This window comes from Monodon monoceros, unplaced genomic scaffold (assembly GCF_005190385.1).
Source record: "Monodon monoceros isolate NGI ecotype Baffin Bay Population unplaced genomic scaffold, NGI_Narwhal_1 Super_Scaffold_11, whole genome shotgun sequence".
Lineage (NCBI taxonomy): Eukaryota > Metazoa > Chordata > Mammalia > Artiodactyla > Monodontidae > Monodon > Monodon monoceros.
Window position 1 is genome coordinate 123,685,663 of NW_021703767.1, and position 72,089 is coordinate 123,757,751.

Below are 72,089 nucleotides of genomic sequence, written 5' to 3' on the forward strand. Positions count from 1 at the left end.
ATCTGTAAGTCAGTTCCTCCAGGTGATTCTGATGAAGCCCATGGAGGCACATTAGGGAACCACTGCTGTTCCCAATTGAATTGAAAGCTGAGGTTTCTCCAAGTGGACTCCGGAAAATACAGATTCCAAAGAGTCTTCCATTGGGACCACATGGAGTTACAAAAAGCCTGGTTCAAACACCGGATGTGTGTATGAGTGTATGTGTGTATGTGTGGGGTGGTGAATACACGCTTGTTTTTGTGTGCTTTTGTTGTACTGTTGCCTTTGCATGTGTCAGGCCTCTTCGGTCACAAGTAACGTAAACCCACTACAGCTGGCTTAAGCCAAACAGTAGGGGCAGGGGGAGATTGTTATAAGGATTTGTGGGTGACCTCTGGCGCTCCTGGCAGGGTGGCAGCCACACTTCCTGAAGGACTGGGACAACAGGGGCTGAAGTGATGGCAGAAACAGAGGTAGCTTCTCTCTGCAGACCAACTTTTTTCTTTTTAGTATATATATATTTTTCACTTTGTCAATCTTTTTTAAATTTATTTTTGGCTGTGTTGGGTCTTTGTTGCTGCGGGCAGGCTTTCTCTAGTTGCAGCGAGCGGGGGCTACTCTTCAGCGCAGTGTGCGGGCTTCTCATTGCAGTGGCTTCTCTTGTTGCAGAGCACGGGCTCTAGGTGTGTGGGCTTCAGTAGTTGTAGCATGTAGGCTCAGTAGTTGTGGCTCACGGGCTCTAGAGCACAGGCTCAGTAGTTGTGGCGCACGGGCTTAGTTGCTCCACGGCATGTGGGATCTTCCCGGACCAGGGCTGAAACCTGTGACCCCTGCATTGGCAGGCCGATTCTTAACCACTGCACCACCAACGAAGCCCCAGATCAACTTTTCTTGCTGCTCTGACCAGGCCTCTCCTCTGCTCTGTTCCAGGGAAGAGCCCAGTTATAGCTCAAATCTCTGAGTCCCAATTCCATTTTCCTGTGAGAGAGAAACTGACCCACCTGGGTTGGGTCTTGTCAACTGGAGCTGTTGGTGATGGGGAGGGTCTTGTAGTAGTTTCTGACGGTTCCTTCCTGCGGGGAGAGAGCAGTCGTGGCACTCATTGAAGGCTAAGCAGACACCCCAAAAGTCTGATTTGCTTCAGAATGGCCCCTTCAACCACTCAATCAGTAGCTCAGGGGTTCATGATACTAGCTGCACTCCAAAAATCACCCAGGAATCCTCAAAAACTATTGTGTCCAGGTTCCATATATGGGGTATAACCAGGGCATCAGGATTTTTCAAAGCAACCCTGGCGATCCCAACATACAATAGCAATAACTAAATAGGGAACCTAGAGCAAATTTAGCCATTTCCTAAATATGCAGTGTCAAAGTACAACCAATTAAAAGAAAAAGTTTGAAAACCTAATGGGTTGCACATGGCTTATTTTCATCTTAATTGGAGACTGACATCCTAATCCCAATGTTAAATGCCACGATTATTCACATTTGACGTTTTCTAAACCTCCTAGTGTAAATGTTCATTTACATTCCCAAAGAAATTTGCGTTTTCTGGAGACCCTGAGCTACTAAAAACAAAGGATGCCTCCCTGTGGCTTTGGTTGACCCCAGCCCACGAAGGACCACCTGCCCCTTCTTCTCCTCGGTCTCCAGCTTGCTGAGACAGTCCCAAAGCTCCCAGCACTGAAGCACACTGACCTTGCTGGCTCCCACTCCAGGCTGGTGCTTCAAGGTTCCCACCCAGGGGCCTCTGACACAGGAGACCAAAGAGGAGAGACCCTGCCTCCTTAGCCAAGCTGGCAAACGCCTATCAAAACTTTATCCTAGTCCATGGCAGGCTTGAGGAGAATCTTCATTTTATTCTATTTCCCCTCCTGGTAAGTTTCCCCACACAGTTAATCAGCCGATCAGCAAGTATCTCATAAATAGCTATGATGTGCAAAGAAGGGAAAAAAAAAAAAAAAAGCATCACGCCCAGGACATCCTGTCGCTGGCAGAAGTGCAACAGCGACCCCTCTAGGCCTGGCCTTGCATGAATCTAAAGGAGCACATTAAAGGGATCCCTTCCTCAGGCCCTTTCCAGCCTGGCCCAGGGCTAGGTCTCAAGCACACCTAGAGGGTGAGGGATGGCAGGAAGCAGAAGGTAGCTATCAGCAGAGAGCTGTTCCCTGCCCCAAGAACCAGACAGCACAGACAGCAAGACCAAATTGTCTCTGAAAGCCGGGAAAGGCAGTCAACACAAAGGCCAGTGACTGATGGAGGATGTACAGAGGGTGGGGCTGGGCACACACACCATGACCACTTTGCAGCTACAGTAAGGGCTTAGAGATGCCAAAAGAAGCCTAGGGTAGTGGTTTCAAAGTGTGGAATCCAGATCATCAGCGTCACCTGGGACCTTATTGAAATGCAAATTCTCAAATGATTCAAACCCACTGAATTAGCAACTCTGGGGGTGGGGACTGCAACCCAAGTCCTCAAGTTGGAGAACCAATGGTCTACTCTACAGAATGCAGGGAGAGGAGGCACTCTTTCCAGACGTGGTAAGTCTAACTCTTCCAGGTTCTTAGATCTCTAAATGGGTTCCATGAAGCCAAGCAGGACCTCAGAGATGTCACCCCAGCAAGAATTACTGCCCCTGTCTTCCCTAGTACCAAACCACTCACCCACCCAACACACACACGCACACACACACACACCACACACACACAATCACTCACTCACTCCCTGCCAGGAACTTCTGGCACAGGCAGGGTGACACAGAGCCAGGAGACTCTCTAGAGCCAGGGAAGTTGGAACAGAAACATCACCCAGATGCGTTGCCTAGAGTCTTAGAGCTGTTACCAGTTCTTTTCCAAAGGCCTTTGGCAGTCGCCAGCTTACCTGCACAGGCTGCTGGGAAATTCCAATCCTTGAGCTTTGGAGTGGGACTTGATTGGTTCACTTTTGGACAGAGGTCTTTTAAGCAGTTACTGGATAGTTGACCCCCTGTAGACCGCGAGACTCAGCCCTCTGAATGCCAGGGCCATGTTTGTCAGATGGTTCTCAAAGTGCTGTCCATAGACCAGCAGTACCAGCAGTACCTGGGACGTGCAAATTCTCAGACCCCACCCTACCTCACCTACAAATCCGAAATTCAGGGCGTGGGGCTCAGCAATGCGCACTTCAACAAGGCCTCCAGGAGATTCTGAGACTCCCTAGCCCAAGTCTGAGGACCACTGGCCTGGGGGTGATTTCGGCTCAACCGGGAACCAGCCCAGAAGCAGGGTGTTCAAATGACTTAAAGGATTCGGACCCCCGAGGGTCAGGGATCGCCTCTCCCCGCTGTAGTGCAGTGGGCGAGCAGCCCCCCAGTGCTCGGTCCCTGCGAAGCTTCGCGGGGTCGGCAGGTCCCGGGGCCGCCGGCAGTGGCCTTGCGGATTGGAATGACGGCCGTGAGACTCCACTCTGACTTGTTTTGTTCCATTCCGGGAGGAATAATTTGTTTCGTATTGGAATCAAAGCGCCTCTCGCGGCGCTTCCGTTTTATCTCGGAGGCCCTCCGGCCGGGGCGCGGCGGCTGCTTCCCATTAGGACGGGCATGGTCCCCATTACGTGCTGAGCCCGTCCCGCCGACGGGACTGCAGCTGACCCGCCTCTGCGCCGCGACATCCAGAGACCCACCCCTCCCCTTCCCCCCCACCCACCCACCCAGTTACAGTTGGCCCCAGAGAGAAGCTGGAGCGGCCCTGGCCGTCCCAAGAGCTGGCTTCCGTTGCTTGGCTGTCCCGTGCCTGCCAATACACCATCAGGGCGCTCCTTGGGGTCAGGCACCGCCCTCCAAAAGGGCACTTACAGGCCCCTAGCTCTTCAGTGGAAGTAAGTTCAAAGAGCTCTCAGATTTAGGACTTGGGCCTACCAAAAACGGCCCCTAAAGAGGAAAGCATCACAGGGATTTTCTAGCCGGAGAAGAAAATGTTTCCAGTCTACCTGTTTACCCAGTACCTGAGCCCAGACCCTTTACAGCTGCTCAGGGAAATCAGGCCGACCTGGTTTTCTCCTACTTTGGTATCCATTTTACAAACAGTATAGAACATCAAGGAAGAGAAGATTAAGAAAGAAAAGCCACACCCAGTCCCCCTGACTTAATGTCCCCTGCAGATAAAGGGGACGCTGAAGGCTCTCCACCACCTACTGAAGGAGGGGTCTCCACACACGCCAGCCAAATCAGGGAGCTGTGCCTGCCACATCCTGGCTTCCCCAGGATGGCGAAACGTCTGTGCTGGGGACCTGCCAGGGCTTGGGAACACAGCCAGCTATCCCAACAACCACCAGAGCAAAGTGTAACAAATGGCCCTCGTGTTCCCGTCAAACTTCACACTGATTTTCTTTGATTTCATTTATTTTTTTATTGCACAAACAATACTCTAATAATCACGACAACTTTAAATTAGGATGTAAAGCCAATAAGCATCCTAAGTCTGACCACTAACAAGGCAATTATTTTCATTTTTCCATTTTGCTACACAGTTCACAATATTTAACGAGGGTGTGAGACTCAGCCATGTGGGTGTGGCCTAATTGTTTTAACTCTGCAATTTAAGATGCTCGCAAGCTTTTCACCGTTATAGAATGGAAACACTTGTTGAGGCGTGTGTACTGTATCTTAATAACTTTTATGGGATTAGGCAATGGATTTTTTTGCAGAGAATTTGAAAACTTCATAACATTATAAAAATTAACTATAATCCCAACTCCCCTTTTGTCCGTCAAGCTTTCCTCACCTCTGTACTCCTATAGCACGTGTCTCTATACTCTTACGACTTTACTCCCTTTCATCCGTCAGGTTTTGCTTTGTATTTAATGGTGGTTTGTCTTTTCCATACTCTTTGATTAACATTATTGCTTAACATTATTGAAGCAAAGACCATACCCTTTTCATCATAAGAGCTAGTTTTTATTGGGTGCCTAGTCTGTGCCAGACATAATACAACATTATCTCACTGAATTCCCACAGGCTATATTTTATTTCCTTTTACTATATGAGGAAAGTGAGGCTGAGCAAGATTAAATAACTTGTGTGGGGTCACCCAGCTTGTAAATAGCAGCCAGGGGACAGAAACTGACTTCACATTCATGCCCTTTCCCCTGTATGAACTTAGAGTAGAATCGCATTGATAGATGACTTCTCAAATCTTTACTCGTTCAGAATTATATTAATCTAGTTGTAATTAATAACCTGCTGTATCTTTGCATCAATTACAATGCTTTTGGATTTAAAAAAAAGAAATTTTAACGATGAGGTCTTCATTATCTCACAAAAGAGAAGACTCAGAGATTAATGGCTCCTGGCTTTGGTTAGTCATTCAAAGATTTGGGTATGAGCCCTCATCATCTTTCTCCTTTGTAGACTGTAGCCAGTCCAAGCATCACATTCAGATTTTTAAATGTCCGATGGGAAAAGGAACCATTTCTTCCAGGCCCTTTCTTAGGAATCTGGACCACTTTCCCAGAAGCCCTCAGCACACCTCCCCGCTCATCTCAGGGGCCAGGACTGAGCCACATGCTTGTTCCTATTTGCTGACAAAAAGATGAGAGCACCATGGCTGGCTCAGACTAACTGTGGTCTGCCCAGGAGCGGCGCCAGGGTCTCTGAAGCATTCGAATTACCTGCATCACTGAAGAAAATTAGGGTTCTCTGAAGAAGGAAGAGAGGCGGAAAGGGCGGTTAGAGAGGCAGCTAACTTGGTAATCTTAAAGGGCAATGTACCGAAAAATTAATGCATGTGAGCTAAAGTGAAAGCAATTTGAAAATTTCCTCCCCCGACTTGAAATACTATTATTTGTCTTTAAATCTGTCTATAGTTTTAAGTAAATCAGTTAAATGTAAACTGTCAAATGATTGTGTTTTAGTTAGACTATGAAGTGACGTTGGGGAAAGAAAAGGGGTTCAACTGCATGGCTTTGAGACTGAACAGCCATTGGGATCCGAGATTGCTCTGCTGTCTGGCGCTGTCTTTCTCCTCAACTGCCTGGTCTCTCCCAGGGCCGCCCTGCTTCCCTTGCACATCCCCCTGCTTCCCCTGTTTTATCAAGTGCTCCCTCAGGCCACTGGCCCCCTCCTGGATTTGGTGGCCACCGAGGCCCCTCCAACCACCACTGCCACTGCAAATTAACAACCTCTCTTGGAAGCTCCTAATTCCAGTCTCCAAGAGAGGTGGCTCTGTTTGGGGCTGCTCATCCTATCAATACAGCCACTTCAGAGGCTGCTGACCCCACCAGCATCTGGAGTGGCTGCCCTGGGGTCATGAGCTACCCCAGGTCCAACTGGCTGACCAAGGAAGGAAGCAGGTTCACTTGTCACAGAAACTGACTGCTGAGATCGGCCCCTTTGGGAAGGCGCTGGCGCTGGCGGTGGGGTGGTGAGGCTGGGCACCTCCCATTAGAAGGTCTGACACTTGGAGTTCATTTTGCTTTTCTATGGCTGAACTTCCACTCCAGATGAGTCTGCTCCTTATCTCGTTCAAATCTGAGCACACAGTATGTGCTCCATAAATGCAAGCTGGTTGGTCTAGTCGTCCTAAGAGGCTGTTATAGGCCAGTGTTTATCCAACTTTAACATGCATGCAAATGACCTGGGTCTTATTAAAAATGCAGATTTTAATTCAGAAGGGCTGGGGTGGGGCCTGAGCTCAGCATTTCTAACAGGCTCTGCATCAGGCTCATGGGAGCAGGTGCAGCGCATCTGGGACAAGGTTGTAGGTGACCTTGGGACTTTCTTCCAACCCAGGACATCTGTGGTTTTAAGATTCTATAAGCATGCACCCTCCCCTCCTGCCAGGCTGCCTATGACCTGCCCCCATCAACCAGACACTTCTTCCTCCTTCAGTTCCTTTGCTTAGAATGCCCTCCCTTGGTTCCATGCTCTCCAGACTGCCACATTACTACTGACATTTTGAACCAGGACTTGGCTGTGAAGGGCTGTCCCGTTTGCTGGAGGATGTCTAGCAGCAACCCTGGTCTCCACCTATTAGATGCCAGGAGCCCCCTTCCTCAGGTGTGACAACCCAAAATGTCTCCAGACACTACCAAAAGTCTCCTGGGGGGGGGGGGGCTGGATGGAGGCAAAATTGTTCCTGGTTGAGAACTACTGCTCTGAGACCTTGAATCAGAATCTACATTTTAACAGGGCCCCAAGTGATTCACATGCGTATTAAAATTTGAGAAGCACCGCTCTATGACACAGCTCCAGTCCGAACATTCACTCCCTCTTCCGAGCTCTCACAGCCCTTGCTCTCTGTGCCTCACGTCTGACGGGTCCTTGCACCTCTTCTGTGCTGGTATTTAGCAGAATGCAGGTGGGCCTGGATGTAGCACACACCTGAGATTTTGGTCCTACCTGACATCTGTCCTCCTCACTTCTTCTAAGAGAACCTTGATTTTCTAGGGGAACTACCTCTCCCTCACTCTCATTCCAGTAGTTCAGATGGAGCCATACACACTCCTATCTCCACTCTCATGGGAGCGATGTATATTTCACCCCCTCTTCCACACGGATTGCCCCAATGGCAGGCAAGTGATTTAAGCCAAGAAGACCCAATTCCAGAACTTTTGTAGGGACTGAAGGCAAAGAGAAGCTCTCTTTCCACCAAGGCTGATAGCTCTAGAGAAGACATAAGCCTGGAACTTTTTTTTTTTTTTTGGGGGGGGGTACGCGGGCCTCTCACCGTTGTGGCCTCTCCCGTTGCGGAGCACAGGCTCCGGACGCGCAGGCTCAGCGGCCATGGCTCACGGGCCCAGCCGCTCCGCGGCATGTGGGATCTTCCCGGACCGGGGCACGAACCCGCGTCCCCTGCATCGGCAGGCGGACTCTCAACCACTGCGCCACCAGGGAAGCCCAAGCCTGGAACTTTTTAGGGCACCCAAGTGGAGAAAGCCTGCCTGACAGTGAAGCCAACACAAAGGAAAGCAGAATAGACAGGAGAGACTGAGCTCCAACCACATTGTTTGAGCTCCTGGTTCCAGCCATACCTGAAAACTTGCCATGAGTTTTCAGTGATATAAACCAATAATTTTCTTTTTTAAAAAAAATTGTAAGCAGCTTGAGTTGAGTTCGCATCAACTGCAGACAACAGACTCATGACTAATATGCAGAACCTTTCTGAGGAGTTAGGTCATCATGGATGTATGGCAGGGTCCTATGGAACCACAGGCTGAGGCGGAAGTGTCCTCATCAGGAGGGTCCTCAGAGCCCCAGGACAACAGGCAGCACTACATCTGTGCCCAGGTCACCAGGTGCAACCCTGAGCAAGGGAGGGGGCATCCTCCCACTTCCGCCGAGGTCACTGCCTGGCTGCAGGGAGACCACAACCTTGTGGCCCCCTGGATCCTCAAGGACTGCAGCTGTGAGAGGCTGGCTGATGCCCCCTGGACAGGAGAAGAGCCTCCCAGCCGTCAGAGGCCTGGGCAGCTATGGCAGTGAAGAGTCACCACCCTCAAGTGGCGTCACAGGCAGCCACGTTCCACCAGGGGGCGGGGCAGACCAGAGTAGAAGAAGGTGAGAGCCGTGTCTGAGCTCTCCTGAAACATCGCCAGGCAACCCCAGAAGCACGGAAGGCCGGCAGTTTTGCAGCAAGTTGAGGTCTTGCATCCCGCAGGTGGGGATCAAAGCCACCCACGTCGGGGTTAGAAGTAGGTACCCTTAGCACCCACACACAGAAGAGGCTCCATAGCTCTAAGTTTCAATAAGTTTTCCTGAAGATGCCCTGGGGAGGTGGCAGATAATCAGAGGGGATGACCACGGGCTACCTGTGACCTGGGCACTGGTGTTCCCAGCTCCACCAGCATGGCACTGAAACAGCAGAGATGCCAGGCCCAAAGGGACCGCACAGCTTGGGACAGCAAATAACTCGGCAGTAACGTCTGAGGACTGATGTCCCAAGGCCCCTGATATCAGACAGGGTGGGTGATTAGAAAAAATTAGGTTCATTTGAAGAGGACCACAGCTTGTGCTGTTTCTTTCACACCTGAGTTTGTAGAACAGCATTCAGTCCTCCGTGTGTAGTCTCTGCCCTGTCCAGGGCAAGCTGTCAGGGAAGGGAAGGTCCCTGAGCGCCTGAGCAGACTTAGGAAGGGTATCCCAGCAGCAGAGACCCGTAGGAGCCCAGCTTTCACGTATCCCAGGGCCCCTGACCCTAGGAGCCTGGGTGTGAGGTCTGAAGCATCCTTTCCAGTCGGGAAAGGGCAGCCATGATTCAGCCACGCAGCCTCTCTCCTGAGCATAAATACAAGTGCCCCAACCTGCAACCACTTAGGAAGCAGAAACCAAACTCCAGCAATAAATAAACAGACTGGCGGGAAACCTGCTCTGCAAGTGGAAGCATCAGAGGAAATTCTAGATTCAGAGGCTCTGAGATGGAAACCTCCTCACACACATCACCCAGCCCAACCTGCTCAGGAAGCTAGAAACCAACGAAGGCAGGGGACTTGCCTAAGGTCACACAATGAGTTGGTGGCACAGCCAGGAGCCAAAACCAGGCCTCCCCACCCCAGGTCTGGGGCTCTGTGCCCTAGGCTTCAGACACCCCCTCCCCACCCCAGGGAATCTCCACGTTTCAGAGGAAGAAAGGGACAAGGATTTTTTTTTTGCGGTACGCGGGCCTCTCACTGTTGTGGCCTCTCCCGTTGCGGAGCACAGGCTCCGGACGCGCAGGCTCAGCGGCCAAAACTCACGGGCCCAGCCGCTCCGCGGCATGTGGGATCTTCCCGGACGGGGGCACGAATCCATGTCCCCTGCATCGGCAGGCAGACTCGCAACCAGTGCGCCACCAGGGAAGCCCGGGACAAGGATTTCTATGCCAATGTGTTTATCTTTGCACTTGGACTTCACCCTCTGGAATTTTATAGTGGGAGCTCATAGCTATCTCTTCCTTGGGATAATGCCCATTGCCCTGACCTATAAAGCTGCAGCCTTATTTATTGCCTCAAACCAGCCTTAGCCAGAATTCAGTTATATGGTAACAATAGTAGTCACCACTGATTGAACACTGTATTAGGGTTCTGCAGATAAACAGAACCAATAGGGAGAGAGAAAAAGAGAGTGATTGATTTTAAGGAATTGGGGGCTGGCAAATCTGAAATCCTGAAATCTGCAAAGATGCCAGCAGGCTGGAAATTCCAGCAGGAATCCACATTGCAGTCTTGAGTGGAAAGGCAGTCTAAAGGCAGAATTGCTTCCCCGTGAGGGGACCTCAGTCTTTTCCCCTAAGGCCTTCAACTGTTTCAAGGCCACTCACACCCTGGAAGGTAATGTGCTTTACCCAGACTCTGATGATTTAAGTGTTAACCACATCTAAAAAGTAACTTCATATCAACATCTAGATTGGGGGACTTCCTTGGTAGTGCAGTGGTTAAGAATCCACCTGCCAATGTAGGGGACAGGGGTTCGATTCCTGGTGCGGGAAGATTCCACATGCCGTGGAGCAACTAAGCCTGTGCATCATGACTACTGAGCCTGCGCTCTGGAGCCCATGAGCCGCAACTACTGAGCCCACGTGCTGTAACTACTCAAGCCCACATGCCTAGAGCCTGTGCTCCGCAACAAGAGAAGCCACCATGATGAGAAGACCGCGCACCGCCAAGAAGAATAGCCCCCACTCGCCGCAACTAGCGAAAGCCCGCGCGCAGCAACGAAGACCAAACGCAGCCAAAAAAAAAAAAAGAATCTAGGCCAGTGTTGGACCAAATAACTGGGAACCATCACCTAGGCAGTGACACGTAAAACCAACCATCACAAGTACTTACTCTGTGCCGGGTACTCAGATAATCTTGACAAGACGCTATGAGGGGGCTTCCCTGGTGGCGCAGTGGTTAAGAATCCGCCTGCCAATGCAGGGGACACGGGTTTGATCCCTGGTCCAAGAAGACCCCACATGCCGTGGAGCAACAAAGCCCGTGCGCCACAACGAAGAGTAGCCCCTGCTCACCGCAACTAGAGAAAGCCCGCGTGCAGCAGTGAAGATCCAATTCAGCCAAAAATAAAAAAATTAAATAAATTAAAAAAAAAAAAAAAGAATGCTATGAGGTGGCCAGCATCATCCCCACCTCACAGAAGGAAAACCGAGGGCTTAAGCCCACAGGAAGTTGTGGACCAGGCCTGGAACCCCAGTCTCCCTTCCTTGTTCAGAACTTCCCCCTACCCCACCGTTTCCTTTCGCTCAGTTGCTAGAGCACAAAAAGATGCTTCTAGTCTACAGGCTCTCAGTCACTGATGCAAATTAGAATCACTGGGGAAAACTACTTTAAAAAACAAAGGTGGGGGGCTTCCCTGGTGGCACAGTGGTTGAGAATCTGCGTGTAATGCAGGGGACACGGGTTCGAGCCCTGGTCTGGGCACATGCCGCGGAGCAACTAAGCCCGTGCGCCACAACTACTGAGCCTGCGCGTCTGGAGCCTGTGCTCCGCAATAAGAGAGGCCGCGATAGTGAGAGGCCCGCACACCGCGACGAAGAGTGGCTCCCGCTTGCCACAACTAGAGAAAGCCCTCGCACAGAAACGAAGACCCAACACAGCAAAAATAAATTAATTAATTAATAAACTCCTACCCCCAACATCTTCTTTACAAAAAAAAAAAAGATAGGGGAATTCTCTGGCGGTCCAGTGGTTAGGACCCCACGCTTTCACAGCCAAGGGCGTGGATTCCATCCTAGTTAGGGAACTAAGAGCCAACAAGCGGTGGGCCATGGCCTAAATAAATAAATAAAACTACATAAACTTCAAAAAAAATTTTAAAAACAAAGACACACTATTATATATAAAATAAACAACAAGGACCTACTGTATAGCACAGGGAACTATATTCAATATCTTGTAATAACCTATAATGGAAAAGAATCTGAAAAAGAATTGATATATATATCATATATAACTGAATATACAACTGAATCACTTTTCTGTACACCTGAAACATTGTAAATTAACTACACTTCAATTTAAAAAAAAGAAAGCAGGGCTTCCCTGGTGGCGCAGTGGTTAAGAATCCGCCTGCCAATGCAGGGGACACGGGTTCGAGCCCCAGTCTGGGAAGATCCCACATGCCGCGGAGCAACTAAGCCCGTGAACCACAACTACTGAGCCCTAAAACCACAACTACTGAAGCCTGCATGCCTAGAGTCCATGCTCCACAACAAGAGAAGCCTGCGCACCACAAGGAAGAGCAGTCCTTGCTCACCTCAACCAGAGAAGGTCTGCGCACAGCAACAAAGACCTAACGCAGCCAAAAAAAGTTTAAAAAAATAAAATTTATTTATTTATTTATTTTTGGTTGCGTTGGGTCTTCGTTGCTACCCACGGGCTTTCTCTAGTTGTAGAGAGCAGGGGCTACTCTTTGTTGTGGTGCGTGGGCTTCTCATTGTGGTAGCTTCTCTTGTTGTGGAGCACAGGCTCTAGGCACGTGGGCTTCAGTAGTTGTGGCACATGGGCTCACTAGTTGTGGCTCACGGGCTTAGTTGCTCCGCGGCACGTGGGATCTTCCCAGACCAGGGATCGAACCTGTGTCCCGTGCATTGGCAGGCCGATTCTTATCCACTGCGCCACAAGGGAAGGCCAATATAATTTTAAAAACAAATAAAAATTTAAAAACAAGACCAGAAAACAAACAAAAAAACAAAGCTCAGACCCCATCCCCAGAGATTTATTCCATTGGTCAGAGGTGGAGCCCAGAGCATCAGTATTTTAACCTCTCCCAATTGATTCTAATGTGCAGCGAGGCTGAGAACCCCTGTTCTAGAAGATGGAGCGGTGAAAGGCATGAGTTCCTCTCTTTTGTGGAGTGTAGGTTGCCCAACAGAAAATATACATCCTAAAAGGAAATCAAATAGCTATAAAATAGCCTGCGGGAAAAACTAGCAAATACATTTCCTCTCTCAGCATGAAATTAGCTATTTCCCCTCTCATTCTGAAGTAGCTTACAATGAGGACTTCCTTAATTATTTAATTGGAAATACAAAAGAGTGAAATGGAGTATAATTCATTCAGGCAATAAGCATTTGGTGAGCACCTGCTGAGTGCTGGGCACGGTGCCGGGCAGCCAGCAGCTAGATCTAACGCAGTTCCTGTCTTTAGCCAGCAAGGCTTTAAGTGGGGCAGTCAGAACCACAGAATAATGTGGAGAGGAAAATGACAGACACCTGTCCCGAAGTTCCCAGATTCCAGAGATGGTGACCTGCCGCAGACCTGGCAGGTGGAACTTTGATACAGTGGAGTCTGTGTTTTCAGAAACTTACACCCTAAATGGATGTTCCTTCTAGGTCAGCAAGACCTCAAATGCTCAGGGCAGCCAGCCTCCTATGAAGGAAGTCAGCCAGGGCTCCCAGATGCCCAAGAAGCATATGGGAGCCCTGTTACGCCAGTCCTTGGTGAAATGAGAAAAACTTCATTTTTTGAGTTTTCTTAAAACTCTTGGGGTTAAAATATCCCTTTTCTGAACCCATCATAGAATTTGTTTTTGCTAATGTCCTGGTGTGCCGAAGCAACAGTGGACAAGTTTATGTTGTTTCCCCAATAACCACAGGGGATACTTCACTGGTTTCCAAAACCTGGGAACCGCCAGACTAGACAATGACCTGAGGCCTCATATGAGCAGAAATCTCTGGAAACATCGCCTTCTGCACCCAGTCTTGTCCTGACCCTGCCCACCCACGGGCTCCTGAATAAATCACATGACATACATAGGTTGTCAGCTCTTTGAAAGAGGACACCTGTGTTTTGGAGCATTTTCTGGGCAGAATTGTTGAACTGGTATTTTCAGGTGTTTATTAGGAACAAATAAATACAATTTTGTACTATGTAAGGTAGAAAATGAGCATAACTTTGGTACTATTGGAACCTGGACTTCCGGGACTGGACACCCCTGACTAAACCGGGAGAGTGGGCCACAAACTTGGCCTCTGACACTCCAGATCTGGGATACTGGCCCATCATTGATGTGGCCCTTTGTGAGCAACTCAGATCAACTGAGAAAAGGGCTCACCCATGGTATGAGTGACTACTAACATGTCAAGGTAAATCTACTTCAATAAAATAAAATTGTCTTTGAGTAGGCAAGAACCTGACAAGGACAAAAAAAACCAAAACAATCAAGTTATGCAAAAAGAAAAAGAGAACAGTGAGAAACCTTGAGGGAGGCCCCTTGCCTTCCCCTCTGACTGCCCCCAGACTCCTCCAGTTCTAGAGCTGCCTCCAATGTCGTTTCCAGCCCTACCAAAATGAGGAAGGGAATGCTGACCCTGAGTTAACAGTCCTGCCAGGATCTAGGAAAGAGAACCAGCAAATTTGCACTTCCAGGGAGCACAGACCTACGTTCCAGTGAAGGGGAGGACTTCTAACAGAAACCATAAGATATTTTCTCCGTTTTTTTTTTCTTTTAACAATGATTATGCATTCCTTTTATAATCATACATGCCGTCCAAACTAGAATAAGAAGAACAATATAAGGACTTGCCTGGCAGTCCAGTGGTTAGGGCTCCACGCTTCCACTGCAGGGGGCACGGGGTTCCATCCCTGGTCGCGGAATTAAGATTCCACAGGCTGGTGGCAAGGGGGGGAGAATCAGAGATATCAAAGGAAAGAAGAGTACAAAATACTAGAAACATGTAGGTAAATAAAAGTAACTATTAAAAACAAGAAAAGAACAATACATATGGGGGACAGGAGACAGTGTAGAGGGGAGGGAGGCTCACTTGGAGCCCTCACATCATCCACGAAGGCAGGAAACTAGAGTGCCAACACCAACAGGAACCATCCTGTTTTTGCCATTCCTCGGCAATCCAAAACCTGATCCCACCTTAACGTACCCAGTTCCAATGATCCAGGACCCCAACCACTAAGTGAAATGGACACGGGGATCCTGCGTTAAGGGCAGGGCCTGGGAAGAGACGCCCCAACCAAGGATCCCTCTGACCAAATAGCCCCTAAGGCGCACCTGGGCTGCGGGATGCGGGCTGCGACCGCCAGGTGGCGTCCTGACCTCGGCTGGGGTGGCCGCTGGCTCTTCCCTCTCAATAGTTCGTGAGGCAGGGCTTCCACCAAATCGTGCCCGAGGGGACGCGCCTAGTGCCCGCAGACCGTGGAGCTCGATCCCAAACACAGAGGCACCGCCTCCCTTGACCTCAAAGCCCTTGGACAGGGCCGAGGGACGTCAGGTCCCAGGGAGGACACTGGCACGGCCCTCGCCTCCGCCTTCTGACGTCGCAGCCCCTCGCCTCCCGGGGTTGGGGGCGGGGAAAGGGGCGGAAGATAAGACCGGAGGGGGGCCGAGGGAAAAGCAAGGCTGTCCCAAAATGAGGAGACCTCGCACTTCTTTTTTTTCAAATGTATTTATTTTTGGCTGTGTTGGGTCTTCCTTGCGGTGCGCGGGCTTCTCATTGTCGTGGCTTCTCTTGTTGTGGAGCACGGGCTCTAGGCGTACAGGCTTCAGCAGTTGTGGCCCATGGGCTCAGTAGTTGTGGCTCACGGGCTCTAGAGCTCAGGCTCAGTGGCGCAGGGGCTTAGTTGCTCCATGGTATGTGGGATCTTCCCGGGCCAGGGCTCAGAACCCATGTCCCTTGCATTAGCACGGGGATTCTTAACCACTGTGCCACCAGAGAAGACTGGAAAAACCCGTCTTGAGGATGACGTGGTAGAAAAAGGCGCAGGACCCCGACCTCCCTCCCGCCTCCCCGCCGGCCCCGCGGTTCTTCCTTCCCCAGTCCTCCTTCCTCTTCCCGCGCTGGGCAAAAGCAGAAGCGTCTCAAAGGCCGGAGGAAGCGGGCGCGGAAGCTCCAGGGCTTTCCAATGCGCCGGCGGTAGGGAGGTCCCTCCGCAGCCCAGCGCGGCGCCCGCTCCGGCCTCAGGGAGGCCGCCAGAGGGCGCTGTGGGGCGGGCAGGCCGCGCCCCTTGAGAGCACTTGCTGCCCTTTTCAGATTTCCTTAGAAACGCGCCCAGTGATCTTGAGCCCAGCGGCGGAGACCCTCCCCGGGCTCCTAGCCCGGGGCAGGATTCCTGTCGGGCCCTGAGGGCAGGTCGTCTGTCCCAGTGGCTGCTGCAGCTCCAGCTCCTCGAACAGAGAAGAATAAGTGCCATATTCACCAAAAATTGATTGAAAGCTTGCTAAGGCCAGGAAATGTCCCCGGCACTGATGATAAATGAGTGATCAAAACAGACAAAGCCACTACCCTTGTGAGGTTAATATTCTGTTGTGGAAGCGGGGAGGGGAGACAAGGAAGATAGGCAATAAACAAAATAGAAGCGTTAAAAACTAGTAAATAGGTGTCAGAAGGGGATAGGTGCTATGGAGAAAAAGCGGAGTAAGAGGGATATGGAGACGGAGACCTAGGGTGAGGTGGGGTTTCTTATTTTATACAGGATGATTGCAGAAGGCCTCTCTTATCTGAGGGAGACACTTCAGCAGATACCTAAAGGAGGGGCCGAGGGCAGCCAAGCAGCTGTCTGAGGTAATAAGGAACACTTCACACTTGTGTTAAATGAATGAGTTCTCAAGGCAGGAGCCCACGCTGGGCAACGGCCCCTCTGATGTGACTTAGGTCACACCTGTCTGCCCCACTTCATCCATCCATCCATCCGACCATTTCTGAGCAGTCCTCAGGCACCCTACCTTCTTTATGGTAGACCTTATGCTGGGTGTATTTCATTTCTATATCCCCAAAACCCAGGATATGGAAATAAAGAAGACATAGTCCTTGGAGGAAAAAGAGGCCTTCATGGTCACTCTGGTAGGATCAGAGAATGAAACAGCCTTCTTGGAAAGTAATTTGACAGCATCTCACTCTTAAATGTGGGCACCCTTTGAACCAAATTCTCAGTCTGGGACTCCAGGCCAGGCATCTCAGCATGGTGGTCAGGACCACTGGTTGGAACTAGACTGACTGGGTTTTAACTCCAGCAGCAACTCTTATCAGGTCTAGGACCCCGAAAATATTATTCATCTGTGCCTGAGCTTTCACGTCAGTAACATTAAGCTAATAATAATATGACCTAACTCATAAGATTTTTGAGAAAATACATCTCAAATGGTTTAGAGCAGTGCCTGGCTGATTGCCAGTGTTTGATACATGTTAGCTATTATTATTTGCTTAGGCAACTGTTTGCACAGAAGTGCAAATTGACCTGTTCACCAAAATGCTCTCTGCAGGATTATCCACATAGCTCCAGATCAGAGCAACCTCAGTAAATATCCAACAATAGGGAGATGACTAAGCAGACTATAGTGCATCCATTCTATAGAAGGAAATGTAATTTTAGAAAGATTGTGCTGGGATTTCTGTGGTGGTCCAGCGGTTAAGACTCTGCGCCCCCAATGCAGGGGGCCTGGGTTAGATCCCTGGTCAGGGAACTAGATCCCGCATGCTGCAACTAAAGATCCCGCATGCTGCAACTCAGCCAAATAAATAAATAAATAAAATTTTCTTTAAGAAAAGAAAGATTGTGCCAATGAGAGACATCATATCAGCAAGTCAGACCAAATGTCAGAAAGTGGTGAATCTCATGGTATGCTGGAATGTGTGTCATGGAGGACTGGGGAAGACTTGTCTTTGGGGATCTCTGTTCCTCTGATAAGAGCTATTTGGACATGTTACTTGAATAGTCAGTCAATATCAATCAAAATTTTTAAGTGTACATATCTTTTGACCCAGAAATTCTACTTCTAGGAGCTTATCCTAAAGACATACTTGCACATTTGCCCAAAGACTCATTAACAAGAAGGTTTGTGACAGCATTGTCAAAGATAGAAAGAACATTATTGTCCATCAACAGAGGATTAGTTAAATAAATTATGATACATCCATCCCATGAAAGATTGAGCAGCCATTAAAGTTAAAGAAGCAGATCTATATGTGCTGATGTGGAAAAATCTCCAAGATGCAAAGTTAAAAACACAACATGACAACAATGAGATACCACTTTATACCCATTAAAATGGCTAAAATTAAAAAGACTGACAACACCAAACATTTGTAAAAATTTGGTACAAATAGAACTTATACACTCTGCCAGTGGTTGTATAAAATGGCACAACCATTTTGGAAAACAGTTTAGAGGGTTGTGTTTGTTTGTCTGTTTGTTTTTATTTATTTATATATTTATATTTGGCGTGTTGGGTCATCGTTGCGGTGCGCAGGCTTTGTCTAGTTGCAGTGAGCGGGGGCTACTCTTTGTTGCAGTGCGCGGGCTTCTCATTGTGGTGGATTCTCTTACTGTGGAGCATGGGCTCTAGGTGAGCAGGCTCAGTAGTTGTGGCGTGCAGGCTTCAGTAGTTATGACTTGCAGGCTCTAGAGCGCAAGCTCAGTAGTTCTGGTGCATGGGCTTAGTTGCTCCGCGGCATGTGAGATCTTCCTGGATGACCAGGGCTCAAACCCGTGGACCCTGCATTGGCAGGCGGACTCTTAACCACTGTGCCACCAAGGAAGCCCTGTTTGTTTGTTTTTAATAAAGTTAAACGTGCACATAAGCAGAGACCTAGCAAATCCACTCCTAAGTATTACCCAAGAGAAATAAAAATATATGTCCTCATATGTTGTACACAGATGTTGATAGCAACTTTATTTGTAATAGCTCCAAACTAGAAACAACTCAAATGTCCATCAGCAGATAAGTGAATAAACGGATTGTTGTATAACTATTCAACTATAAAAATGGTGTTCTTGGGACTTCCCTGGCGGTCCAGTGGTTAAGACTTCTCCTTCCAATGCAGAGGGTGCAGTTTCGAGCCCTGGTCGGGGAGCTAAGATCCCACATGCCTTGAGGCCAAAAAAAACCCACAAAACATCAAACAGAAGCACTATTGTAGCAAATTCAATAAAGACCTTAAAATGGTCCACATCAAAAAAAATCTTTAAAAAAATGGTATTCTTCCTCTAGGAGTTCACCACTATGAACTTACATCTCCCAGTCAACAATAAAAAGGAATGAACTGCTCATATGCAACAACATGAATGAATCTCAAAATTATTATTCTGAGTGAAAGAAGCTAGAACATAAAGAGTTCCATTTTTTGAAGTTCTATAACAGGCAAAACTAAGCTAAGGCAATAGAAATCTGACCAATGGGTTAGGGTTGGGGAGGTTTAACTGGAAGTGTCAACTGGGAACTTGCTGTGGTGACTGAAAGTTTCCATGTCTTGATTGGGATTTGGGTTATAAGGGTGTACGCATTGTCAAAAGTCAGAAAACACAGGCTTCCCTGGTGGCGCAGTGGTTGAGAGTCTGCCTGCTAATGCAGGGGACGCGGGTTTGTGCCCCGGCCCGGGAAGATCCCACGTGCCGCGGAGTGGCTGGGCTCGTGAGCCATGGCCAAAAAGTCAGAAAACTCTTAAGATTTGTGCATTTTATTGAAAGTAAAATATTCCTTAACTTGGAAAAAAGCAAAGAAAAGAAAGAAAAGGCTAGGCCCTCACGACAGGAGCCATGAAGAATTTGAGAGAGAGGGGGCTGCCCTGGGGACCCCAGGGAGAGGTGCGTTCTCATAGTGGTGAGCTCCTGGGGGCAGAACCCCATCGGATTCTGCACTGTTCTTCTCTCCACCCTCAGTGCCCAAGACAGGACAGGGTAGGACAAGTATTCACAGAGCACCCCAGGGAAGGGGGAGACCATGAGACGGGTACAAGGTCCTCTGAGCCTCACAAACAGCAGAAAGGACAGAACGTGATGGGGCAGCCCTTGGAGTGATGCCGAGTCAGAGCTCAGGAGGGCGAGTTCTGTGGGCCTGCGAGAAGGCTGAATGTGCAGACCCCAGGGCTCCCATCCCTTGTCCCTGCTGGTGCTCGGGGCTGGGCTGCAGCAGCTTGTTCTGGTAGATTTGGAACAAACACGAGAGCTTGGAGGTGGCCTAGTAAGACATACTGATCCTCTCATGGGTAGCCGAGCCCAAGGACTCCCTGGCTTTCTCACCATACATACCCTCTGAGTCTTCTTATCTGGTTCCTGTAAGTCTTGGCCTCCAGCCCATCTCCTGGCAGAGGGTCATCTCAATCCCAAACACCCAGAACCTCTCCCCTTGATAACCTGAAGTCCATAAACTTTCAGTGAAGCAAGGCAGATCCCTTGCTGCTGCAGTTTTCAGTCCCAGAGCAGCGATTCCTGAAATGACTGATTTCACCTAGTACACGTGCTCCAGTATGAGAAGAAATCACAACAAAATTCTCATATAATCTTGGAGGGAAAAAAAAGGCATTTTTAACTATGACCTCAATCACATTCCATAAAACAAAAGACTGATAAATTCAACTAAATTTTTAAAATTTTATTTTTTAAAATTATTTATTTATTTTTGGCTGCCTTGGGTCTTTGTTGCTGTGTGCGGGCTTTCTCTAGTTGCGGCGAGCGGGGACTACTCTTCATTGCAGTGCACGGGATTCTCATTGCAGTGGCTTCTCTTGTTGCAGAGCATGGGCTCTAGGCACGCGGGCTTCAGTAGTTGTGGCTCACGGGCTTAGTTGCTCCTCGGCATGTGGGATCATCCTGGAACAGGGCTCGAACCCGTGTCCCCTGTATTGGCAGGTGGATTCTTAACCACTGCACCACCAGGAAAGCCCTAAAATTTTAATTTTTAAAGTGTTGTTTTTTTTTTAATTTCTCTTTGGTCGAGCCGTGTGGCTTGTGGCATCTTAGTTCCCCGAACAGAACAGCAATTGAACCCAGGCCCTTAGTAGTGAAAGCGCTGAGTCCTAACCACTGGACCACCAGGGAGTTCCCTAAAAAATTTAATACTTGACTGTAAAACCTGTGTAAACAAATTCAGAAGACAAGTAGCAAACTGGGAAAATATTTTTAAATTCATTTAACAGAAGAAGAGCTTAATTTCTCTAATATAAAAAGAGATCCTCTAAATAGGTAAAGAGCAACCCCTAAATTTTAAAATGGTAAAAGTTCTGAGAAGAAAATTATAGGTAAACGACTCTTAAAAATTAAAATATTCTCAGGACTTTCCTGGCGGTCCAGTGGTTAAGACCTCACCTTCCAATGCAGGGGGTGCGGGTTCAATCCCTGGTCCGGGAGCTAAGATCCCACATGCCTCTCGGCCAATAAACCACATCACAAAACAGAAGCAATATTGTAACAAATTCAATAAAGACTTTAAAAATTGTCCACATCAAAAAAAAAAAATCTTAAAAAAAAAGATTAAAATATTCTCAGTCTTACAATGAGAGAAATAAAACTACGTAAAGTTGGTGATAGTCAACAATTATTTTTACCTAAAATTCACGGCAATTTCCTATGGCTAACATTAATACAAATTAAAACAACATTGAGGTACTAGTTTCATCCTTTCGTACTGACAAAGGTTCATGTTGGCAAAACTGTAAAGTAACACAGACCTTGAGGGCAGAAGGCTAACTCATACAATCTCTATGGAAAGTGATTCAGCAGTTTTCTCTCAAATGACAAATGTAAATACCCTTTGACCCAGCTATTCCTCCACTAGGAAATGATTCTACAGATCTACTCACATACTTGAAATGTACACAGTTATTTGCCACATTGTTTGCAATCTCAAATGATTAGGAAAAAAATAAATGCTTGTCAGTTGGTAGACTGGTTAAATAAATTATGGTACATTCACACACACCCACATACAACAAAGCAACAGTAAAAATAGAATGAAATGATCTCTAAGATACACTGATAGATTTTTTAAAACCATACACACAAGGCTCAGAACAATGTGTTACCATCTGGGTAAACAAATATAAATGTGTGCGTTATGGTATCTGGAAAAACTAAAGACGTTTGTTTTGCCTAGAAAGGGGACCTAGGGTGAGTGAAAAACAGAGGTAGTAGGGAAACATTTCACTAAATATTGTTTTGTGCCTCTTGGATTTTGAACCCTGTGAATAATTACCCGTTCAAAACGAACAACAAACAAAACAACCAGCCCTGGCAGGGCTCTCAGTATATCCTATCAAATACCTCACTCTAACCAAGGCATTAGCATAACAAGAAGTAGAAAGATAGATAATCTCAGCAATTCAGGGTCCCTCCTCCAAAAGTCTGCTCTATTCTTGTTTTGTGTATTGTTCCGGGACATTCTGACTGGGCAAAGGTCTGTGGAGCCATTTGGTAACACTAGACTTAAGGTCTTAAGCAGAGGCTAGTCTGAGCTTCCTGAGCTCCTGCTGGGCTGGCCCTGGCCCTCGAGGAATCAATGAGGCAGGAAGCCAGGGACCTGATGGCAGGAGCTTAGAGGCAACCTGAGGAGTCAAAACTAATCCAAGCTGGAGACTGAGTTCAGAGACAAGGTAGGAAATCTGCAAAGTGAGACTGGGGAGCAGGCTGCCAAGAGACAACAGGCCAGCTAAGCCTGAGAAGGTGATCTGCAGTGGACCAGGAAGTCCTCCTGGGTCTGGGAGCCAAAGCGGGGAAGCAGGAGTGGCCCCATTAACCATCACTCCCAGGACCCACTTTTGTGCTTCCCATGCCTGCAGCTCAGCTCTGCGTGGTTGAAGGTTCTGGCCCCCAAAGGGGCTGTGTTCTCGCCAGGGGAACACAAGCAGGGTCTCACTGAGCTACGAGCCACAGCTCCTCCTCAGGGTCCTGCCAATGCGAGGAGTCACCACACTGGCAAGAGAAATTGACCCTGCTGAGCAGATGCAGGTAGAACTGCTTTTACACCCTGACGGGGGTGAGGGGGTGGGAACCCACGTGATCCACATCAGTGCCCCTTGGTACTCCCTGTGAATGGACACGTGTAGCAACCCCGGCCTCAGATGGTTATGATTATATTGACTGAAAAAAATGCAAAAATTCTCAACCTAAAAGTTGAGAGTTATGTTTTATTTGGCAGACGTTATGAGGACTTCCAAGCCCGGCAGGCAGCCTCTCAAATAGCTCTAGGGTCTGTTCCGAAGAGGGAGAGGAGGAACCAGGATATATAGGAGTTTTGCAACAAAAATCAGATAAAGAAAACCAGACACCAAGTTAATTTAGTGCTTTTCTATGTATGGGAAGATGCAAGAGTCAGGGCTCTTTGAAATCATTCCTTTGATATGCACCTTAGCTATGTAGGGCATGTATCCTGTACTTCCCATCCCCAGTCCCCTCAGGGTGTGCCGTTGGGGGCAGCTGTGGCGGCTGATGGCTTGATGGCCAACATCCTTTGTTTGCTCATATGGCAAGCAGCATTCTTAGTCCACAAGTAACAAGAGTCATACCACCAGGTAAGCTACAGCCTGCAGAGGTGACCAATGAGGGTGAGTGAAATTTAGAGTAAGTAGTGGAGCAGAGAGAGGATAAGTGCCAGTTGTAACCGAGAGATCAGCTGCATGAACGGGGACTGTCATTGTCCAGTAAGCTCCTTCTGTTTCCCCTCAGAAAGAGAGACCTCCAGGAGCCAAGCAGGAGCTGCTCCCTGGACCTGTGGAGAAGAGAATTTGTACAGTGAAGTGGCCATGAGACTGTGCCTCTCATATCTCCAACTGCGGGATTGTGTTTGACCATCACGGCTTCCTTCAGGCCACTCACAGTCAGTGACTGAGCACAACAGGGGCCCCAAGGTGGGCCTGTACCCTGGAGACATGGGACTCTGCTGACAGGCAGCTTCAGCTCAAGGACCCCTCATCAGCAGAGCCAGAACGTTTTTAGAAGTGCACTGCTCTCTGAGACTTCGTGTCTACCCTTCTTCCTCCTCCCCTCTCCTCCACACAGCCTGATGCTCTCTCAACCTCTTCCTCCAGCTTCCTAACTGGTCCCCTCTCAGGTCTTTTCCCAGTGAATCTCTTGGGGTCTAACCTCATCTTGGCATCTACTTCTTGGAAGACCTGAACAAACACAAACGTTATTGCTATTGTGTTTAAAACATAGTTCTGAGCTTCTCGGCAACCAAAGGAAAAAGCCTGTATTATTGTGCGATAACCATTAGTGCTCTTCATCAAATAATTCCAGTTCCCCCACTTCCAGGCACATTGGTAAGATTGCTTCCTTGAAATAAGTTGCTCCAAGTCAATAAGGTTCTTGGGACCCTTTTTATAACCTTAACCCAGCCTTTCCTGACTAATATACATTGGTTTCTTTTACCTAATTCATTGTTTGCCAATAGCCACGCTACTGCCATTTTGGATCAGACTACTCTTTGCTGTGGGAGACAGAACTTTGCATTGTAGGATGTTTAACAGCATCACTGGCCTCCACTGACTAGATACGAGTAGCCCTCCCACAGGTGTGACAACCAAAAATATCTCCCGACGCTGGCAGATGTCACCTAGGGAACAAAATCACTGTCAGTTCAGAATCACTGACGTAACTAATAGCAGCAAAACTTTTCTTCAAAAAGAGATAAAGTTTAAAATGGAATTATATAAATGCTCAATTAAAACCAGACGGTAGGGACTTCCCTGGTGGTTCAGTGGTTAAGAATCTGCCTACCAATGCAGGGGACACTGGTTCGAGCCCTGATCCGGAAAGATCCCACATGCCACGGAGCAACTAAGCCTGTGTGCCACATCTACTGAGCCTGCGCTCTAGAGCCCGTGAGCCACAACTACTGAGCCCATGTGCCACAAGTACTGAAGCCCTCGTGCCTAGAGCCTGTGCTCCACAGCAAGAGAAGCCACCGAGCACACTGCAACAAAGAGTAGTCGCTGCTCGCCGCAACTAGAGAAAGCCCGCACGCAGCAATGAAGGCCCAACGCAGCCAAAAATAATAAAATAAATAAATTTATATATATAAAAAAAAAGACAGTAGAAAGAAGAGGAGAGGAAAGAAATAAAGAACAAGTACAACAAAGAAAAAACAGTTACCAGCATGGTGGATATTAATCTGATGATACCAATAATCACTTTATTTTATTATTTTATTTTGACCGAGCTGTGAGGCTTGTGGATCTTAGTTCCCCAACCAGGGATCGAACCCGTGACCCCTGTAGTGGGAGCGTGGAATCCTAACCACTGCACAGCCAGGGAATTTCCCCCCAATAATCACTTTAAATGTTAATTGTCTTAAGCGAATGAGAAGGCAAGCCACAAACCGGGGAAAATATCTGGGAACTCTCTGCTTTCTGCTCAGTTTTTGCTGTAAGCATAAGACTGCCCTAAAAAATAAAGTATATTTTTAAAATAGATTAAAAATGTAAGTGGGCTAAATACACAGATTAAAAGACAGAGATTGGGCTTCCCTGGTGGCGCAGTGGTTGAGAGTCCGCCTGCCGATGCAGGGGACACGGGTTTGTGCCCCGGTCCGGGAAGATGCCGCGGAGCGGCTGGGCCCGTGAGCCATGGCCGCTGAGCCTGCGCGTCCGGATCCTGTGCTCTGCAACGGGAGAGGCTACAACAGTGAGGGGCCCGCGTCCGCAAAAAAACCCTTCTGCACAGCAAAGGAAACCATCAACAAAACAAAAAGAAAACCCACAGAATGGGAGAAAATATTTGCAAACAAAGTGATTAGCAAGGGATAAGTCTCCAAAATATACAAATGTTAGCAGAAGTTCATGTACCCAATGCACAGTGAGGCCAAACAAACCAAATGTAGGAGTTTGGAGCAGAGAAAGGCTTATTGCAGGGCCATAAAAGGAGACGGGTGGCTCATGCCCTAAAAAACCCTGAGCTCTCTGAAGGGTTTCAGCAAAGCATTTGTAAAAGCCAGGTGAGGGAGTGGGGGTCACAGGGTAAGTGATCAACTGGTACACACTTCTCTGACTGGCTGATGGTGAGGTAACCAGGCAGTGTCACAGGGGTTAACCTTATCAGTCCTTAGGCTACAGGAGGCTATGTGCTCATGGTCATCAGGTAGTTAACATCTTCCATTTAATGGGGGGTTTTCACTTCTGTAAAACAACTCAGGAAATGTGCATCAAATACTGTTATCTAGGTACTTCAGAGAGGAGCTAAAGCAGAGGATACGGGGGAAGGCCTGTCCCAGGAAGCCCCCATAGGGTCCTGCTCGGTTACACAAACAGCTCATGCAGCTCAATATGAAAAAAATAAAAAACCCAATCAAAAAATGGGCAGAAGACCTAAATAGACATTTCTCTAAAGAAGACATACAGATGACCAAAAAAGCACATGAAAAGATGTTCAACATCACTAATTATTAGAAAAATGCAAATCAAAACTACAATGAGGTATCACCTCACACCGGTTGGAATGCCCATCATCAAAAAGAATACAAATAATAAATGCTGGAGAGGGTGTGGAGAAAAGGGAATCCTCCCATACTGTTGGTGGGAATGTAAATATTCTCCACTATGGAGAACAGTATGGAGGTTCCTTAAAAAACTAAAAATAGAACTACCATATGATCCAGCAATCCCACTCCTGGGCATATATCTGGAGTAAACCATAATTTGAAAATATATATGCACCCCAATGTTCATAGCAGCACTATTTGCAATAGCCAGGACATGGAAGCAACCTAAATGTCTATCAACAGATGAATTGGTAAAGAAGATGTGGTGTATAAACAGTGGAATATTATTCAGCCATAAAAAAAGAAGGAAATAATGCCATTTGAAGCAACATGGATGGACCTAGAGATTATCGTATTAAGTGAAGTAAGTCAGACAAAGACAAATAACATATGATATCACTTACATGTGGAATCTAGAAAATTGATACAAATGATCTTATTTACAAAACAGAAACAGACTCACAGATTTAGAAAACAAATTTATGGTTACCAAAGGGGAAAAGTGGGGAGGAGGGATAAATTAGGAGTTTGGGATTAACATATACACACTACTATATATAAAATAGAAAATCAACAAGGACCTACTGTATAGAACAGGGAACTCTTCTTAATTCTCCATAATGAACTATATGGGAAAAGAATCTGAGAAAGAATGGCTATATGTATGTGTATAACTGAATCACTTCGCTGTGCACCTAAAACTAACACAACATTGTAAATCAACTATACTTCAATTAAAAATAAAATAAATAAAATTGAAAATACGTAAATAGGAAAGACGTGATAAATCTCCTTTGCAGAAGAATTCCAGATAATTTATATAGATATTCTCCTGCGTTATGGGTTGAACTGTGTCCCTCAAAAAGATATTTTAAAGTCCTAAACCCCAGAATTTCTGACTGTGACCTTCTTCGGAAAGAGTGTTGCGGGTGGAATCAAGTTAAGATGACGTCATTAGGGTGGGCCCCAATCCAATGTAACTGGTGTTCGTATGAGAAGAAGAGAAGGCCACAAAGACAACAGGGGGAGAAGACTGTGTGCCAGCGGAGGCAGACAGCCTGGCAATGCCAAGGGTCGCCAGCAGCACCTGATGCCAGGACAGAGGCATGGAGCAAATTCTCCCCTAGAGGCTTCAGTGAGAACATGTGGGGGAATAAATTTCTGTCACTTAAAGTCACCCATTTGTGGTACTTCGTTACAAAACCCTAGGAAACTAAGTCATTCGTCAAGGAGCTAGAGCATAATTCCCCAGTCCTTAAGTGTGTGCTGGGCATAGTGATTTCCTTCCAAGGAGCACAGTGTGGAAAGGGGGAAAAGAGTAACTTTCCAATGGAGAAACCTGACAGACACGACCTCAGCCAGGTGATCAAGGTCAGTATCAATAGAGATCACATGTTGATAGTGTGCACCTTCATATGATACAATAAATATTGGACGTTATCTTTGTGGTCTTCCTCGCAAGAACCCGTAACTCCAGTCTAACCGTGAGAAAAACACCAGACAAATCCCAACAGAAGAACATTGTACAAAAGGGACTCATGCTCCTCAAAATCGTCAAGGTCATCAAAACCAAGGAGAAATTCTCACAGCCAACAGGAGCCTTAGACATGATAACTCAGTGTAACTCAGTGTAATGGGATCTTGGATCAGAAAAAGGACATTAGGTAAAAATTAAGGAAATCTGAATAAAGCATGGTTAATGATTAATGATTATCAATATTGGTTCATTAATTGGAACAAATGTACCATATTAACATAAGATGTTAATAGTAGAGGAAGTTGGATATATGGGAACTCTCTGTACTAGCTCCTCAATTTGTATGCAAGTCTACAACTGCTCTAAAAAATAAAGTGTATTAAAATAAAATTTTTTTAATGACAATAAAAGCCAATGCTGCAAATATGTCAGTATTCTCCAAACTATAAAAGTTGACAGATTTTGTTTAGAAAAGAGATCAAATTTTCTCTGGTGCTCACTCAAAGAAAATTTGGCATTGGCTCTTTATACCAGTGCTGGTGGTCGCTGTAACAGGGCCACTTGTCTTCTACTGAGGCTTTGTGTTTTTTGTGACAGGAGTGTTCCCTGTGTCACTTGATGACTGTAGATGAAAGATAAGGGCCAGAAAACCAATCTGACCAGGTGACCTCTTAGGAATACGCAGAAGTAATAAACAAGTCTAGGTAACACATAGAACTTGCTATGTAAGCATTTTAATTATAATGACTCTTTTTTTTTTTTTTTTTTTTACCGTATGTGGGCCTCTCACTGTTGTGGCCTCTCCCGTTGCGGAGCACAGGCTGCGGACGCGCAGGCTCAGCGGCCATGGCTCATGGGCCCAGCCGCTCCGCGGCATGTGGGATCCTCCCGGACCGGGGCACGAACCCGTGTCCCCTGCATCGGCAGGTGGGCTCTCAACCACTGCGCCACCAGGAAAGCCCTATAATGACTCTTTTTATCCTCACAATATCCTTATAGAATAAATATCATTAATTCCCCATGTTACGTTATGGAAACTAGGGCACAGAGAACTTTAATAACATGCCCAAATCATATAGCATGTAAATAACCTAGCTGGGATTTGAACCCAAGCCAGCTAGCCCCAGACTCTGGATCTAGACATTATAGCATACTGTGGGAAGCCGAAATGTAATAGAGAATTTCATGATAACTTATGAAATCAGGGGAAAAGGGTGGCTGGAGGGATTATGCAAGTCATAATAAACTATTCCAAACTTGTTACTTAGTACGTTTGTTATAGGAAGTGTAACATAGGGATCAAATAAACTGTACTTCAATATAAATTTTTTTAAAAAAGCAAAACATAGGGATCAAAAATGTGGGCCCTGGAACCAGACTTCCAGAGCCTAAATCCCAGCTCTGCTACTTACCTTCTGTGGTAGCCAGAATAACGGCCCCTCCAAAGATGTCCATGTCCTAATGCCCAGAAACCGTGAATATATTAGGTTATATAGCAAAGGAGAATTAAGGTTGCAGGTGGAGTTAAGGTGGACTAATCAACTGGCCTTAAGACACGGAGGTGGTTCTGGGTTATGCAGGTAGGTCCAGTGTCATCACAAGGGTCCTTAAAAATGGATGAGGGAGACTGAAGTGAGATTCAGTCAGAGTCAGAAGAGCTGTGACAACAGAAACAAGATCGGAGCGATGCTATAGGAGAAGAGCTCGACCCGCCATTGCTGGCTTTGAAGCTGGCAGGGGACCATAAGCCAAGCAATGCAGGCAGCCACTAAAAGCTGGACAAGGTCAGGAAGCAGATGTTTCCCTAGATCCTCCAGAAGTAAAGCAGCCCTGCTTACACCTTGATTTTAGTCCAGTGAGGCCCATTTCAAACTTCTGACCTCCAGAAAGCTAAGATAATAAATGTGTTGTTTTAAGCCACTGAGTTTGTGGACTTCTGTTACAGCAGCAATAGGAAACGAATACACCTCTCTATGCCTCAGTTTCCTCACTTATAAAACGGAGAAAATCAAATTATCTCATAGGGTTATGGTGATGATCAAAGAAAATACAGGTAAAACCCTTGGAAGAGGGCACAGTACATAGTAAGTTGCTCAAGAAATGCTAGAAAAATACTTAATATAAACAGTTGAGGGAAGGAACCACAGTGGATGCTAAAAATATTAGGTGAAATATTGGTCAGGAACAGGATGTCACAATGGTGACCAAAAGTTACCCCATAGTTTACATACTCATTGCAAAAGGGGCAAGTGACTTTATGATGGAGAAATCTGCAACCACCACCTAAGCTCAGTCTTCAAACATAACATCACCGTAGGTGGGACCCCAGACGTTGATGTCCCTCCTGATAGGATGCAATATAAAGTACATTAACTTTGAAATACTTCTTACTAAAAAATGTTAATCTGAATCGAATCAAGCTACAGAGCTGACTTTCCATTTGCAGCAAATGCAAGGAATAGAGGAGGAAGTTAAATAACAACATGAAGAAACATTGAGATAAATCCTGTACGTGGGGATACTCTACAACTGTCCTTTTCTCTTCAAAACTGTTGTGTCATGAACCAAAAAAAAGGTTGTGAAAAGGTGGTTCTCGACTCTACCCGTCATTCAGGAACCCAGGCCTCTCCCATCTGTGATGCTGCCATGGTTCACACTCCTCCTATAAGGAAGGAGAAGGGGGCAGGATGTTGCGGGATGGCTTTTAATACCATGCCTTAAAGTGACATCCTTCAGCTGCCACTTACATTTCTTTGGCCATAACTTCACCTGGCCCGTACCTAACTGGAAGAGAGCTGGGAGATGTGCCTGGACTCTTGGAAAGGTCAAGAGAGGGATATGGTGACCATCCAACCAGACTCTCCACACATGTTAACACCACTTACCCCCAGTAATGCAGCTCTCAGCATGGCCCCTGCCAGGCGGTCCTAAGCCATGCACACCTTCAGTGTCGTGGTATTCCTCGCTCTGAGATGGACCAGCAATCCAGGGTCCTCCCTTCCCCCTTCCCCCCACACAGGCAGTCGGTCACAAATCTGACTGACTTTACATATCTCTAAATAGCCTTCCCCTCTCCCACTGCAACTGCCAGACCTAGTGCAACAGCCTGTGGTCTGGCCTCCCTTCACGCAAGGATCCTTCTCTTGGAGGAGCGGGTGGGAGGTGGGACTATATTCTTGTAACAGGCGGCAAGTGAGCAAATAAATGGGCAAGACAACTTGCTGTGAATAAGCCAGAGACTGAAATGGTAAAGAATGACTCTGCGGGGTGAGGAGGAGAAGCGAATTTATATCGGGCTGTCAGGGAAGGCTGCACTGAGGAGGTAGCCGTGGCAGAGAGAGTCATCCGGAAAAGCAGTATTCCTATTTCTGTGTGCTGTTGCAGAACCCTGCCGCTCCCCCTTCAAGTGGTAGAGCCTGTGTTTCCTCCACTTGAACTTGCACAGGTGTTTCTTTTTGTTTGTTTGTTTGTTTTAATATTTATTTATTTATTTACTTTTTGGCCGTGCAGCGTGTGGGATCTTAGTTCCCTGACCAGGGATGGAACCTGCGCTCCCTGCAGTGGAAGCCCGGAGTCTTAACTGCTGGACCGCCAGGGAAGTCCCTGGACAGGTGTTTCGACTTGCAAAATTAATAAAGTACAATAGAAGTGATGCTATGTGACTTCTTAGGCTGGGTCATAAAAGACATCACAGCTTCCACCTGACTCTCTTGGGACCCCTTGAACAACCAAGGTCCCTCGCCTTCAACCCTGGTTTAACTAACAGACGACTGCCAGCCCCAGCGTGCCAGCCATGAAAGTGAGCCATCTCTGAAGCAGATCCTCGGATCTCGGTTGATTTGCCCCAGCTGTCGCCATGTGGAACAAAAATGCATCTTCCTCATCAAGCCCTACCCATATTACAGATAGATAATAAGCGAAATAGATAACTGCTGTTCTGAAGCCACTGAGTTTGGGGGTGTTTCATTAGGGAGCGATAGTACTGAGTTAAGTTCTAAATACTAAGGAGCCAGCCATGAAGAAATCTTCACAAAGCATTTTAAGCATTGCTAACAACAAATCCCATGGCTCTAAGGCAGGAACAAACTCAGCACACTGAAGGAGCAGGTAAGGCCATGTGGCTGAGGGGGAGAGTAATAAGACGTGTGGCTGGAGAGGAAGGCCGGAGCCGTATCATGCAGAGCCTCGCGCACTGTGGTAAGAAGTTTGAAATGTATCAGAAGTTCTGTGGGAGCCTTTGGAGGGTTATGAGCAGAATAATAGTGGGATGGGCTTGTCCCTGAAAGATGGCTCTGGCTGCTCTGGGGGGAGTGATCTACAGCAGGACAAGAGTAGAAGCAGGAAAACCAGTTAGCACATCACTGCAGTTGTTCAACACAAACACAACGGTCACTAAGCGGTGAAGAGAAGAAAATAGATTCTGGGCATATTCTGTAGACACAGCAGGCCTTGTTCTTTTTTTGTTTTGTTTTGTTTTGTTGTGTTTGTTCTTTTGTTTTTAATGATTTTTTTTTTTTTTTTTTTTTTTTTTTTTTTTGCAGTACATGGGTCTCTCACTGTTGTGGCCTCTCCCGCTGCGGAGCACAGGCTCTGGACGCGCAGGCTCAGCGGCCATGGCTCACCGGCCTAGCCGCTCCGCGGCATGTGGGATCTTCCCGGACCGGGGCACGAACCCGCGTCCCCTACATCGGCAAGCGGACTCTCAACCACTGCGCCACCAGGGAAGCCCTAATTTTTAATTTTTGTCTGGATTAGGTCTTCTTTGCTGCGCACGGGCTTTCTCTAGTTGCAGCGAGCGGAGGCTACTCTTCATCGCGTTGCCCGGGCTCCTCACTGCAGTGGTCTCTCCTGTTGCAGGGCACAGGCTCCAAGCGCACGGGGCCAGTAGTTGTGGCTCACGGGCTCCAGAGCACAGGCTCAGTAGTTGTGGCACACAGGCCCAGCTGCTTTGCTGCATGTGGGAGCCTCCCGGCCCGGGGATCGAACCCATATCCCCTGAGTTGGCAAGTGGACTCTTAACCAATGTGTCTCCAGGGAAGTCCCTGTTATGTGTATTTAAAAAAAAATTTTTTTTTTGCAGCTTCTCGAATTTATTTGGATTTGCTTCTTTTTTTAAAAATGTATTTTATTGAAGTATAGTTGATTGACAATGTTGTGTTAATTTCTGCTGTACAGCAAAGTGATTTAGTTATACATATATATACATTCTTTTTCATATTCTTTTCCATTATGGTTTATCATAAGATATTGAATATAGTTCCCAGTGCTATACAATAGGGCCATTTTGTTTATTCTATGTATAATAGTTTGCATCTTCTAATCCTAAACTCCCAATCCAACCTTTCCTCAACTCCCCCTCCCCCTTGGCAACCACAAGTCTGTTTGTTAAAAATTTTTTTAAATTATTGTTTTGTTTTAAGATATTTGCTGTCAGCGTAATTGTCCTTTTATTGTTGGTTATTTGTTTTTCTTTCTGGATGCTTGGGTGTTCTTTCATCCTCTTGGATTTTTTTTTTTAATTTATTTTTATTTATTTATTTTTGGCTGTGTTGGGTCTTCGTTTCTGTGCGAGGGCTTTCTCTAGTTGTGGCGAGCGGGGGCCACTCTTCATTGCGGTGCACGGGCCTCACACTGTCGCGGCCTCTCTTGTTGAGGAGCACAGGCTCCAGATGCGCAGGCTCAGTAGTTGTGGCTCATGGGCCCAGTTGCCCCATGGCATGTGGGATCTTCCCAGACCAGGTCTCGAACCTGTGTCCCCTTCATTGGCAGGCAGATTCTCAACCACTGCGCCACCAGGGAAGCCCTCTTGGATTTTTTTAATAGACTTTATTTTTCAGAGTTTTAGACTCGCAGCAAAATTGAGTGGAAAGTACAAGGAGTTCCTATTTACCCCAGACTTCTACACACACACAGACTGTCTTTACTATCAACATCAGTCACCAGAGTGGTAGGTACATTTGTTACAATTGATGAACTTCCATTAACACATCATTATCATTCCAAGTTTATAGTTTACATCAGGTTTCACTCTTGGTGTACATTCTATGAGTTTGGACAAATGTATAATGCTATGTATCCACCATTATATTATCATACAGAATAGTTTCACTGCCCTAAAAATCCTGTGCTTCACCTATTCATCCCTCCCTCCCCAATAACCCCTGCCAACCACTCATCTCTTTACCATCTCAATGTTTTTGCAAAACTTTTTTGCATTCTTCTGGAATGTCATATACTTGGAATCATACAGTATGTAGCCTTTTCCGATTGGCTTTTTTCACTTAGTAATATGCATTTAAGTTTCCTCCATATCTTTTTACAACTTGATAGCTTATTTCTTTTAGCACTGACTATTCCATGTATTAATGTACAATGTACACATTGTGTGATGTACCATTGCCTACTTACCCATTTACCTACAGCCTTCAGTAGTTGATCATGCATCTGTGTTGCTCTCAAGATGCTATTAATATAGTCTCCCTGTCTTCAATCTTCTGCAGTTTCCCTATAAAGACTGTAGGTTTGGGGAATTCTCTGGTGGTCCAGTGGTTAGGACTTGGAGCTTTCACTGCAGTGGCCCGAGTTCAACCCCTGGTTGGGGAACTAAGATCCTACAAGCCATGCAGCACAGCAAAAAAAAAAGTCTATAAGTTTGGATTTATTTTTATTTATTTTTATTCTTGAGATTCATTCTGATTTCCGAACCAGAGAGTTCATATTTTTCACCAATTCTGGAAAATTTCTCAGGCATTTTGTGTTTGAATAATATCTCTTTTCTGTTTTCTATATTCTTTTCTTCTGGAGCCCAGTTGTCTGTGTGTTAGACCTCTCATTGCATCATTCATGTTTTCTAACATCTCTTTGTTTCTCTGTTTTGCATTCTGAATAATTTCTGCAGCTATATCTTCTAGTTTATTAATTCCCTCTTCAGTTATATCTAATTTGCTTTTTGACCTGTTCATTTGGTGTTTTATGTTTTTTAATTGTAAAAACACATAACTTAAAATTTATCATCTTAACCATTTGTTAGCGTACACTTCAGTAATGTTAAGTGTATTCACATTATTTTGCAACCAATCACCAGAACTTTTCCATCTTGCAAAACTGAAACTTTATGCCCATTAAACAACAACTCCCCGCATTCCCCTCCCCCTGGCAACCACCATTCAACTTTCCGTCTTTATTAATTTAACTAATTTAGATACCTCATGTAGGTGAAATCATACATACAGCATTTGTCTTTTTGTGACTGGCTTATTTCACATAGCATGGTATACTCAAAATTCATCCATGTTGTAGCATGTATCAGGATTTCTTCCTCTTTAAGGCTGAATAATCCTCCATTGTATGTATATAGCACTTTGTTTATCCATTCATTAATTAGCTGACACTTGGCTTGCTTACACATTTTACCTATTGTGAATAATGCCACTGTAAACGTGGGTGTGAGAATATCTCTTTGAGACCTTGCTTTCAATTCTTCCAGATACATACATACTTCCAGAAGTGAGTTTGCTGGATCGTATGGTAATTTCAGTTTTAATTTTTTGAGGAACTGCCATAATGTTTTCCACAGAGGCTATAACATTTTACGTTCCTGCCAACAATGCACAAAGCTTCCAATTTCTCCATGTCCTCATCAACACTTGTTATAAAGCACAACTGTCCTGGATCAACAAACATAGACAATTTTGAAATTCCTCAGTTTTGAGGGAAGTCTCCGACCACCCCATTTGTGGTTAATTGTTCATTGCCCAACCTGAGCTATTGACTCCTAAATGGGGAGTTTCATGGATGTGTGACAATAACTAGTGAGAGAGTGTTTCCCCACAGCTTCTGGAGATCAGTCCCCAGGGAAACCTGAGAATACAACTCTGGAGAAAAGTTGGGGGAGGAAGTGACTCCTGTGCAGCTGAGGACCACAGATACTTCCTCAGGGTGACCAGAGATTAGCAGGTCCTTTGAACAGGTTTCTCTATTCTCTTCCATTCCAAGGACAAGAGTTCCTCTGCCCTTGTCAGAGAACAGACACCTGTTCTGTTCATCTAGAGGAGGATCCTAATCAGAGAATATTCAGCCTTTAGAAAATGGAATGAATTCCCTGGTGGCCCCGTGGTTAGGAATCCACTTCCACTGCAGGTGGCAGGGGTTCAGTCCCAGGTCATCCCACAAGCTGCATGGCGTGACCCCCCACCCCCACCCCACAAAAGAAAGAAAAAGAAAATGGAGACTTTCTTTGGTGGAAAGAAAGCTGCACTGAGAATCTGCAGCTCAGAACCCTGGATTTCAGTTCTGCTCCTTTGGCTCAGAGTCTGTGTGATATGAACTGAAGTTCCTCCAGGAATTTCCTTTTTCATGGAATACAACTCACTCACCCACTCTGGACCCAAGCGGGAGACAATGGCTCTCAGAATGCTCTGAATGCCTGTTCTGGTTCAAGTGTGCCTTGTTTTTTTAGCATTCATATAGAGCAGTGAAAAGTCCACCTTTATGAGAAATCTTCATTTCTATGTGGTTCCTTCCACCACAGCAAGCCAGGCAAAAATATGACCATGCGTGATCCCTGCTCAGGGAAGTACATAGAAATGAAATGACTTGTGCTACAGTAGTGAGACTACTGGGTGGGAAGGGGGAGAGTTATGGGGGCATGAGAGTTTCTTTTTTAAAAGTTAGCTCAACCTTGTTCTTATAGTTTCTATTTAATGGTAATATTTAAACACAAATTTAAAATTATACAAGTCTTATAAATAAATTATTCCAGTTTATGTAAGGGAGCAAAATGTGAAAAACCCACCCACCTACACTCCACCACTCAATAATTTATTGCCTATGGCAGTAGGCTGGGTACCCGAGGAAATAGACTGTCAGACAGACTTGTGTGCGGATGGGTTATTAGGAAGTACTTTCAGAAACATCTGTGAGGGAATGAGAGAAGTGAGACGCGGCCAAGAGAGAAGTTAGGTTGCCAAGTAGTAGCAGGTTGCAACAGAGGCTGCAGCAATCCCTGGGGGAGCTCTGAAGCTAAGATTGCCCTTCATAACTGTCCCAAACTGAAGCAAAGAAGATATGCATTTATACTGCATAAGAACCAGTCATTAGGGCTTCCCTGGTGGCGCAGTGGTTGAGAGTCCGCCTGCCGATGCAGGGGACACGGGTTCGTGCCCCGGTCCGGGAAGATCCCACATGCCGCGGAGCAGCTGGGCCCGTGAGCCATGGCCGCTGAGCCTGCGCGTCCGGAGCCTGTGTTCCACGACGGGAGAGGCCACAACAGTGAGAGATCCGTGTACCGCAAAAAAAAACAAACAAAAACAAAAAAAAAACAACAAAAAAAAACCAACTTAAAAAAGGAAAAGGTAGGGACTTCCCTGGTGGCGCAGTGGTTAAGAATCTGCCTGCCATTACGGGAGACATGGGTTCAAGCCCTGGTCCGGGAACATCTCACATGCCACAGAACAACAAAGCCCATGCTCCACAACTACTGAGCCCCCGCGCCTAAAGCCAGTGCTAAAAATAAATAAATAAGTGGAAAAGGTAACACCTACTGGTAGAAAGGATATAAAGAAAACTGAATCACTTTGCCCTGTACAGCAGAAATTAACACAACATTGTAAATCAATGATATGTCAATAAAAAAGAATAATTATTTTTTAAAAAGAAGAAAAATCAGCTGTAATCTCATATTAAAAGAAAAATCTGGGGCTTCCCTGGTGGCAGTTGTTAAGAATCCGCCTGCCAATGCAGGGGACACAGGTTCGAGCCCTGGTCGGGGAAGATCCCACATGCCGTGGAGCAACTAAGCCTGTGTGCCACAACTACTGAGCCTGCGCTCTAGAGCCCGCAAGACACAACTACTGAGCCCGTGCGCCTACAGCCCGTGCTCCGCAACAAGAGAAGCCACCGCGATGAGAAGCCAGCGCACTGCAATGAAGAGTAGCCGCCCACCCCCCCACCCCCCACCCCCCACCCCCCGTCACCGCAACTAGAGAAAGCCCGCGCACCAACGCAGCCAAAAATAAATTAAATAAATCAATTTTAAGAAAAGAAACATCTGTCAACATTTTAATGTTAATCTTTTCAGCTCCTTTTCTATGTATGACTAATTTTTTAACCTAGCTGACAGACTGAATGGTATTCAAATTCTGTTTATCCTTCTTTCTTTAACTTTCTCTGGAGCTTATCTCTAGTCTGGAATTCTCCCTCTTCCTTTGAAGTCACTATCTTCTTTCAAGCTCTGCCTTTGGGTGAAAGACAAGGCCACTAGCTCAGGAAGGACTCTCCCTTGCTGATGACTTGAAACTCCAGATCCTAGCCCCAGGGCACAGGAATGGCCCAGCAGGAGCCACTATCTTCAGACTGCTCTGGGGTAAGCAGGAAGAAAAGGCATTGCAGGGTGCAGGACTGATTGCGCTTGAGGATCAGAAAAGGGGACTGAGGATCCCCTGGCTGTGGCTGACGCTGATTATTGAAAACAACTACTCAAAAGACAACAGTTAGTAAAAGAAGTCTCCCCAGGTGAGACTGGTCACTGCTTCTGCCAGGATCAGGACCCCACAGAGTCTAAACTTTGCTCCCTTTAATCGGGTTGCAAGGTGGTGTGAACCTGAATAAGGGCATTTACTGCACCATGAGATTCCTTAACACTTGAGCCTAATTCAGGAGGGAAAGTGTTTACCCAGACCACAAGGGCAAATCTACATTTCTGGTTTAGAAAAGACCCTTGGAAAATGCTCCTTTAAACTTAACCGCAGGAGGAGCAAGCCAACCTTCGGTCAGTCTTAGTCAGAAAACTACTCCTTAGGGGTTCCAGCTGCGCCTGAGCAGGACAGCATCTGCTGGGGTGCGCAGAACCTGCACCTCAGTGAGCGGGCCCTGACGTCTGGAGAAGGAGCCACCAGTTACGCTAGCATCTGAACTTTATATAATAGTGATCTTATACACTATGGGATAAGAATCCATGGATACATTTATAATCAGAGGAAATAAACATTTAGTATACAAGAGTCAATAAGGAGATGAAAATCCATTACAGAACCAAAAATGAAAGTTACCGAGATTGTTTCAAAGTCCCTTAACAGTAATCATTTTGCAAGCTTCATATATCAAATCATTATGTTGTATACCTTAATATAATGCAATGTTATGTCAGTTATAGCTCACTAAAACTGGGAAACAATAAAAAATAAAATCCTCTTTGGGAATTCCCTGGTGGTCCAGTGGTTAGGACTCCGCACTTTCACTGACGAGGATGTGGGTTCAATCCCTGGTCCGGGAACTAAAATCCGCCAGCTGGCCAACATGGCCCCCTCCCCAAAAAAATCTTCTGGTCCTCTGCTGTCACAATCTAGACCCTAGAATATTTTAGAAGTTCCTATAGCAAACATACTTGCTGATTTATAAATGAACACTATGGCAGTAATATTGTCTTTGCAATGGCCAAGGTCTTCATGATTAAGGTTTGGACCTGCCACCTCTTTACATCCCCTGCTCTTCTACCATAGTCTGAAGCTTCATAAATGTTTTTGGTTGATGGCAAAGCTGTTGAGTTTCAGTAGACAAATCCGATTATTCTCCCAAAGGAGTGGGGAAAAGGCACAAATAATTGACTCCATGAATATATTTGATTTTGAAGTATAGTCTGATCATTTTATGATAAGTTCGCCTGGGTATTCACTTTACTAGTAGCTCCTGAGCATAAATTAATTACTAGGAAGCTGCAAGTGTCCCTAGAAGATTCTTTCAATAGGAAGTTCCTCTCACTGCCCCCTTGGGGCATGTGACAGAAGCTCTGCCAATCAAATGCTGTCTTCCAGGGTTTTGATATTTCAACAAACAGGAGAGGAGGGGTATAACCTTTGGTCTCAGTGGACTAAGAGTGGGGTAGAGCTCTAAAGACCAAAAGGAATTTACTGTCCATATAGTAAACTCAAAAAGGGACACTAGGATTCAATTCCCTCATTAAATTATTCATTTCACAAACATTTACTGAGCATGCAATGTGTGCCAAGCATTGTACTAGATGTTTGCACCTACTCATTTCATTTAACAGACGAAGACAGATTCAAAAACTTTCAAGAAACTTGCACAAGGTCACACAGCCAGGCGAGGATCCGGGCCCCTGAGTCTATTCTAGTGCTTTATCTTCTATTCCACAGTTTACACCAAGGCTTGCCCACATCTAGTTTTAGGGGTAAAATGAAAGAAAAACACCAAACAGATTCTTTTTAAACAGATGAGGCTGACTTAAAAAGTAGAATTAACTTTATTTCAAGTGAGTATTAAAACTTATGTACAGTCCCTGAGAACACATGGCTGGTAGGGGCGGAGACTGGAAGGGAGATTTCCCAGGAAAGAATGGGTGAGGCCACACGCACACACACCAGTACACACAAAACAGAATTCTCCCCCATCAGAAGGGATGAACCTCAAATAGAAAGCTGATGGTTGAGGTGCTTGGAATGAAAATGGTAAACAGCTAGCCTGCCAAGTGAAAGAAACCCAGCTCTACTAGCTTAGACAACCACAGAAACAGCCTCAAGGGCAATGGCAAGTAAGACTGACTCTCTCTTTCTCCCCTTCCTTTTCTTGTCTGTGCATCTCTCTGTAGGTCAACCACTTTGTCTCAGTCAAGTTTCTACAAGTGAATGGAACAATAGCTGTTGGCAGTTTTCAGACTGCACCTCCCAGCCAAGAAGAACTTTATTCCTTTCCCTAGTGCCAGTTCAAACATCCTGGTGTACTGCCAGAGTGTGTGTGTGTGTGTGTGTGTGTGTGTGTGTGTGTGTGTGTGTGTGTGTGTGTGATTAGCAGTGAGGGAGGGGGAGGCAGCCAGTGGTGATAATTATCCAGGAGAAATGGGGAGATATGAGCCTGCAATGAAAACTTTAAATGTCCTCCACATGGAGTTATCATTCTAATTAGCCTCTGCTCTTTCTGGTTATAATTGCAGCATGGTCTCCACAAGTTCAGGAAAGATGTGGCTGAAACAGGAGGTTAATCAGTTCAACTGTATCCCTCATCTACATTTTTTTAAAATTTATTTATTTAATTAATTTATTTTTGGCTGTGTTGGGTCTTCGTTGCTGCGCACGGGCTTTCTCTAGCTGTGACGAGCGGGGGCTACTCTTTGTTGCAGTGTGCAGGCTTCGCATTGCGGTGGCTTCTTTTGTTGCAGAGCACGGGCTCTAGGCGCGCGGGCTTCAGTAGTTGTGGCACGCGGGCTCAGTAGTTGTGGTTCGCGGGCTCAGTAGTTGTGGTTCGTGGGCTCTAGAGTGCAGGCTCAGTAGTTGTGGCGCACGGGCTTAGTTGCTCCGCGGCATGTGGGATCTTCCCAGACCAGAGCTCGAACCCATGTCCCCTGCATTGGCAGCCAGATTCTCAACCACTGAGCCACCAGGGAAGCCCCCTCATCTACATTAATAGCATCATTATTTTCATTTATGGGTCTATTCTGTTGATCAGCTTTTATACCTATTAGCTTTGATGGACTGTAACATATGGAAATTTGAGTGTGCTGATCATCTCTGATAACCATCCTAGACTTTTCTGTAGATTTTCTTTCTATATTGACTCAACTTCTATTTCTGTATGTGGCCCATTAACAAGAATAATTCCAAAGGCTTAAATATAACATTTCAGAATTGATTAAGCATGTTATATCCCAGTAGATAGATTCAAACCAATGTTTGCTTGCAAAAGAATTCATTAGACTGTATAGCAAAGGGAACTATATCCAATCTCCTGGGATAAACCATTATGGAAAAGAATATTTTTAAAAATGTATATATGTGTATAACTGAGTCACGTTGCTCTATAGCAGAAATGAAGCACAACATTGTAAATCAACTATACTTCAATTTAAAAAAATAGATTGGGGCTTCCCTGGTGGCACAGTGGTTGAGAGTCCGCCTGCCGATGCAGGGGACACGGGTTCGTGCCCCGGTCCGGGAAGATCCCACATGCCGCGGAGCGGCTGGGCCCGTGAGCCATGGCCGCTGAGCCTGCACGTCCAGAGCCTGTGCTCCGCAACGGTAGAGGCCACAACAGGGAGAGGCCGGCGTACCGCAAGAAAAAAAAAAAAAGTAAAACAACAAATAGATTAGACCCCTATATTTGCATTTTCCTCCTCATTTAGCGTAGGAAAAGAAAGGGGGAGCAATTGGGGTGGGTGTGTGGGCTGGATTGACTCCCTGTCTTATCACACACCCTGTGACCTTGGGTAGGTCCTTTAGTCATTTAAATTTCCTTTTCATTCTCTCTGAAATGGTTAACATCACCAACTTAGGGATGTTGGGAGGAGTAGAGATAACAGATGCTTAGCACAGGGTATGGGAGGCTTAAAAAACGGTGCTTATTGATTTTAACCAAAGCCATTCTCCTACAATGCCCTGAGAGATCTTTATCCCAGGTTGGGATGACTCAGCAGTGCTCCACTATACACTCACTCACCTGTCCAAGGTACACAGAAAGCGATCAATCATCAGTTTACTGGGATATTCCCTCTCTGAGCCCAAATTGTCCTGCACGGCTCATGGTCCATTTGATCTTCCTACTGCACTGCTGTATGACATGGCTTGCATTGTTAACTCAGACTGTTAACTCTTACATTGTACAATGTTTCACCAACAGTTGCCAAACTGACCTCATTTCCTGCCAAGTTAACCTCATTTCCATTTTTGATAAGGTTACTAAACTGAACGGATCCTGAGAATACTGCAGACAGTATTATCTGGGTTCTGCCAGGGGGATGATAAGGTCCTGTGGTGTCTCTGTGGCCAGGATGGCCAAAGCAGTGGGGAGACAGTGTAGATAGCAGGAGTCATAACTGGCTGGACAGTTCCTCCAGCAGCCCTTTGATCAGACCAAGAAGTTTGGTTGTGGGAAGTAGGTAGGTAGATACAGAGAGGTCAAGCTGGGAATAAGAACTGAAGTAGTCATGAAAAAGATCCTTCAAAATCCAGAGTAGGAAGCCCTTTCGCTCATTCACAGTGCAAACTGAGTGCATGGGCAGGGCACTGTGTAAGGCTCTGGGGACAGAAAAGAACAAAACAGACATGACTTCTGCCTTTTTGGAGCTTATATTCTAGTGGTGGGGAGAGAGACAACAAACACACAAGTCATCTGGAAATTTCTAAAACTGATGTGATACCAAGAAAGTAGCATGACTTGGGGCAGGAGAGGGGTGCTCCTTTAGGTATGATTGCCCAGTGAGCTAGAGAATGAGTAGCCAGCTGTGCAAACTTCTGGGGCCATAGCCAGCTAGGCAGAGGGAAGAGCAAAGGCAAAGGTCCCGAAAAGAGACTTCTTTGCGGGGCTTCCCTGGTGGCGCAGTGGTTAAGAATCCGCCTGCCAATGCAGGGGACAAGGGTCCGAGCCCTGGTCCAGGAAGATCCCACATGCTGTGGAGCAAGTAAGCCCGTGCACCACTACTGAGCCTGAGCTCTAGAGCCTGTGAGCCACAACTACTGCGCCCATGAACCACAACTACTGAAGCCCGCACGCCTAGAGCCGGTGCTCCGCAACAAGAGAAGCCAACACAATAAGAAGCCCGCGCACCGCAACGAGAAGCCCGCGCACCGCAACAAAGAGTACCCCCCGCTCGCTGCAACTGCAACTAGAGAAAGCCCGCGTGCAGCAACGAAGACCCAACGTAGCCAAAAATAAATGAAATAAATAAAATTTTTTAAAAAAGAGAGAGAGAATGTGCTTGGTATATTAAGGTCTAGAAAGAAAAGCAGGTCTGGGGAGCAGAAATGAGGTGGAGAGGGGCAAGGAGTGGAACTTCTAATGAAGAGCCTCCCAGATGATGTGCCCTAGGGGGATTTCACAGGGTCCCAGCTGTAGCTCCCTCAGCAAGTCAGCAGAACTAGGGCTTGGAGCAGCCTGCTTCTCTCCTTACCAACACCATCACCTTGGACTGCAAAAAGTTCATCTACTTACCCCAGTGTTCACTGCACATTTACAATTTCCTTTGTGTTCCATGATGTAGAAGGTTGAGAAGCGCTGATGTAGCTTTTTGTAGATCATGTTTAACACTTTAAATGTTAACTCCTGTATAGTTTCAAATGACAAAATTAGAACTATTGCTTAGAAAATATAAAGAGATATACCTCAAAACAACGGGAAATTGAAAAACTATCAGAATCATCCAATGATAGAATGGGTTGCCTCAAAAAATAGTCTGATAGGAGGAGGAAAATACATATATTGGGTGGGAAGACTCAGTATTATAAAGATGTCAATTCACAATAAATTAATCTACACATTTAATATAACCAGGATTAAAACATCGAGTTTTTTTTAACTACACAATTTTAAAATTTATATTCTAAGAATATCTGGGAAAATTCTGGAAAAAAAAAGATGACCATCTCTTCTAGGTATTAAACATATTAAACACAGAATAATAAAAACAGTGTGGTAAGGGACATGAGGAAAGTTAAAAGGAAAACCACAGTCCCAAAATGGCATCACTCATGTTAAAAGCCCATGACGCCAAACCTAGATTTAATACCTGATCTAATTGCAGTTTCAACCTCTCCCAGAAACGTAATCTTAACCAACCAGTCTGGAATTTTCCAATCAAGCACCAGTAAGGTAATCTGTCACATGGGCCCTCTCCCTTTCCACCCCACCTCCCCCAACCAAGAAGAGCCAATCTGCATGATAAAACCTTTGCTGCTCCCTTCCTCTAAAAAAAGATGCCCTAGCCTAAAAATAATCTTTTCTTTTCTTTTGCTAATAGCTGCCCTTCCCCACCCTTCTTCCCATAAAAACCTTCCATATTGTACAACTCCTTGGAGGCTCTTCTAGTTGCTAGATGAGATTCCACTCAAATAAAGTCAATTAGATCTTCAAATTTACTTGGTTGAATTTTGTTTTTTAAACACTAGGCAGGGAAAAAAAAAAAAACACTAGGCAGGGGACTTCCCTGGTGGTGCAGTGGTTAGGAATCCTCCTGCCAATGCAGGGGAGACGGGTTCCAGTCCTGCTCCGGGAAGATCCCACATGCCACGGAGCAACTAAGCCCATGCTCCACAACTACTGAAGCCCGCACACTGCAACGAAGAGTAGCCCCCGGTCAGCACAACTAGAGAAAGCCTGCGCCCAGCAACGATGACCCAATGCAGCCAAAACAAAAAACAAACAAACAAACAAAAACACTAGGCAGATAGATCAATGAAACAAAATTAAAAGCCCAGAAACATATATATGTGTAAAATTTTATATATAATTTATATATATAAATTTAGTTTATTATAAAGATAGTATTCTAAAAATAGATTATTCAGGGAATTCCCTGGCTGTCCAGTGGTTAGGACTTGGCGCTTTTGCTGCCTTGGCCCGGGTTCAATCCCTGGTCAGTGAATTAAGATCCCGCAAGCCATGCAGCGTGGCCAAAAAAATAAATTAAATAAAAATGGATTTTTTTTTTTTTTTGGCTGTGCCGGGTGGTTTGTGGGATATTTGCTCTGCAACCAGGGATTGAACACATGCCCCCTGTGGTGGAAGCACAGAGTCCTAACCACTGAACTGCCAGGGAATTCCCCAAAGTGGGTTATACAATAAAAGGTGTTAGGAAACTGAAGAGCAATCTGGAAAAAAAAATACAATTGGATCACTACTTTATAGTTTAAAGCAAAATAAATTACAGATGGAGGAAAGGTTGGAATGTGAAAAGTGAAAGAAAAAATGTACTAGAAGAGAACGTGGTAGAATTTTTGTATCTTGCTATAGACAAACTTCGCTCAGTATGGTAAAACAAACACTAAAATAAATAGATAAAACAAGATGTTGTAAAAGAAAATACTAATAAGTTTCAGCTTTTTTTCCCCCAGTTTTACTGAAATACGATTGGAAAGTGAAATTGTATATATCTAAGGTAAACAACATGATGTTTGGATATACATTGTGAAATGATTACCAAAATCAAGCTAATTAACAAATCCATCACCTCACCAAGTTACCTTTTTTTTTTTTGGTGATGGTGGTAAGAACCCTTGAGATCTACAATGTTAGTTGATTTAGTTGATAGTTAGTTGATAGATAGTTTAGTTGATAGTTAGATAGTTAGTTTAGTTAGTTGATCTACAATGTTAGTTGACTTCAATACAATACATTATTATTAACTCTAGTCACCATGCTATACATTAGGTCTCCAAAAGTTATTCATCTTTTTTTTTTTTTTTTTTTGCGGTACGCGGGCCTCTCACTGTTGTGGCCTCTCCTGTTGCGGAGCACAGGCTCCGGACACGCAGGCTCAGCGGCCATGGCTCATGGGCCTAGCCGCTCTGCAGCATGTGGGATCTTCCCGGACCAGGGCACGAACCCGTGTCCCCTACATTGGCAGGCGGACTCTCAACCACTGAGCCACCAGGGAAGCCCAAAAGTTATTCATCTTATAACTGAAAAGTTGTATCCTTTGACCAACATCTCTCCATTTCCCCCACCCCCAGCTTCTAGTAATGAGCCTCCTACTCTGTTACTATGAGGTCCATTCTTTTAGATTCCACATATAAGTGAGATCATATAATATTGGTCTTTCTTTGTCTGGCTTACTTCATTTACATTCACTGAATTGAACAATTAAAAAATTAAAAAAAAATTTTTTTTAATTCCTGCATGGAAAAAAAAAGTCATAAGAGAAATAACAAACTGGAAAAAATTTTCAATTTAAATTGTTCTTATTTTCAAAAACGTATGTATATATAAAGCCTAATATTTACAGGAAAAGCAACAAGGAGAAAAAAATAGAAAAACAGGTAAAGGATATGAACAGTCGGCACACAGAAAATAAACACGATGACTCTCACATATATGAAAGGATGCTCAACTTCATTCATAAGAGAAGTGCAAATGAAAACAGCTAAAGGTAACTATTTTTAACCTACCAAGTTGGCATAAGTTAAAAAAAAAGTAATTAATATCCTAGTAATAGCATGGGGAAAAAGTACTCTCATAGTTGATGAATGGAATACAAATTGATACAACATCTACTGAGAGCAACCGGCAATATCTATCAAAATAACAGATGTATCTGCCCTTTGATCCAACAATTCTACTTTTAGATATTTATCCCACAACCTTGCGTGCGTATGAAAAATATGTAGTATAGTCAAAGTTATCCATTGCAGCCTTGTCTGTAATAGCAAAAGGGCAGGAACCCCAAAATAGTCATAAATAGATTGATTTATTAAATTATGACATATCCATATAATGAAATGCTATGCACCTGTTAAAAGGAATAAAGCAGCTTGCTCTAAGTATGGAATAATTTCTAAGATATGTAATTAAGGGGGAAATATTGTATTTAATCTGCTAACACTTGTGTTAAAAAAAAAAAAAAGAGGGACTTCCCTGGTGGTCGAGTGGTTAAAACTCCATGCTTCTACTGCAGGGGGTGTGGGTTTGATCCCTGGTCAGGGAACTAGGAACCCATATGCCATGCAGTGTGGTCAAAAAAAAAAAAATAATAATAATAACATACACACTTGTAAAACGCACAGACTATCCCTGGAAGGATACATATAAAAGTAGTAACAGTGGCTGCCTCTGGAGAGCAGAACTGAGGTGCTAGAGGGAGAGGGATAGAAGAGACTTTCTTTTCATTGTATATTCTTTCATACCCTTTGATTTTTATATTGTATATGTTATCTAATTTAAAAAACAGATTACAATTGAAAGTATGGGGTGGAAATGTCCATATATGTGTTTGTACAAGTATAGAAAATAGCCATTCTTAGCATCCTGTAACAAGTGGTAGGGAGGTGAGGGATTTGAGGTGAGGCTTGACTTTTTACTTTGATGCTCTGCCATATTTTTTCAATGTGTTACATTAAGCAAATACAGCTTTTCTAATTAAAAAAATTAATAGTAGTTTCCTCACCAGAGGAGAGTTGGTACAAAGCTGAAAAGACTATTTGCAAAGTACTTTGTTTTTTTGTTTTGTTTTTGACTTTATTATTTTATTTTGTTTTATTTTATTTTTTTTACATCTTTATTGGAGTATAATTGCTTTACAATGGTGTGTTAGTTTCTGCTTTATAACAAAGTGAATCAGTTATACATATACATATTTTCCCATATCTCTTCCCTCTTGCGTCTCCCTCCCTCCCACCCTCCCTATCCCACCCCTCTAGGTGGTCACAAAGCACGGAGCTGATCTACCTGTGCTATGTGGCTGCTTCCCACTAGCTATCTATTTTACGTTTGGTAGTGTATATATGTCCATGCCACTCTCACTTTGTCACAGCTTACCATTCCCCCTCCCCACATCCTCAAGTCCATTCTCTAGTAGGTCTGTGTCTTTATTCCTGTCTTACCCCGAGGTTCTTCATGACATTTTTTCCCCTTAGATTCCATATATATGTGTTAGCATACGGTATTTGTCTTTCTCTTTCTGACTTACTTCATGCTGTATGACAGACTCTAGTGCAGAGTACTTTGTATGGGGAGTTCCACCTTGGTAGGGAATTTCAGACCAGATGGGTCTTTAGCAGCTTTCAACATAAAACATTCCTTAGTTCTATGATCTATAATTCTAGGTGGACTGGCCTTATTTCTCCAACTGGATTATAAGCTATTTAAGGATGGGGAGTGTCAATTTTGCTTAAAAAAAAAAATGTCTGTCATCTCTTAGCACAAAGGTACATAACTTGCCAAATAAATTCTGCAACTTGAACGAAGGGACATCTCTTTTTTTCACAGGTGACATAGTGCAGATTCAGTGCCCAGAGTTGTTAAGGTCACATATTGTTGTTCTAACCTTTCCTATCACAAAGAAATGTAATACAATTTTACTGGTAAAGAAGGCTTAGTCAGCACATTTTGCTTTGGGTTTAGTAAAACAAGAATTTATTTGGTCAAAGTTAGTGGGCCAAGAACAGCTGGCCAGCGCACCGTCGTGATCTCGATTTACACAATGCCAGCAACAGGACTGTAGGTCTGGAGCCTGGGACTTTTCCCTGGGCACCCACTTGGGTCTCTAATTATCATCAATCCTTCTGGCATCAAAGTAAAGAGTCATAACTCTTTTTTTTTTTTTGCAGTACATGGGTCTCTCACTGTTGTGGCCTCTCCCGCTGCGGAGCACAGGGTCCGGACGCGCAGGCTCAGCGGCCATGGCTCACGGGCCCAGCCGCTCCGCGGCATGTGGGATCCTCCCAGACCGGGGCACAAACCCATGTCCCCTGCATCAGCAGGCGGACTCTCAACCACTGCGCCACCAGGGAAACCCATAACTCTTTTTTTTAAAGTCACAACTCTTATAATCAATGTGTACTAAATAAACAACTGTGCTAACGTACGAATACATGCCCAAATGAATAGATGGATCAATTATTGGGTAAATAAGTGCATAAATGCATGCATTAATTAATGAATGAAACACTTTCTCATGGGGCAAACAGACATACTATGTATGGGTCATGGACACTGACAGACCTAGAAAGTAGAGATAGGAACTATGGAGTGACAGGCACTCGGAGCAAGTCCCCACGACTGTCCACAACCTGTACCTGTTTGACCGGAATGGAGTGTGTCTGCATTATTGCGAGTGGCACCGCAAGAAGCAAGCAGAGATCCCCAAGTAGGAGGAGTACAAGCTGATGTACAGGATGCTCTTCTCTATCCTTTCCTTTGTCAGCAAAATGTCCCCACTAGACATTAAGGACGGCTTCCTGGCCTTCCAAACTAGACGTTACAAACTCCATTAGTACGAGATGCCTGCTGGGATCAGCGCTGTCATGAATACTGACTTGGGCGTGGGACCCATCTGAGATGTGCTGCACCACATCCACGGTGAGCTGTACGTGGAGCTGGTGGTGAAGAATCCCCTGTGCTCGCTGGGCCAAACTGTGCAGAATGAGCTCTTCCGCTCCTGACTGGACTCCTGTGGCCACTCTCCGCCCTTCTTCTCCGCCCGGGCTGGCTGAAGGAAGCACTCTACCTCACCCCTCAGAAGAATCCCTGTCTGGGGCCCTTCCTAACCTGTTTCACCCGAGGGCCCCCTACTGCAAGTGCCACCGCCCCAGCACCCCCAGCCCAGTCAAGCCCCTCGGTAGCCCTCCCAGGGGAACAGCCTAAAGCCGTCCCTGGTGCCCTCCCCGGCACAGAAAGAAAGCCTACCAGTCCCTACACCTCCAAACCTGGCCCTCTCCAGTTTTATCCCCTACCTGATGCTTCGAGAAGTACAGAATAAACTTCTTATCACTAAAAAAAAAAAAAAAAAAGAAGAAGAAGAAGAAGAAAGAAGGTAGAGATAGACACAAGAAGCACATTAAGCCCAAGACTGGGGCCCTTCCTGTGAGGACCACAAGTGGCCCCATCTCCTGGTCAGTGCCTAAGAGTGTACCCAGCCAAGCAGAGTACATAGCACAGGGTCAGAGCCATACATGCCCAGATGGGCTCCCACCAAGGAACCTTTTATTCCTCCTAAGGGCCAAGATTAGGCTGCCACTTCAAGAAATACCTACCTAAGCCCTCTGATTAAAAATATTTGGTTTCCTCTGTATTTGGCTGTTTATGATTCCAGATATTGTATCCCCAGTTTTTTTCACAACAGGAAACATGTATATGTCAAAGTGTGGTCATGTCAAAAAAAATTTTTTTTTGCCACTTAACCTGTCTCTCCCTCTCTCTCTCTCTCTCTCTCTCTCTCTCTCTCTCTCTCTCTCTCTCTCTCTCCCTCTCTATCTCTCTCTCTCTCTCTCTCACACACACACACATACACACACACACACCAGAGCAACAGAAAATGGCAATTACAGCTCAAAAGTTTACAAAGTCCAAAAGGTGGTCAAGATAAATGACAATATAACATTCTACCTTGACGAAAGGTATCCAGACTCACCTATTAAATTGGCAAAGTTTTTTTTTTTTTAATAAGAAGCTCAGTGTTACTATGGTCAAAGCAGCTCATTTGGCGAACTCCTGCTGGTGGTGATATAAACTGGGAAAACTCTTGGGAGAGCATTGGGCCATCCATCCATCTTGAAAGCTTTAACAATATTCCTATCCTATGTCCTAGTGATCTCACTTCTCAAACCAGGGATGTGATGCAAAAGAAATAATTCTTTATTCTTAGAACATAATCCCAAAGCATTTTTTTAAAGACTTAAAATAGCAAACCCCAGCCCTCCACCCCCATCCGCCAGGCTCTAATCTCCTTTCCCTGCTTCTCTTCATAGTACATATTATATATTCATGTGTTTGTCTGTGTTTCCTCCCCACCCCTCCCAAAGAATCAAAGCAAATTGTGTCCCTAGCGCCCTTGAATAACTCCTTACACATAGTAGGTACTCATAAATATCTGTTTAACTAATGAATTATTTATAATAGTGAAAATTAAAACAAATGTAAATATAGAGTAATAATGATTAAGTAATAATGATTAAGTACATTTTGGCAATCCTTTGATTGGCTATTGTGTAGTCATTACAAATGTAATTATAAGAACTATATCAACTTGGAAAATAAATATACTGTTAAGTGAGAAATCAAAATGCAAAACAGGGGACTTCCCTGATGGTACAGTGGTTAAGACTCCGCGATCCCAATGCAAGGGGCCGGGGTTTGATTCCTGGTCAGGGAACTAGATCCCACATGCCGCAACTAGAAGATCCAGTGTGCTGCAACTAAGGCCTGGCACGGGCAAATAAATAAATAAATCTTAAAAAAATGCAAAATAGTATGTAGGTGTGGCTTATTGTTACAGTAATGACCCCAACGAACCATGCCTACCTGTATCTGTATTTTCTTTAAGTCCCCTCTCACACTGACTCTGGGCTTCACCATGTGACTTGTGGATGATGGGACGTGAGCAAAGATGATTCTGGCAGCAGCTTGAAAGATGTTTGCACAGTGGGTCTTGACCTCTCTCCCTTGCTGCTTTTGGAACCCAGCTGCCCAGGTAGCATGCTGGACATATACCACCCAGCCCGCAGCCAGCGCCAGACACTGAATGTCTCATTCATAGAAGGAGGCCATATTATACAGCATCCAGCTCTAGTTGAGCCAACAGAAGACTGCAGTGGCATGAATGACCCTAGCTGACAATAGCAGAAGAAAAGCCCAGCTAAGCTCTGCTCAAATTGATGACTCACAGAATTGTGAGCAAGTGAAAGGGTTGTAGTAATAAGCAGCAAGTTTTGGGGTGGTTTGATTAATATCTGCTTTGTTGAAATAGGTGTGCATATGGAGGGAAAAAGTACAGTGCAGAAGAACTCACAGCAACCCTGTGATGAAAGAAACTCAGGTGAGGAGACCTCTTGACTAGGCATGACTTACCAGGCATGACTCTGTCAGCACAGGGACCAATATATTCTAGAGGAAAAACAAGCACAGAAATGAGTACAGAGGTTCTGTTTAGAGTGATGAAAAAGTTTTGGAGATAGATAGTGGTGACGGTTGTACAGCATTGTTAATGTAAGTAATGTCATTGAATTGTACAATTTAAAAATGGTTAGTTAAGGGATTTCCCTGGTGGTCCGTGGTAAAGAATCCGCCTTCCAATGCAGGGGACTGCGGTTCGATCCCGGTTTGATCCCTCGTCAGGGAACCAAGATCCCACATGCCTCGGGGCAACTAAGCCCGTGTGCACCACAACTACTGAACTCACACGCCTCAAATAGAGAGCCCGCATGCCACAAACTACAGAGCCCACCGCCCTGGGGCCCGTGTGCCACAACTAGAGAGAAGCCAGAGTGTAGCAACTAGACAGAAGCCCGAGTGCTGCAACGAAGAGACCACGCACCGTAACAAAAGATCCCGCATGCCTCAACGAAGATCCTGTGTGCTGCAGCTAAGACCCGATGCAGCCAAAAAATTAAGGAAAATAAATTAACAAAATAAATAAATATTTTTTTAAATGGTTAGTTAACATGGCACATTTAGTGGAATTCCCTGGCTGTCCAGTGGTTAGGATTCTGAGCTCCCACTGCAGGGGGCACGGGTTCGATCCCTGGTGGGAGAACTAAGATCCCACAAACCGCAAGGCATGGACAAAAAAAAAAAAACCCACAAAGAAACAAAACAACCGCCTGCCCCAAAACCATATAAGCAAAGTCACCTGTCACAAACTTCCTCCAAAGATGGCAATCTTTCCCTAACACGCAATACAATTGGCTCCTCAGCCACTGTGGACAGCTCTTACAGTGGGCCAATATCCGCCCAGGATAACTTTCTATCTTTCCCTGCAGACCTCGGCTGAGTGATGCAAGCTGGTCCTGCCATCCTTTCAACAGCTCTGAATGTCAGGATGGGGTGGTGGAACCTACCTTCCTCAAAGGAACCTGATGCCAGTTGGCCGATCCCCACACCCACCGTTCCTCACTCTCTCCCGTGAGGCACACACTGCACTTACAGCCATGCCCGTGACCAAGAGTGTTCTTTAGTTTCAGAGCGTGCTTCCTTGCCTCCTGCAGCAAGCAAGATGTGACAGTCACCACATCATCTGTTAGTCACCACTTTGCCCTCTGCGCTATGCCAACCCTGGCTTTAGACAGCTCTGTGAAACCGACGGGCGGCATTCCCCGCTGAAACTTCCTGCAGGGGAAGCCAAGGGGGGTTAACAGGGCACCTCACTCTCACCCTCCCCGAGAAGGAGCTCTTCTGCAGGGCCCAGGGCCCCTCTAGTTTCCCTCATCTGGCTGAGGTTCCTCACTGGATAGTCAGCGAGCCCTCTCACAGGAAATATGTTTGCCCAGTGCCTTCCCAGTGGCTTTTGCCCTAAACTCGAATCTGGTGGCACTGACTCATCCTTCCCTTGCGACACCGATACTCAATACTAGGCCATGGCAGCCGCCGTGAAATACCGGCCTGTCTTGTAGTTTTCTCTCTTCCTCTCCCGATCCTGCCTCGGCTCAGACCTGGCTGCCTACCTCAGCTTTCCCCAGTGCCTGTGCAATTCAGCGCTGAGGTTTTTTACTTTTTTGCTTCCCCGCACAAGTGAATATTTGTTACTAATTTCCCCACGCTTCATCTTTGTGGGCTGTCTTTAGCCCTTCATTCTGGGAGCTACTTTACCTCTGCTCCAGGGTCCTGGTAATTACCCTTCTAACTCAATTAGATGACCTTATTCTTTCCCACTTCCTCTTTCCTTCCATTGTTAGGCAGAGGGCGGGGAGGTGGCTGAACGTGCACAGAGAATTGGATTAGGTAACAGGGTAACTCAGCAGGTCTCTTGGGGGTTCTGTCTCTGCCCCTGCTTCCAACGAGCCCCACACCCGCTCCACACTGTCTTCCCACCTGCAAAACCAGGAACAAAGGAGCCAGGAGTGTGGGAGAAATGAATAAGGGGGCCTTGGCTGAGGCACTGGAGAGGAGGAAAAAGTTTCCCTCTTACGGCTCCTGGCTGGGTATGAAAATTAAACTGACAAAGACAGATTAACAAGAGAACTGCATGCAACTTTTATTAAATTTTTATTAAATTCTTCACAAGAGAATGAAGACCTGAAGAAGTGACCAGAGCAGGAAGATTTTATATCCCTTAGACAAATAATAAATGTGTGAAGAATTAACAACACAAAGGGGTTTGGGCTAGGAGTAGTAAATGGTGAAGAAGTAACTAGGAAGATAAGGGTTAGTTTAACGCAGTTTGTTTATACAGCCTCGGTCCCAAATTCCCTGTCCTGGTGACAAGAAAGTCCCCCTTCCTCCTAGTACAGGGAGGGTACTTTTCACATGGGAGTTTTATGACCTGTTTCAGGTAAGAAGGGCACAGAGTGACCCTCCTACTCCTGCCACTTTTTTTTTTTTTTTTTTTTTTTTTTTTGCGGTACGCGGGCCTCTCATTGCTGTGGCCTCTTCCGTTGTGGAGCACAGGCTCCGGGCGCGCAGGCTCAGCGGCCATGGCTCAGGGGTGCAGCCGCTCCGCGGCATGTGGGATCTTCCCGGACCGGGACACGAACCCGTGTTCCCTCCATCGGCAGGCGAACTCTCAACCACTGCGCCACCAGGGAATCCTTCCTGCCACTTTTTTAAATTCCTTCAGCTTAAAATATTTAATATGCCAAGGTGCCATATTTTGGGGTTGTGTGTCCTGAACCCTGTCAGCATCTTATTACGATTTCCTCAGATGAACGGGAGATTGTGACATTACAAAATAAACGCCAAGAGACTATATACAGGAAGAAAACAGTAGTGTTGGGAAGAAAAAGTAATTTGGTTCAGGGAAATCGATGCAGAGAAAATTTATATAAAATCTCCGTCTTGGACTACATTCTCAAGTGATTCTTCTTATCCTTCTGGGGGGACACACACCCCTTTGAGAGGAACGATACAGGATCATATCCCCAGGAAAATACATGTAAACACAGAAACCAAACATTAGGGGCTCACTACCTCCTTGAATCCTGACGGCACAGGGTAAGTGGGTAATTTCCTTCTTTGTAACCCCATCTAGAAGCTCAGTGTGGTTTGTAGAAAGCATTCATTTGTTCATTCATTCAACAAGTAACTCTTTGAGAAACTTCCAAGTGTCAGGCCCCACGCTGGGCCACATTGTGAGGCAGAAAGAGGTGAATCGGACACAGTGCCTGCTCCCGGGACGCTCATGGTCTGGTGGGGAGACCTACAGAGAGCACACAATGAGTGTAACAGTGATGGAAGAGGCAGCCGAGCGAACGGTGGGAGCCTGGAGGGAGGGGGCAGAACTGCTTCCCACCCTTCCCCCTTCGCCCTTCGCCCTTCCGCCAGCAGTCAGTGCTGCACCTCTGACTACAAAGCAAAGAGGTTTGAGAAAGCCCAAGTATGCCCTGAGGGGCTAGCTGAGCGGTCCGGGTCTGAGCTCTCACGCCCCACCCACGCCCCAGCCAGCGTTCACACCTCCACTGGGATGGACCCGTTTTCCTCTCTCCCCACAGGCTCCCTGGGCGCTGTCCATTCACAGCCAGCCCACCCCCGGCTACCCCATCTGGGGCTGTTCTCAGCTCCCCAGGCCAGCTTTTAAATAAGTAGCCAACCCCCCATTGCACTTCCTCCTTTCGTTGCTTAAACCCTATTCATTTTACTCGTTAAGCTGCATGGAAACAAGGAATAACAAAAATAACTAACTTTGAGGAAGTTACAGATTTGCAAGGAACCTGGGGAGTCTTGGTATGAGCTGGTCTTTATTCACTTGATGGAAGGCTGGGCTGGGCTGGGCTAGGCTGGACCTGGCCCTGCTTCCTCTCACCTCTTCTCCCTTCTTAGAGTCCCAGGAAAAAGCCACTTGATACAAGTGTGTGTGTCAACCATTCTGCCTGTCTGGGTTGGATGCTAAACTACTCGCCTTATTCCAGCTGCTTCCCTATCACACCTTTGGCTACTGGAGCCCCAGAGCACCCATTGGAAGGCTCTGGCTGCCCCTCTTCCCTTCCTCGTTTCAGCTCTTGACTCCTGAGGGAGAAAGTCCCTTTCCTCCTTGGTTTTGTTTTGGTTTTTAAAAATATATTTATCTATTTTTGGCTGTGTTGGGTCTTCGTTGCTGTGTGCGGCCTTTCTCTAGCTGTGGCGAACGGGGGCTTCTCTTCGTTGTGGTGCACGGGCTTCGCATTGCGGTGGCTTCTCTTGTTGCGGAGCACGGGCTCTAGAGCGCGGGCTCAGTAGTTGTGGCACATGGGCTTAGTTGCTCCGCGGCTGTGGGCATGTGGGATCTTCCTGGACCAGGGCTCGAACCCGTGTCCCCTGCATTGGCAGGTGGATTCTTAACCACAGTGCCACCAGGGAAGCCCTCTGGTTTTGCTGTTGTTGTTCGTTTTTCGTTTCTTTTCTGAATGTTAAGGGCCCCTCTGCTGTAAACTCCATGAAGGCAGGGACTGTTTTCATCTCTGCTCTCCTAGCTTCTACCACAGGGTCTAAGACATTCCAGCTGCTCTGTGACTGTTTAACTCAGCATGTGTTAATTTATCCATTTTATTCATTTGTCTTGACAGTTCAGTCCCTTATATCTAATCCATGACCAAGTACTAGCAGCTTTACTAAAACTGTTCTTAAATTTGCTTCTCTTGATCTCTATTACTGGCACCACACCTTCATCTAAGCCACTCTAGCTAGATATTTTTGTAGCTGGGAATATATCATAGCTTCCCAGCTTTGTCTAAAAACTCCGTAACGTTTCTTCACTCAGCTGATACAGTAATGATAGAGAGAGAGATAGAGTTTGAGAGAGAGAGAGAGAGAGAGAAGGAAGGAAGGAAGGGAGGGAGGGAGGGAGGGGAGAAAATGACCAACCTCATAAATCTGGAACTCTTGAAACCTGGCATATTCCAGGCAAATTTCCCGTTCGTGGAAGTATTGTGTCTGTGACCCCACAAACATTTCTGTTCTTCTTTTAAAAAAGAAATTAATTGGCTTTCTACCCTTCCTTTCACACTTGCAGTCAGTTGCAAATAGCGGAGAACCAACTAAAACCAGCAATAGGAAAGAATGGAGTTAATAGCTCAAACAATTTGAAGTGTTGCTGGTCTGCTGGCTTGAGGCCAGTCTGGACCCAGAGTTTCACTTGATGTTCTTTCTTCCGCTATTGCTCCTGCTTTTAGCACTCTCTTCTTCTGTATGTCGGTTTCATCTTTTTAACCCACTCTCTTCACACGATGACATAGAGGTCTGCCTTTACTTGATCTTACAGAGAAAAAGAGACCCTTTCCACATGCCAATTATAAAGGTGACCTCGATTGGTCCAGTTAGAGTCACCTGCTCAGACTTCCCTGGTGGCACAGTGGTTAAGAATCTGCCTGCTAATGCAGGGGACACGGGTTCGAGCCCTGGTCTGGGAAGATCCCACATGCCACAGAGCAACTAAGCCCGTGCGCCACAACTACTGAGCCTGTGCTCTAGAGCCCGTGAGCCACAACTACTGAGCCCATGTGCTGCAACTACTGAAGCCCACGTGCCTAGACCCCATGCTCTGCAAGAAGAGAAGCCACTGCAATAAGCCCACACACCGCAATGAAGAGTAGCCCCCACTCGCTGCAACTAGAGAAAGCCCGCACGCAGCAACAAAGACCCAACGCAGCCATAAATAAATATATTTATTAAAAAATTAAAAATAGGGCTTCTGTGGTGGCGCAGTGGTTGAGAGTCCGCCTGCCGATGCAGGGGACACGGGTTCGTGCCCCGGTCTGGGAAGATCCCACATGCCACGGAGCGGCTGGGCCCGTGAGCCATGGCCGCTGAGCCTGCGCGTCCGGAGCCTGTGCTCCGCAACGGGAGAGGCCACAACAGTGAGAGGCCCGCGTATCGAAAAAAAAAAAAAAATTAAAAGTAAAATAAAGTCACCTGCTCCTCCCTGAACTAATCACATTCATCACTGTTGTCAGGAAGGTTCAGAGCTCTGATTGGCTGGGCGCCAACTCATGCGTGTGGGATAAGCGCAAAGCTCCCACAAAGCAAGTCCTACCAGGCCCATGTAGAATAATCGGTCAGGGCTTCCAAAGGAAAAGTTGGGACACAAACAACACAGGTCCAGGCCCCTTTTTGCAGAGTGGGTATGGGGAGGGATTTTACATGTGCCCAACTCTTTCTTGCCTCTGTTCATTGACATGAGTGCTCTTTCCTCTGCCTGGAATGCTCTTTCCACTCACATCCTATGTACCTAAATTTTTTTTTTTTTTAAAGAGATTTATTTATTTATTTGTTTGTTTGTTTCTTGGAGGCGTTGGGTCTTCGTCGCTGCACGTGGACTATCTCTAGTTGCAGCGAGCGGGGGCTACTCTTCGTTGCAGTGTGTGGGCTTCTCATTGTGGTGGCTTCTCTTGTTGCGGAGCATGGGCTCTAGGCGCGCGGGCTCAGTAGTTGTGGCACGCAGGCTCAGTAGTTGTGGCTCACGGGCTCTAGAGCTCAGGCTCAGTACTTGTGGTGCACAGAGTTAGTTGCTCCGGCATGTGGGATCTTCCCGGACCAGAGCTCGAGCCCGTGTCCCCTGCATTTGCAGGCATATTCTTAACCACTGCACCACCAGGGAAGCCCCTATGGACCTAACTTCTACATGGACTTTAGGTCTCAGCTTAAATGTCACTCCAAAAGATGCCGCCCCTGACCCCATACATTGTCACCTGTATCTGACTGACATTCTCATAGCAATTTTAAAAAAAAATTATTATTAAAGGTCCTTTTTATCTGTAAGACTCTGACTCTGAGTATTGAACACCCACATCATGGAAGGCACTATACCTGATGTTGGCTTTTTTTTTTTTTAATTTATTATTTATTTATTTTATTTATTTTTGGCTGCATTGGGTCTTAGTTGCAGCACGCGGGATCTTCGTTGAGGCATGTGGGATCGTTTTTTGCTGCAGTGCACAGGCTCTTCTCTGCGGCGCGCGGGCCTCTCTCTAGTTATGGAGTGCGGGTTTTCTCTTCTCTAGTTGTGGTGCGCAGGCTCCAGGGCACATGGGCTCTGTAAGTGTGGTGCGTGGGCTTAGTTGCCCCACGGCATGTAGGATCTTAGTTCCCTGGCCAAGCATCGAACCCGTGTCGCCTGCATTGGAAGGCAGATTCTTTACCACTGGACCACCAGGGAAGTCCCTAAAAGGTTATTTTTAATTTAATTTCGTTTTGGTTGAAAGTCTGTCTCCCTCAGTAAGCTCCACCAGGGCAAGGATTCCCTCAGCTTTGCCTCTTAGTTTTGCTCATGATTGCATTCCTAGCTCCTGGTTCAGATGCACGTGGTAGTATTCACTCCTTCATTTATTCATAAATAAATAAATAAATAAAAGGGGGTGTGTGATAAGTGCTAAAGATTCAGGTAAATAAGATATACGTATCCCTGACTCAAGGAGTAGCGACTTCTATATCTCCATTAGACCAGTGTTTTTCTTTTTTTTTTTAATTTAATTTTATTTATTTTTTTTATGGCCGGTTCTTATTAGTTATCTATTTTATACATATTAGTGTATATATGTCAATCCCAATCTCCCAGTTCATCCCACCCCAGCCCCCTGCCACTTTCCCCCCTTGGTGTCCATATGTTTGTTCTCTACATCTGTGTCTCTATTTCTGCCCTGCAAACCGGTTCATCTGTACTATTTTTCTAGGTTCCACATATATGTGTTAATACACGATATTTGTTTTTCTTTTTCTGACTTACTTCACTCTGTATGACAGTCTCTAATACATCCACGTCTCTACAAATGACCCAATTTCATTCTTTTTTATGGCTAATATTCCATTGTATATATGTGCCACATCTTTATGCATTCGTCTGTCGATGGGCATTTAGGTTGCTTCCATGGCCTGGCTACTGTAAATAGTGCTGCAATGAACACTGGGGTGCATGAGTCTTTTTGAATTATGGTTTTTCTCTGGGTATGTGCCAGTAGTGGGATTGCTGGGTCATACGGTAATTCTATTTTTAGTTTTTTAAGGAAACTCCATACTGTTCTCCATAGTGGCTGTATCAGTTTACATTCCCACCAACAGTGCAAGAGGGGTCCCCTTTCTCCACACCCTCTCCAGCATCTGTTGTTTGTAGATTTTCTGATGATGCCCACTCTAACTTGGACCAGTGTTTTTCAAATTGCAAGACTAAATGGATGGTGAAATTAACTTGGTGGATTGCAACTACAATTTTTAAAACATATTTAAAACAATTTTTAAGCAGTATAGCATAGAAAATAGAAATGACCTAGAAAACATCAGAGTGCATTACACATGATAAGGGTGTTATTCCATCACAGTTTTATTTCAGCGTATAATATCAATACACACACACATACACAAACCTCCTTATGTATTACTTACTGGGTTGCAGTAAAATGCTTCTTTTACTAGAGGGTGGGTCAGAAAGTTTTGGGAGACTTGCATGAAGCTGCTTGGACTGAAGTGTGATAAGATAGTATCTTTCCTGTTCAGATCAATCCAGAGCTCCAGATGTCGTCATGTCATCACTGGAAAATAACACATGGGAAGCTCATTCTCATTCAAAAACCCAGAGTGGAAGTAGAGACACAATTTCAAGATGCTCTTGTAGAGTGAACTCTGGGTTTCTGTGCTTTGGTTGGCTTGTGTTACATCCTCAAGGCCATTTAATCATATGTACAGTTAAGTGTGTTTTCTCTATTCTTTCTTTTTCAAATAACAGATGACTTGGGCTTCCCTGGTGGCGCAGCAGTTGAGAGTCCGCCTGCCGATGCAAGGGACATGGGTTCGTGCCCCAGTCCGGGAAGATCCCACATGTCGCGGAGCGGCTGGGCCCGTGAGCCACGGCCGCTGAGCCTGCGCATCCGGAGCCTGTGCTCCGCAATGGGACAGGCCACAACAGTGAGAGGCCTGCGTACCGCAAAAAAAACACACAAAAAAACAGTTGACTTAATGGTTTTCAAAGTTGAATACAAAATTTAAAAAAACTTTTTCTTGCTGCCACATATGGTTGGGCCATAAACTGCATATTCCTAGAAATCACTGAATTAATTAAGATCCTGGAGGAATAGAACTCAGGGAGACTGGGGTGGTGTGAGTGTGGTGTGGAAGGAACTGGGGCTATTGTCCTGAACAGATTGGGCTTGAATCCCTATTTCAGGACTTGCTATGTAGATTTGGGTGAAGGGATCTAATACGCATTTGCTAAAGACTCATTCAGAGCTAGGCCCTGTGTCAACTGTGAGAAGTATAGAAATAAACACTATACCATCCACTGTCTCCAAGGAATATACAATCTGGTAGGAGATACAAGTACAACTGAGCCTCAGTTTTCTCATCTGGAAAATGCATATAATAGACCTTCATTCAGTCTATTAGGAACGTGAAATGAACAAATTCAGATACTTAGCTTGGTGTTAATAGACGGTAGAGAGGCATGTGATAAATGTTTTCTATTCAGCTTTATAAAATGAAAAAAACAGTCTTCAATGTTTATGACATCATACAGAAAATCAGATGGTACAAATCAGGTGCAGTTTTGAAAAGCTAGATATGGAAATTCATAACTGAATAAAGGTCTGTGAAAGCAGATGAGATGTAGATATAGTTGTAGATGAAAGAAAGTGTGTAAATTTTGAATTATTTTAATGGTCTTCCTTTGGGTTATGTGTTTCCTTTGTGGAGTTTCTCAAATTTGGGTCTATGTCAGTAAGATATAGGTTTGCTGCAGTTACAAACAACTCCTAAATCTCAGTGGCTGGATATGGCAAAGGTTTATTTCTAGTTCACACTCAGTTGGCTCCTGTCAGCTCTCCAGGGTAGCCATCCTTCATGTGTTGTCTCCAACATCCACAGCACTGATCCTTTCTTGTGGTACCTTTACATCAGCATGTGGGAAAGAGGATCTGGAGAAAAACACACTCCATTGCTCTCTCTTCTTTTTTTTTTTCCTGACCATGCTGCAGCTTATGGAATTTTAGTTCTCTGACCAGGGATTGAACTCAGGCCTTCATCAGTGAGAGTGTAGAGTCATAACCACTGGACTGCCAGGGAATTCCCTCACACTCCATCTCTTAAATGCTTCCATTGAGAGGTAGCAGATGCCACTTCTGCTCACATTTCCTTGGCCAAAGCAAGCCTTATGGCTCTGCTCAACTGTAAGGATTCCATCTAACTTCAAGGGAGCAGGGAAGTACAGTCCTCCCAAGTGCTCTGCAGGGGAAGAGAACTGGAAGTATTAGCAAGTGGTGGTAATCTCTCCTGAGGGTCTCATACTGTTACCAAGGCTGTTGCCCCAGAGTCATACTCCTGCCCCTCCCTCAAATGCAAGCCAATTATTCTTATCTAAGTTTCAGGAGGGAGATGCAAAGAGAAAAAAACAAGAACTGGTTAGGCCTAAGATGGTGTAAGATTCGACTTCCAGTAGATCTTGAGCTTCATTATATGCTCATTGTGATGCATTAGAATGCTCAATGACACAGCCACCAGGCCATGACAGTTGACAATTGCCATGACCACAACCAGAAAAGCCCACACAAGGACTGAAAAGGAGATCTGCATCAGTTCCAGGTCCAAACCACACCCCTGTTCTAGGATAACTCATGAATATTCCTCCTACTCTTTCCAAATCCCTCCCTTTTACTTTTTTTTTTTTTTAAGGCCTATTCTGTGGACTTTTTTTTTTTTAATTAATTAATTTATTTATTGGCTGCATTGGGTCTTCGTTGCAGTACGCAGGCTTTCTCTAGTTGTGTTGAGTGGGGGCCACTCTTCGTTGCAGTGCCCTGGCCCCTCATTGCAGTGGCCTCACTTGTTGTGGAGCACAGGCTCTAGGTGCGTGCGCCTCAGCAGTTGTGGCAAGCGGGCTCTAAAGCACAGGCTCAGTAGTTGTGGCACACGGGCCCAGTTGCTCCCCGGCATGTGGGATCCTTCCGGACCAGGGCTCGAACCCGTGTCCCCCGCATTGGCAGGCGGATTCCTAACCACTGCGCCACCAGGGAAGTCCCTCCCTTTTACTTTGACCCTCCAATATATTTGGTGTCTCCACCAGAATTGGAATGAGAAGTTGATTTGTGAACTAGGTTCCTGCTTCTCCATTTTCTGGCTATTGAATAAAGTTTGTGCTCTTCTAGTCTCAGTATAGGTTTCTTTATTGGTTGTGGGAATCTGGTTGGAAAAAGGACCTCCCTGTCTGAGACAAGGGGTCTCGGCCTGGGTTAGGATCCTGGCGCAGGTTCAGTGGACCAACTTGGCAAGAATACCATGCTTCCTGCACTCCAGCTGGTCTTTTTGGTTTTTCAAGTGGCCACGCAAAGGACCCTTGCCTTGGCTGTTTTTTCTGATTGCGATACTCTGGGCCTCCACTCTTTGCCTGGTCTCATCTTCCTTCAGACTGAGGCAAGTTTCCCCTTCCTTAGAGAAACTTGCTTTCCCCTCTCAGTAAATTCCTCCATTATTACTTACTTTCAAAGTGTCAGGCACCCCCCCACCTTATGGCACTTAGAGATGTAATTTGCAGTTAATCATGAGATGACTTCATTAATGACTGTTTCTTCCTTTGCAGCAGATGCTGTATGAATCATGTTGTTTTGCTCACCCCCATATCACCACCATTTATCCAGTGCCTGGGACTGTTGCTGGTGAATGAAGAAGAGAATATTCTCAAGAGTCTGGGACAATTTTTTTTTTTTAAACCCTCCAAACAGTCTGTGTATTATTGGAATTTAAAAACACTGTCTTCTATGAATTTCTCGTGGTATCTATTAAGGAGACACTTGACAAAAACTTGCTGATTTCATTGTGGAAGTTCTGTCCGGATGGAACATCCCTGAACCCTCTGAATATGTAAATCTTTTTTTAAAAAAATAAATTTATTTATTTTTGCCTGCGTTGGGTCTACATTGCTGTGCGCGGGCTTACTCTAGTTGTGGTGAGCGGTGGGCTACTCTTTGTTGCGGTGCGTGGGCTTCTCATTGCAGTGGCTTCTCTTGTTGTGGAGCACGGGCTTCAGTAGTTGTGGCATACAGGCTCAGTAGTTGTGGCTCGCTGGCTTAGTTGCTCTGTGGCATGTGGGATCTTTCCGGACAGGGCTCGAACCCGTGTCCCCTGCTTTGGCAGGCGGATTCTTAACCACTGTGCCACCAGGGAAGTCCCCAGAATGTGTAAATCTTGATCCTTGTAAGAGGAACATTTATCCACCCCTTGACCAATCTGGGGGATTGAGGACTAGAGGAGTCATTTCACATTTTGCTCTTGTCCCCAGTCTTTCAAATTGGGCGATCCAGGTTTCTGTTTTCCAGAGCCATCCTGTACCTGCTATTTTCCCCATTCATTTGCATAGGTATTTCAATCCTGCTCTAGACATGTGAGCTCGGCTTGATTGAAGTATCAAAATTTGCTACAGGGACTTCCCTGGTGGTCCAGTGGGTAAGACTCTGAGCTCCCAATGTAGGGGGCCCGGGTTCCATTCCTGGTCCGGGGAACTAGATCCCCCATGCTGCAGCAAAGATCCCACGTGCCACAGCTAAGACCCAGAGCAGCCAAAATAAGTAATTAAATAATTAAATATATTTTTTAAAGTTGCTACAAAAAGCCAAACTGTCTCTTCTACTTACATTTTGAAATATTGACTTGATTAAAAAGCAGAAGTAAAGTCAACTCTTTGGTTTGGTGTTTGCTTAAAGGAAAAAAGGCTCTGATGAAGCTCATTTTTTAGCTAAAGGAGTTCCCTTTGAAGTTAGGGCTTTATTTTGCAAATATAAGGCTCTGTGAGCTACCACAGGAGCTGAGTATAGGCTCTCCAATAAAATTTCAGTAGTGGGTGAATCAGGGTGAAACTGCAAATAGGCCACTGGCCAGTTTGAGACATTTCTGCCTCTGATGCCTTCTTAATGGGCCAGAAATTTCTGGATTCCAGATCTTCAAGGTAGCAGGTTATTTAAAATGTTAATTTAATTACATTGCATCCTTTTTTATAGAAACAGGTTAAACTGCAGTTTCAGGTGGCTTGTCCACAACAACAAACAGGGCAGAGCCTTTGTTGATAAAGAGCTCACATTCCACAAGGCAGAGTCACACCCAAACCCCTTGGGAACCAGGGGTACAATCTTTGATCCAGCTAACACTGCATACCAGAGCTAATTGGTTTTAAAAGTGCCTGATTTATTATTTTTCAACATTCAACTTATATTTCTTTAGTGAATGACACCATTCTAGACTTGCAAGTTAATAAGGCTGAAGACAAATTGCGCTTAACATACAGTGTGATAAGCATTCTCAATTTGCAAGGCTAGTCCTTGAGTGTCCTTCCTGTCCTTTAGTGCACCCATTGCCTCACTGGCTCCCTTACTAGGGCTCCACCACTTCCTTTCTTGTTTTTTGCCTCTCCTTACTCAATGATGGTCAAACTTCTGGCTAAATTACAACTCTTTTATATGCTTTCTCTATACATATATTTATCTATCTATATTTATATAATAGGTAATATGTGAGCATGATAAAATTTCAAATAGCATAAAAGACAATAACCATAAAAATTAATTCTCCCTTCCACTCGTTTCCCAACCTCTAGTTCTCCTTTTCCCAGGCAACCACTGATAGTTTCTTCTGTCTTTCTGAAAATAATCTATGCATATACAAATTGTAGCTGACTTTACTGTTCTGCATCTTGCCTATTTCATTAAATAATATTTTGGAGATTGTTCCAGATCAGTTCATATAGAAACACCTCATTATTATTTTAAAAAAAATTAAATTTATTAATTTTATTTATTTATATTTGGCTGCATTGGGTCTTTGTTGCTGTGCGCAGGCTTTCTCTAGTTGCAGTGAGTGGGGGCTACTCTTTGTTGCGGTGCGCGAGCTTCTCATTGCGGTGGCTTCTCTTGTTGCGGTGTGCAGGCTTCAGCAGTTGTGGCTCACAGGCTCCAGAGAGCAGGCTCAGTAGTTGTGGTGCACGGGCTTTGGTGCTCCGCAGCATGGGAGATCTTCCCGGGCCAGGGCTCGAACCCGTGTCCCCTGCATTGGCAGGCAGATTCTTAACCAGTGCGCCACCAGGGAAGCCCCTGCCTCATTATTTTTACAGTTGTATACAGTCACATAATTCAGTTATGACCCGTGTGTATGTATGTGTGTGCTCACCTGTGTAAGTAATTGTTTTATTGAATTTCCCTTCAAAGCCTTATATATATCTTACTTTGCTTTCCTGGAGAATGTGTCTTGTTCCCCCTGAGTCCCCTCTGTCCTCCACTGCCTTTCACTTTCTGTCTCCTTTCTCCTAAGGTTCCTGGCCTTGATGTGTGTGTGTGTGTGTGTGTGTGTGTGTGTGTGTGTGTGTGCGCGCGCACCTTTTTGAAGTGGTCTTTGAAGGCAGTTGGGGAAGAGGAGGAGAGAGAGGCAGCATGCCAATAGCTGTGGCAGGACAGGATGTTTGAGGCTTTGTTGGCTCTGTCTGATATGGAGACGAGCATCCAGGCCTCCTCCTTCAGAATTTGGGGATGGTAAGTAACTTGTTCTAGGACTCTGTGCAACTCTTTTCATCTTTAAGGGCTTAGATTTCTCCCTGTGTAAGATGAGTAGGCTATACAATGTAATTTCTAAGTCTCCAAGCTCCAAGCTCTAAAATTCTAAGAAAATAAGCTCTCAAGTATTCTGCTGGTGGGAGTGTAAAGGGTACATCCCAGAGAGAGGGCAATTTGGCAATATCCTTCAAAATTACAAATACCTATACCTATTGACCAAATAATTCTACTTCTAAGGATTTATTCTGTGGTTGCATATGCACAAAATGATATAAATTCAAGGTTGTTCATTGCAGCATTGTTTGTATATCAAAAATTTGGAAATAGTCTAAAAATATTCATCAATAAGGGACCAGATAAATATAGTATTGATATATCCTTACAATGGAACATTATATAGCCTGAAAATAAATGCAGATACAATGAAATACTGTATCACAATGAGAATGAGCAAAATACAGTTATATGCAGTAGTGTATGAATATCAAAACAATGTAGAGGAAATGTAGGGCAAAAGAAGCCAAACTCAAAAAGAGCACACACTGTATGAATCTGTTTAATTAAAGTTCAAAAACAGGAAGAAGGAATCTCTAGTGATAGAGATTGTGGTAACCCCTGGGGGTAGGGCAGTGACTGAAAGGGATCACAAGTGGGTTCTGAGATATTTGTCATGTTCTCTATTGATTTGAGAAGTAATTACACAGGTGTGTTCCGTTTGTGAAAATTTATGACGTGGGCAGTTTTTTCTATTCTGTATAGCAGTAACAATGTAAAAGAATAGATAAATTCTATAAGCACTGATATCAAACAACCTGATAGATATTATGTGGAAAGAAAACCAAGCATGAATCAAACACTTCCATATGTGTTAAAAATGGAGAAATAGGGCTTCCCTGGTGGCGCAGTGGTTGAGAGTCCGCCTGCCGATGCAGGGGACACGGGTTCGTGCCCCGGTCTGGGAAGATCCCACATGCCGCGGAGCGGCTGGGCCTGTGAGCCATGGCCGCTGAGCCTGCGCGTCCGGAGCCTGTGCTCCGCAACCGGAGAGGCCACAACAGTGAGAGGCCCGCGTATCGCAAAAAAAAAAAAAAAAAAAAAAAGGAGAAATATACCTGTACTTGCTTATAAATGTATACAATACGGCTGGAAAGATGCTCAAGAAGCTGACAACTTTGGTCGTGAAGAGCGAGTAATAGCTGAGAGAGAGACTTTTACTGAACGTTCAGTTGTATATTTTGGATTTCAAATCATGCATATTTACTACTTATAAAATGAAGAGGAAGCACTCAAATTCTAAAAAGGAAAAATAAAAAATGTTTCTGAGCCTAGGAAATTCTCAGAAATAAGGAAGTACTCATAAGTAAGAAGAAGGAAAAAAGGGGGAAAACACCCCCTAAAAAACACCAAAAGATTATGTATTGAATGTATAACTCAGAACTCAGTAGTGGGGAAGTAGAGAACATTTGAATCTTCTAAAATTGAACAGATAGAACCTTTTCTTTATGTTCACCACTTTAATCATGATTTAAAAACTAGTCACAAGTATTTTTTTTCTTTAAAGCTGTATTTATTAAATGCATAAGATAATACATACAATTTTTTTCACATCTTTATTGGAGTATAATTGCTTTACAATGTTGTGTTACTTTCTGCTGTACAACAAAGTGAATCAGCTATATGTATACATATATCCTGATATCTCCCAAACAATGGTTTTAACAGTAAGATATCAAATATCTATAAAGACATTTCAGCCCTCTGAGCTATCCAATGTGATCAGCCTAGTATAAATTCTTCAATCCCTTTCTCTATGCCCCCATGGATATATCTATAAATGGTCAGCAATATACTAACAGGATCACACCACTCTTTATCCCTCTTCAGTTTGCATTTTCCACTTTAGCAATATATCAAGGACATCCCTCTAGGTCAATACAGATAGGTCTAACTAATTTTCATCATTGATCAGTGTATAATATTGCAGAGTATGGAGGGAGTACAATTGGTTCATATATTCCATTACCTATGGACAATCACATTGTTCCTAGTTTGTTTGTGTTTGTTTTGCACTTCACATAACACAATAAGCATCTGTGTTAGTTTCCTGTGGCAACCACAAACTGAGTGGCTTAAAATAACAGAAATTGATTCTTTCCCGGATTTGGAGTTCCAAGTCTGAAATCAATGTGTTAGCAGGCTCTGCAAACCTGTTCTGTGGCCCCCTCCTAGCTTCTGGTAGCTGCCAGCAATCCTCGGCATTCTTTAGCTTGTACATGCATCATTCCTAACTGCCTCATTCTTCACATCCCCTTTATCTCTGTGTCTCTATCTCAAATCTTTCTCTGCCTTTCTCTTGTAAGGATGCCTGTCATTGGATTTAGGGCCCACCCGAAATCTAGGATGATCTCATTTCAAGATCCTTAACTTAATTACATCTGTAAAGATACTTTTCCCAAATAAGGCTATGCTCACAGGTTCCAGGTGGGCTTCTTTTGGAGGGCCAACATTCAACCCACCGCAGCATCCTTGGATCCATCCTTACAATTAGTATTTTCTTTAGTTTTTCTATAGGGCAGAGTTAATGCATTTTTGGGTCAATGGATAGGTATATGTATTTTAAATTTAAATAGGTATCCTCAGATTACTCCTAGAAAGTTTGTGGCATTTACACTCCCATCAGAGCTTGTTTCCTATGTATCGATTGGTCTTGTTAATGTTTGCCAGTCTAATGAGTGAAAAATGGATTACTGTTTTAGTTTGCTTTCTCAATAGAGACTCTTTTATGTTAGAGATATGTGTTTGCCATATGTTTTGTGCAGTTCTATTCCGTCTATTGTTTTTTGTTTTAACTTGTCTTAGTGTGATGTTATGCAAAACTTTCAAAATATTTAGGTAGAAAATTTTTTTTCTTTGATGATTCTGAGCTTCCTGTCTTGCTTAAAGTTTCCCCTCGCTAAAGTTATATTACTATTCTTTAAAAAATTTCCTCTAAGTCTTTGTTTTGTATATTTTTAAGTCTAACTCTTCTGGAACATATTTTTGAATATGGTATGGCTCTAGATTTATTATGAATAGTCAATTAAATCAGGATCCTTGATCAAATAAACTATTCTTTTATCACAGGCTTGTTTGCCACCTGTGCTTTATATTAGGTTTACTTGAGATTCCATCCCAGACTACTCAACTATTTGCCTGAGCTATTACAGTAGCAATAAGTTACAATAACCTTACAATATAGTAGCTTTACAATAAGTTAAATTTTTGGTTTTCAGTAAGTGAAATTGAAGTGTGCCATTAAGAAAGAGGACCATGAGATTTCCCGGTTGAGGTCAAAAGATAACAGGAGATAAGGTATGCGAACAGGGCTGGGTAAACTGTAAGCCTCTGCAGATAAATGTTAATTATCGCAAAAATGAACACACAGAAAAAGAATCTTGGGCTTGGAACGCTGGACTTTTGCTTCATAACCAGTGCAGGGATTGAAGGGCCAGCTGTGGGTCAGCCGACCTAGCGGCCCCACCCCCAGAAGAGGAGTGACACAGGGGGAGAGGTAAAAGCAAAGTGTAGGGCCCAGGAACCGAGATATCAGTTCAGAGTCGCAGAACTGGGGAGAGTAGCTGTGAAGAGAAGGCCGGCAAGGAAACTAGGAACAGAGAAATCTCTCGGAGGCGGCTACGAAGGCCGGGGCAGGTGGTGGGTCTCTCCTGAAAGCGGCTTGCTGGGGATTCCCGATTCCGAGTCCTCCGGGAGCCGGAGCTGCCGCACAGCAGCGCCGCTGCTGGGCGGACAGCCGGAGAAATCTAGGCGGCGGTTCAGCCTCCCAGCAGGCACCAACCCGAGAGGACTAGGCGGCGATTCCCCTCCCAGCCGCGACCAACTCTGCCCCGCCCAGCCCGCAGACCTGGTATTGGCCGGAGCGGCTCGCGGGGCGGGGCGAGGGCTGCTGGGAGGCGGGCTCTTGAGGCGGGCGCGCGCGCGCGCGCGCGCTCCATCGGCGGCGCGCGCGTGCTCCGTTGGTCGGTGCGGCGGCGGCGGCGGCGGCGGAGCTGGCCATGGCCGTGGGCGACGAGCTGGTGTAGCGCCGCGCGGGGCAGGCGGGTGGCGACTGAGAGAGACTGGCATGGGAGCGCCGCAGCTGGACGGTCGCGGTGGCCTGGGCTGCTAACTGCGCACCCGGAGCCGAGAGCCGGCGGCGGCGGCGGCGGCGGCGGCGGCGGCGGCGGCGGCGGAGCGCCGGGCAGGTGAGTGCAGTGGAGCGGGACCCGGATGCGGCGAGGATGAGGGGCGGCGCGGTCGCGGCGGGCCTCTGAGGTGCCCCCGCGCGGGCCGGCGGCGCGCTCTTGCCCGCCACAGCCTGCGGCGCCGGCGACTGAGTGGCCGCTCCGCGCTTCCTGCCGACGCGGAGGACGCCGGCCCGCGGGGGTGCCTCGCTAGCCTGCGGCCCTCCCGGGGCTCTCCAAGGTGAGCGGCTCTCCCCGGCCTCCGGGCGGCAGGGACGCGGCCCTTTGGGTTGCGTTCCTGAGGGGCGTCTGGGGAGAGGCGGCGTCCTCGCCCCTTGTGTCAGTGCGGACACCCGCGAGCTCCTGATCCTCAGATGCCTTTTTGCGCAGGGTGTATTTTAGGGGCGGGGATCCTGTTGGGATAGGGTCGTGTTTTCAAATCCCGGCGCCGCCACTGAGCAGCCCTGGGGCCTTGAGCCAGAGTATCCGGATTTGTTAGTGGGAATAATTATACGTACTTCACAGGGTTGTTGTGAAGCTAGGACAGGATGATGTACATAACCGAAAAACGAGTGGTTGGTCAGTGGTAGGCTGTTAAGAGTAACTCTGCTGCAGCATCTTCCCTTGTTAGCTATTGCTGATTCTTGGCTGCGGGTGTACTTTTGGGGGGCATTTATTTCCGAAGCGCTTTGATGTTGCAGTAACCTCCACTGGAGTTGTTTAATACAGGAGCCTGTTATCTTAACAGTGGCCAAAATACGAATCCTATAGCCTCATCCTAGAATGCTGGAGTCTCTTTTTTTTTTTTCTAAGGCTGCCTTGGAATACCTGTCTCAGGTACCGAGTGGGAATTGCTGTTTAAATAAAACAGCGAGTTTTAGGATTCGCTTCAGATACAAGGTGGTGGGGACATATCAAACTTGAAGTGCTTTGCTGTTTAAATAATCTTAAGTGACACTTAAACTATCACTTGTTACAGAGTATAAACAGAGAAGAATATGGAAACAGACTCCTTTTTTTGCATTGCTACATACGAAGGGAGTGACAAGTGCTTTTGTAAACATCATCGTGGGCAGTGTTATTTCTGGTGAAGTCATCATAGTTAAATTAGATGAGTACTTATTTTGAAGCACTGAATGGGTGTTTGGAAATATGATTCCTAATAAAATCATCTCCAACGAGTCAGAATTCTCAGCAGTTCATTAATCATTTGGGGATTTTTAGGTTACACTGTAAGATTTTTATGGTAAAAGCAGAACTGCTTAAGTCATGATAAAGTAGCATAGGAAAGGGTGGTCAGGATAAAGATCTTAACCTAGTTCCAGAGGCAAGTGTGGAACAAAGTAAAAATCTTTAGCTTTAGAACTGGGATTGTATTCACTAAAGCAAAAATGACTGAAATCAAAAAAC

The 72,089-nt window shown here is 45.5% G+C and overlaps 1 pseudogene; it reads left to right on the top strand.

Annotated features, from left to right (window-relative positions):
• The first annotated feature begins 22,550 nt into the window (after positions 1 to 22,550).
• LOC114890360 lies at positions 22,551 to 49,649 on the top strand (annotated as a pseudogene).
• The last annotated feature ends 22,440 nt before the right edge of the window (positions 49,650 to 72,089 follow it).